The sequence below is a fragment of the Coloeus monedula genome, assembly GCF_965178545.1.
Source record: "Coloeus monedula genome assembly, chromosome: 2".
In the NCBI taxonomy this organism is placed as follows: domain Eukaryota; kingdom Metazoa; phylum Chordata; class Aves; order Passeriformes; family Corvidae; genus Coloeus; species Coloeus monedula.
This window is the reverse complement of record NC_138782.1, coordinates 60323759-60387953: the sequence shown is the minus strand read 5'-3', so window position 1 is coordinate 60387953 and position 64195 is coordinate 60323759. Positions and strand designations below refer to the sequence as shown.

Here is a 64195-nt window from a genome sequence, read left to right as displayed (position 1 = left end):
AACAGCTTAGAAATACTTAATTAGGATTTTTATGTACTGAATGAGCTCAGTCTAGCATATGGCAAGAGTCAAGCTAAAACAAATGGCATTTATTTCTAGTGTTAATCACTCCATTTTCATCAAGAAAGTCATTATATCCTTTCAAAATGTATTGTTTTGACAATTTTCTCTTGTTTATGCTTCACAACTTACACTAAATTGGAAAAAATTGCAAAAATCTCAAACTTCCATAGAGGAATGAAAAGTGGATGCCCCAATATTGTCTAAAACAGGACTAAAAGGTTATTGCTTGCAGGTCATAATCAAGCAGAAGAACTGCCAACCTAAAAATTCCATTAGAAGCTGCCCAATCCAGTGGTTGAATAGCAGCAAGGCTGCCACAGGTTCCTGTCCCCGCATCCAGCCAGCAGCAAAGCTGAGTGCGCACTCCCCACAGGTGCGTGTGCTCATCATGTAAGTGTGCATGCACAGGAATGTGTGGCTGCATGCACAGTTCATCTGGGACCAAAACCACAGCACTCATGCTGACACTTGTCACAGGACCAGCCTGATCCTGCCTTATCAGCATGAAAGCCTGAGAGCAGAAAATACCTGCAAATACATACGCAGCCATAAGGGATGAATCCCTCCAGTAGCTGATGTTAAACACTCCATTGTGCCAGTGCTTGGCTCCTGGATCCCAGTCTGCCCAGCTCCTGAGGCCTGAGCCCTGCTGCACTGGCAAGTACAGACCCACTGACCCACCAACAAACACTACTCCTACACATATGGCCATGGACAGATACACGGACAGACTGTGCTCCCCTCAAAGGGCTGGCTTTAACCATTTGGTCTCTGCAACAGCTGAGCCCCTGGCTCCTCTCCCCTCCTGCTTGCCCCTCACACAGATACACTCTTCTGCCAAAAGGCCTCTCCTGTGGCTGGCCCAGAGCTAAGGCCTCGCTGAATCCCAGGTACCCCGCAGTAGCTGGCATGGACATCCTGGTGCCTCCGACAGCCAACCCCTGCTGACTCCAGTATTCCGGACACACATCGACTTCTTATGCCCCTGTCTTGTGGGAGAGTTTGGTGCTTGTTAGTGGTTACACATATTGGTGTTCACAGCCACTCACACTGTGCACATTCTCCACTCTCTCCATGTGCGGGCAGCAGAGATGCAAGGGCTCCTATGGCCCCTGCTCCCCCTCCAGCTGCACATAGAATAGGGAGCCCCTCACCGTGGAAAATAGCTCAGAATGGAGTTTAATGAGAAGCCAAGGCAGACTGCACTGATCAGATAATGGTCAGACCATTGTAACAACCAGCAACCTCTTTACAGGACACATTTTATCCCCTTAGCCTTTTATTTTCCCACACTCCTCTACCTACCGTTGTGCCTCCAGATCCTTGTGTGTTATGGAGATGAGTCTTTAAACACATAAACTAACATTTTTTAACAACGATTTAGCATAGAAAAACAAAGAAAGATAAAAATATAATCATTTTTAAAATTCAGATGAACATGACAAGAGCAAATTCTTTGTGATAAACTGGTAGTACCAGGCAATCATGATCAGATTGTGCCACCCTGTGGACTGCATCAAAAAGCTCTTACCTTTATTGCTGGGCTCAAAGGATGTTGCAGGAACAGGCCTAGAAATTCTCAGCCACCAAAGCAGAAGTTATTATGAATTTCCTTACATTCCAATAGAGACAATATGTCTTTTTTGAACTGTGCCTTTGAACAGCACTGGGCAGATTTTCGGCTGGCACCAATCTCAAAAAAACATGGACAAATATTTTCACAGGAAAAGTCATAGTACCTTGGTGAATTATCTTCCTGTGATGTAACACTAGGCAGAATAATTGCCTTTCTTTACTTGCTTGGAGATACGTGCATGAACAGAAAAAACAATCTATCTTAAATGATAAAGAAATCAAAATAATTACTTCTCTGAAATACAATATTACAGTCAAACAACTAATCCTTGTGGTAAAAACAATAAACAAGATGGAAACCACAGAGTATGTCAGTGGCCAGAGTAAAATGATGATTTGGAGACTAAATTAAAAGACCAACCTGTTAGGAAGAGAGGGCTCACAGGAAAGCTGGGGTCATTAGACAATGTGGAGCTGTCTTTTAAGGTCTTATCTGAAAGGAGACCTAAACAGAAATTGAGAACAGGGTATTTAATAAGGGGTGAGAAGCTTGGTGTACCACATGAGGCAGCTGCAGTATCTGACAGGAAAAAACTGATGTTGCCAAAACATGAGAAGGTGGGTGAAATCAGTCCGAGATTGGAGAAAGCATTATTTTTTCATGAAGAAATGGATTTTGAACCTCTTTGCTTTACTTCAGTGGTTATAAGCATCATAAGGGTCTAATGTGAGGCTAATCTCCCTGATAATACAATATCTACCTGGAGGATACCCTAGTCCCATGATTTTTCATAATCTGTAATCAACATATTTCAGATTCTCATGATCACTGTCATTACTCAGCTGTTGGCTGACTGACACAGTGGCTATTCTCTGTCACTGTCATTATGCTTGAAGTTTCAAAGCTGTATTTTCTGAATTCTATAGTGGTATGCTTACAAAACATATAAAAAAAACCTATTAAAATTAAATATCTAAAATATGTTCAGTATGGTAAATATTTTACATGACAAAGCATGTATCTGAGCCACTGTACACTATGTCCAAGTGAAAGAATTTATCCAAAATCTTTCCTGACCTAATTTTGAATATATCTTAAACTCATTAGGTATAAGAAACATCTTGGTACTCATGTGAACTTCCAAGGGGAGAAATCTGCCATCTCTGTGAAACTGATGTTATTAGATATTTTCTATCTTTTGATGCTGACAGGTAGCACCAGAAGTTCTTCTGAACAATGTCAGGATTCTTTTTGAGACATCCATTCTTTTTATCATGTTCATTTTCTTTCAGGAGCTTGAAGCTCTGTGTCTTGTCTAATAGGATATAATGAGTAGGAAGCATGTTGTTTTCTATGAAAACAGATGGTGTTGTTTAAAACAGTATTGCAATTTCTGTAAAATATGCTTATTTAGAGTAAGAGCTTTAAGAATAATATAACATAATAAAGACACAATGAAAAATAATGATACACAAATCTCTCATACAGAAACAGGCAGGAATTTTATTAAGAACACTTTCTGAATTGGTAGATCAAACCTAAAAATGAAATTATGAGATTTCTAACTGGCCAGTAGAAAGGCTGAGCAATGTTGAAAGAATAAGTTATCATGCCTACAAAATGTCTTTATTTCTTTTTTCCAAAATTGTATGCTACTCGTCCCTTGGCTTTAACTGTGTCCACTGTTTCAGTGCTATGCTTTATCCTGAAGGTGGCTGCATTCCATGAGTCATTCATTCCTACAACGTCTGAATTTTTTCACTGGATGTTTCCCATATTTAGCTGTGACTGTGAGTAAATTAGGTAGTTTCAAGACTACACTGTAACATTTATTTCAGGAAAATACTGTGGCACAATACAAAAATACAGAATGTAGTTTAAATTCATCACAATAATTATTCAGGAGATATATTCTTCCACTCGGGCAAAAAGTCTCCAAGAGAATTCTTTCCTTCTGCCTTAACACTTTGGGTGAGTATCTTTTCCTGTATAGACCAAATAATTGTTATATTATGTTCTTGGGAGAATAAACAATCTTCTCTCATAGCTGTGTCTCTTTGACCCCCAAAAATTAAGTTTTATAGCTGAAAGAGAAACTCAGACAGCCCACTGGTGATTTATATCTTTACAGTGTTTTACTTTAAATTGCCACTATCACCTTTTCTAAAATTGGTCCTCCATGTTACGGGGTCCATTATGCACTTTGATTTTGGCAGTGCTGTTTGCAGATGCCTGTCAAACTTATGGTATTAAGGTCCAGACGCTTCCAGCTCCTCCGTGCTTATTTCTGGAGCTTTCATAAATGTTCTCTGTTCTCCAGAGACAGATTTTGTTATTGTTTGCACAGATTTTATAAGATACTGTCAGTGCAGAATGGCCTGATTTTTGTATTCATGTTGCATTGGTGGGGATGACTGTAACAGCCATTGTTCTGACTAGGACCTCTGACTTTGAAGTGCAGCACCCTAAAAAGAAAAGGACAAGCTGCCACAGAATTGCCTGAACCATCAACACTCTGCAGCTCAGACTTGCCACAGACTCATATCCTCTGGACACAGAAGAGAGTAATATGGTTTGTAGTGGCTTACACAGCTGAGAGCATAAGAGCTATGTAGAGTTGACCATATCTGCCTTTTTCATAGAATTCTTTCTGGACATTTTGTTTCTACCCAAGCTTTGGCAACTCCGGGCCACTCTGTGATTTTCCATTTTTCAATGTTTCAATATGATAAACTGCAGGATTCCAGATATAATGTTGGAGAACTAAATGACACAGTTGTTTTTAATTAATTTTTAGGTCTATATTTTGGTTCAGGGGCTCTCCCTGCATAGCTCCAAGGTGGGCGATTTTGGGGAGTTTCTGGCAGAACCATTAAGTACAAGGCTCTGCAACTACATTACACTTGTAACTACAAGTCAGATAATGTGCCCAGTGCTACAACAGTCTTCGAACATCTGTTTGATCGAGATGAATCTGAACTCCCAGTCCTGAATGTAAAACAAGGCAGAGCTTACCGGGTTCTTCAGTCCTACAATCTGCACTTTAAATGGCAGCTTTAGAGATGAGCCACCTAATAATTTTCTGAGCAAAGTAGGGAGGACCCAGCATTGATAGCCTCTAGATCCTTGGGATTTCCTTTGTTTTCTGTTTTCTTCTGTAGAAAACCATATTAGATGTTTCCCATTCTGCCTCTCTTTTCTCATCTCAAAATTCCCATCCCAACTCCAGCCAGCTCAACCCATCCCAAGAAAAATCCAAACAGATTTCATTCTGAGGAGTATGTAGGTAAGATCAGACTGTTGCTTTTATTGACTGTGCTTCAAAATAAGGTAGCAACAAGCAATGAATCAGCCATTCAGAGGGCATTTTCTCTGATTTTATCTCAAGATCATATTTAGGTTGTCATCACCATACAAGAATCTTCCATAATATATTCCTGAAAATTGGAAACACCCATTGTTTCAAAAGACATGTGACTTACCTTTGTCTTCAAAATTGGAAAGTGGAAGGGTTCTTGTTGACATTAATTGCCCTACTCCTGCTTCCCCTTACCATTTCTGATGGTTGTCTCATTAATGAAATCTCCACTTGTTTCTTGTTTATTCTTTAAATCCCGGTCCATGCATTGTCCTGACAGTCATTATGTCTTAGGACTGTCTCTTGATCAGTCCAGAGATCTTTGGTTAAGATCAAGTGATCTTAATTGAAAGTGTTAGCAGTCATTCCTGGTGTATGTCCTTTAATTCCACATTTTAGTCTTACTTTCTTAAGTTTGACTGGCCCATGTGAAGCAGTCATGTTGTTGAATGCTTTGCTTTTGTCTTAATAGTTCCATTTCCCTAACATTTTCATCATATTTCATAATTTTATTTCCTGATATTTTTAATCATTCAGATCATGATTGTGAGTACATGCAATACAATTTACTGATGCAGATTTCTGCATGCTAATTATCTGTTTCAGAATTCCTACATCTTAGATGGGCTTGTCTCCCAAGACCTTTATGGAATAAATCAGAAGTTCTACAGAAAGTTTCATCATTGTAAAACTGAAAGCATGTATGAAAGTGCACATGTGTTCTTTAAAGGATTCCAAGCTCCTTGTACTGGCTGGTAAATTATTTTCTACATCTGGAGTTCCTGCAGTCACTCCATGCTTGGATGCCTGTGTCCACAACCTCTCGCCCTTACAGCACAAGATTTATCAAGCTTACTCTCCTTAATAGCAAGCTATCTGAGAGCAGTAAAAATTAATGACCTGCAATACAAAATAGTTAAATTAATTATTCACCAGTTTCCAAAGGACCATAATTGCATTTCCATTCTCTGTGGAGCTCTCCAATTAGCTTGCTGAGGGACTGAGGTGCTCAGCAGTGTGGAGGTTACAAGTACAGAAGTTTGTGTGCGTGCTCAGGAGAGAGGGAGTAGGGGGGATTGTCAGAGGTGGCTAGGATATGGGTGAGGGTGAGGGCAAAGGTTTGGATGTTTTATGACTCTGGAGAAGGAAAGTGTATGTGAGAGGAATGACTACTGCAGTCTTTCATCAGAGCAAAATTCTGTAGTTAGTTTGGGACATAACTTCTCTGAGACTCATAGGTATGCTGAGGGAAGAACAGCTTTCATGATATGAACTTTACCTTTTTCCCACTTAAACCTGATTGGATACCTGCTTTTGTTTTTTACTACTTCTCTATTTAAGGCAAGGTCAGACAAACAGGTTTCTGCCAGCATCTTCTTGTTACAGCAGTAAGTAATGGGCATGTGCAAATGAACTGCAGCTGAACAAGCAAGGCAAACATGACAGACCTGGCAAACAAGCACCCTGTGAAGTGTCTTTAACCCTTGCATGCTGCTCTCAGGGGAAGGGCAAAGAAAATAAACAAAAATTTAAAAAAAAAGTATGAATGGAAGCTTGTACTTTTGCTTTTCATTGTGGTATTTTCCTGCAGAGTACAGGAAAAAATCATTTGCACAAAAAAGAAGAAGTGCAAATCATCTAGTCTTACTGTAATTTGTCTGTACAGTACTTAAGTACGAGAGCTGGGATTGACATATGGAAAGCCTTGGAGAAACCATAATAAGAATAATTAATTACAAAACCAAGCAAGCTAAACTGGCATACAAAGCATTGCTCATGGTCTTTATAGTCCTCAAAACCTCTTCTTACAGTGTCATAAGGTACTGTTGCACTCTTCATACTTTTCTGAATGGTTAATCTTGGCTTCATATACTTAGAACATTTTGATGTCATGTAAATTTGAATTGTCTGTCAGTAAATCAAAAGTACTGTAACAGAGGAATAAAAATCCAGCTAATTTCATGAGTAGCATTTCAAGCTTGTTGGATTTATAAGAATAAAATGGACACACCATGACTATGGTGTGATCCTGTCAATCAGAGGACGGGAAGATTAAACATTCATGACTACTGAAAGGCAATTTCCTTCAATTGTTCATCATGCCTCCAATATTAACCTTCCCCATAGGATTTCCTCTTGCTCTAAACTTAAGAAAAGGGTATTTTTTTATTAGACTTTTTATGGTAGTAGTAAACTGATGAAGGGGGCTATAATTGTCAAACATTTTTTGTTGTTTTGCTTCACATTACTCATTACCTATGGTGTGATTCAGAAAGCAGATTTTAACTATAACAAGTCATTTGCCTAGAAAAATGAAAGAAGATTTTTCAATCTGTCCATTTATCAAAATGGAGTAATGAAAATTAAGCAGTATGCCCACAGTAAACTTAACTAAATCAAACCAAATTGGTATCTGTGGTGATATATGGTTACTGAAAGACTATTATTCGTGACTAGCCTGGTAGACCAGATATAGGTCTGGAAAAAACTAATTAAGTAATCCAAATATAATACCTTAGACTGGGAAAAATCATATTATAAAATTACTCTGAATTATTTTTTTAAGCATTGGAATCCATAGAAGAATTAACTTTGGAAACAGCCCTAATAAAAACATATGAACTGTAAAGATTTTGTCCTTATCATCATTCTATCCTCATTTTTGGAAAATATTTCAGATGTTCAGGTGCTATAAATACCCTATAGAGGCTTGTTTTCCCACTCCACACCTACTATGATATCTCATTATGTTTAGAGATATTTTCATTAACAACGTGTTTGGATTAGGCTCTTACCTAACACATGTAATGAAATAACTGTGGGGAACCTTTTCCACTAAAATGACTGTAAAAATGGGTCCCAGAGACATAACTTGAATCCAGGATGCTGTTGCTTGGTTTGACTAACTGCGTGATAAAAACGAAGGCTGTGTCAATCCTAAATCCCAGTTTACCTCTCAGCAGAATGATTGCAGATAACAGTCTCTGCCCACCCACAGGCAGCAGCACTGCAGAGGTGCTGAACCTGCACACAGATTCACTGATGCACAACTCCACACACAAATGGTAGTACACAGGAATCATTTTTTCTTTTAGTAAGGGAATGCTGCATGATAAGTACATTAAATTCCATGTGGTCACTTGGGACAAGTAAAATTCTGCTTCTAAATAGTTCATGACTTGTAAAGGTAAATGAAAGATGCTGCTCACAGCAGAAAAATGGTATCTGTGAAAGAGAAGTATCTCTCAGCATGAACAAATACAGCTATATCTGTGAACATTATTTCAATGAAATTATAAATTTCAGACCATCCTAGGGAGTGGGAAAATGGAGTCCATTTCATTCCAGAATACAACAGCAAGAGATGATCTGGTTATCCAGTACTGGTAGGTGGAGGTGAAATTTTCAGTCCAACTGTTGAACTCTATCAGTTACTACCAAAGTGTTAAAATAAAATATTGTTGTCATACTGAATTGCTTTTGGGTGTTGTTTCTTTCTGTTCCCTTACTTGGTTCCCTTCTCAGGGGACAGAAGAATGAACAGAAGGGCAATCGGAATTAAGGCAATGACTTTGCTAAATGTCATGGTTCAGCACTGCATGTCTCAGGACTTTCAGGGGAGCAGAAGAAAATAGAAAGACTCTGAGGTTTATTGCTCTGCCCTTTGCCCTCTAGCATCATGGCTGAAGACAAGGAAATATTGTACTCTGAGAACATAATGGCAAATCTCTTTCCTAGATCGTAATTTTGTGCAAAACTGACAAGTCTGTCCATTAGATAAATATTCTCCACATTTTGGAAAGCATATTTGTGGATTTCATTTTCATCTGCTGTGTGGGAAGTGGTTCACAGGATATGTTTGTAGGAGAACAGAGAACGAAGAGGGATTTTTTGGCTTGCTGACTCCAGTTTTCTGCCTCTATTAGCAATCATGTCATATAATCCTCCTTAGTTATTTGTCAAACTTCCACTTGAAAGTTGAAACTAGATGAGTTTATGCCTCCATTTTAATTCCCTGTGTGGAAAGAAATCTTTGATAATGACAGTACCTTGTTTTCTTCTTTTAATTCACTCCTCCTTCCTTTTCCACCCACACGTAAATACACACAGTCTTCAATATCACAAATATCATGAAAAAAATCAGGAATCTGAAAAGTGTCCAGTTGGCAGAAGGGGAGTGCTCTCAGCCTCTTTTTATGTCTCTCAGTCATCTTTCACTGAATGATATAAAACTTATAATATTAGGGAAAAAATACATTTTAGTGTTTTGAGTCAAGTACTGAATCTAAAAATGTTACACGTGTTCCAGTAAACACAACATATACTGCACAGTGACACTGTCTTCTCAATCATATAATGGTGCATAATTAGCAATGAGGGATCTTCTTTTATGTTATGTCCTTAGGATTTCACAGCTCCCAAAAAAATACTGAGCATCTGAAATTCTCATGAAATTCCTACCTGTAATTCTTTCTATGAAAAATCTGGAGGAAAATTAGTAACGACTAACACACTCTCAAAAACCAATACGTTTTCTAAGGTGGTGATATTACTGTAGCCACGTTTCTTTTCATTCATAGCAGCAATATCATATTGAAAGGTGTATTCTGATAGAGCAAGCCTGAGGCAGTAGGACATTTACCTGTAGCTGGTAAACTGAAGAACTTTGCTGTCTGAAATTGAAGTGAGTCATTAAAGGCAGTAAATTCAAGATGTAGTTTTTCAGCCTTTTTTCACATTATGAGCAGCATTTAACATTGATAGTTTGATGGTAGACAGGAACATTTTTCATCACTAGTCAAATAAAAAAAATTCCTGAGTTTTTTCTTCATGCATCCGGAGAGCTGTAAAACTAACCAAGGACAAATATGAGACTGCTGAAATATGAAACAATTAAAGGAAATCCCAGTTTAAATCATAATCTCCAGATGGAAAGTGTAAAAAAAAAAAAAAAAAGAAAAAGTTTCACTGGATGCTCATTCTATTATTTTAATTTTTTTTTTTTCAGTGAACTGTTTCATTTGAAATAAAAAGATTTTGTGGGTTCATGCAGGAGAATTCAACATATATACCTATGTTTCCTCAGGAATCACAGTAACTAAGAAACTGAAAAACTGAGTAGTTTTCAGCAAGTTGTTTTCAAGTTCTGACATGGTATTCCTTTTTTCTTCTAACAACAGTTGTATGACCCTTCTGTCTGGCAGTGATAGACAACAGTTAAAATCTGGGTTCAGTTTGTAGGATTGAGTGGTCGTACTCGATCATCCCTTTGAACCCTGACCAGCTGGAAAAAAAATATTTTAACCTGAATTAACCTCCATGCACTCAGAAAATTAGCTCAGTGGATCTCTCCACTATGTTAAACAGAAAATATTTAGCCAGTCAGGGCTCTACTGGAATGGCAAAGAAAAATAGAAGAATCCTAATCTATCATTTGGGAGAGCATAAATGCCTCGGAGCAAGCAGCTGCCATCCTCAGAGCAGGCTGGCAGTGGTGCTAGTTCCTCCTGCCACAGCTACCCATGTCCAAGGAAGCAGGTGACTATTCTCCTGCCAGCACTACTTTGTGTACCCACTGTTTGGTTGCCCATGGTTTTTCTAAAGAATGATGGAACCCATCAAATATATTTTCCCCTTAAAGTTCTTCCCTTTCTTCAGGATTAGGGCTAGTGCTGCTGTAAATTCAAAGCACCTTCCCTAATTTAATCAGTGCGTTCAAACCCTTTAAGGACAGAATTAAATTAGTCTTTTCAAACACTAAAAGGCTGCTCATTTCATTGGAATTGAACTCACATCAGTAATGTATTTGACAGCTCATCATCTACATACCCCCATCTCCCATCAGTCAGAAGTGACAATGAGTTATACTTTCCAGTGTAATGAAAGGTGATGAGCGTTTTTACCCATTAGGGTACCTCGAGCTATGATGATTTTATTTTCAAGAAAAGATACTTCTCAATAAAGAAAAATGAAACAATTAGTGGGGTTACCAATGAAATTTATTTCTGCAATAGTCAGAAAAAAATGAACAGAAATAAAATTAGTCTAACACTTAAAATAATAAATTAAGAAGAGTCTGTGATTTATCAATCAGCTTTAGCTTTTTGCAGAAGAAGATTCCACAGGTTGCCCAGAGAAGCTGTAGGTGCCCCACCCCCAGACATTTTCCAGGCCAGCTTTGAGTAACATGGTCTAGTGGAAGGTTCCAACCCTGCCAAGGCAGAGATGTTGGAACTAGATGATCTTTAAGGTTTCTTCCAGCCCAAACCATTCTATGATTCTGTCTCAGGAGTTGATATCCTGTACCCATTTCAGATTAATTTTGTTGCCTGAAATAGCAATTCTTTCTCTTGCAAGAGTAAATAGTGGCAAGACAGTTTGAAACTGACCTGAGAGAGCCTCCTGCTTAGCAAGTCAGTTTAAACCCACATCATCTTGATTCGTTTAAAACTTTATTTGCTTCAAGTTGCTGATAGGCATTATGGGTGTGTGGCACATGTAAGACTTTTGGTTGTGCAGCTTCTCTGATCTGCTGCTGGTAATTGCCCATATAAGCTGTTTTTTTGAGGAAACCAAGAAAACTCCCATCTTGGAACACTCTGTCAAGGTAGAAGCTGTCCTATTTCTCAGTGCTGCAAACTTTATCACAAAGAATTAAGGTTCATATTTCATACATTTGATTATATGTAACATGCAATTATCTGTACATGTGTTCATATCTGAATTCAAGTGTTTTTTCACTAGATCAAGGTCAGTGTTCAATTCTTTTTTATAATGGTCATCTCAATAGATGCAGTCAGTAAACTAAAATTATTTAATGTCCTCATTTTAGAGTTTACAACAATTCATTTTTGTTTTATTTCCATATGCTCTTAGGGCACAAATCTAACTCTAGTCATATAACTATTTATTTTGTATATTTTTAGCATCTACTCTGGTAGTGTCCCAATTGAAACTAAATAATCCCAGAATTTCTTATAAAGTTGTATCTTGTTCACTTTCATCTGAAAATCAGATCTCTTTCATTTAAGTTCTTAACTCAGTATTTGGATATGCTATTTTAAACACAAGGTTTGAAAACGATCAGTCTTCCATTAATAATCAGGTGTCTTTACTCAATGTTTTTAAACATCTCTTTCAGGAAAAACAAAACCAAACCAAACCAAACCAGAAAAGGTTCAACCTTAAAATGATGCTACATCCAAATTTTAAGATTGGAATAGTCCTAAATTTAGGGGATTCTAAATATTCATAATGAAAAATAAATGTAGTTAATTCTGGGTTTGGGTGTGTTTGGGTTTTTTATAGTATAAGGGCAAGAAAACCCTCATATGCCTCTTCAGAGAACAGAGATTTCCTTTCACAGCAGAATGTTTATGGACATCCATTATCTGAAATATATTTAAGAAGAAAATAGTTAAAACTTGGTTCTACAGAAATTATAACATAAATACAAAATCTTATATTTTATCAATGTCCATTCATTGTCCATTAATTCTAGGTCTATGTCATTAAATGTCTATTTTCTTTTGTAGGTTTGTTGTTATTTCTATATGTTATATATAGCAGCAGTACCTACAATTCCATAGGGGAATTAACACTGCATTGTATTAAACGTGTCCAAGCAATTAGCTCAAAGCCTGTTTGTGTTCCAGGGAACTCATATTTCAGAATGGGGTGTGGAAAGGAAAGAATTTACAGTTACACTGTCAGGCCCAGCTAGTTCCTCAAACCAGCCAAGGAACAATGGTGAATACTTAACCATCCTCATACCCTAAATTAATATCCTAAAGAATTGGTGTCCATTAAAAACCTCTTGATGCATTTCTTTCTTATTAAAAATTCCTACTGAATACAAGTGCTTTTGGATGTTTAAGGAAGGTCTTCAACATAAAAAATCCTTAAAGGAAAGAGAAAGGATTTTTCATCTCTCTATCTCTGGACTTAGGGAGTTCAAAAAGTTTCAGAGAAGGAGGTGATTTGGTATTGTTCTGAGTCGATTTGCTCTGCCTGAGGAAATGACGAGAAGGAAACTACTTCCCTGTCTCGGGAACCATGTGGTGTTCCAAGATAAGGCAAGCACTTACTAATTCGAGTCCACAAGCAGGAAATGTGATACATCCATTTCCTTTCAGGCAAACAACACAGTTCTGTGGCAGCACAAAAGCTTTGCTTCTAGTGCAAAATTTCAAACCTTCAGAAAACTATTGCTCCTCTGTGGACATATCATTCTGTACTTGCTATTTGGATGTTATGGATAAGAACAGTACTTTTCCTCCAATCACATGGCCACCAAAGTTTTGGGGTAAGGATATTGGTTTTTTTCTAGAATATTACTAAAGTAGATGCAGATATTTGTTGTTGATTGCCTTAAAAAATACCTCGATACAATTTCAAACCTCATGTTGGATGCGAAGAGTAATGAATAGGTTTTGTATTTCCTGCAGTGATAAGACTGTTTTCCAAATGTTTCTTCAACAAAATTTTATCGTGTTTTTTAAATGGATCAAGACAGCAGGGGCTGCTGGGGCAAAATCGATTGTTCCAAAAAGTTAATTACTGAAGTCAGTTGAAAAGGTGTCTATTGACTTCAGTCAATAGCCAGATCAGGTAGACATTCTCAACTGCTTAATGGATGTACCTACGCAGCAGACATGTTCTGTTTCATCTTTTGATGAAAATGGTATAACAAAGGCTTAATGCTTTTCAACCTTTGGAATAAACTCTTATTCCCCCAGAACGAAAAGTTATTTGTAATTTATGGTGCTGCCTCATGGTGAGATTTTCTTTATTTTTTCTTCAATGTATATTTTGATTATTATCAATTATGGCTGTTTTCTTTCACCCAAATCTGGGAATAGTTGATAAACTGAAATGTATAGCATGAGGTGGAAGTATATGTTACACTGAAATTCATTCAGGGTAGTTAGATTAACTGATTTGATCTTAAAGATTCTATGCAATTGCTGTGGAAAATCCCTCCAAAAAGCTCTATTGCTTGCTATGTTTAATATTAACATTTATTAGCAATTAGCTTAGAATGAAGCACATATCTCATTTTCTCTATTGTATTATTGCTATTGAGCAACGATCCCTCCAAGAATCTGAACACTATTTAAAACTAAAAAATAATATGCATCAGCAAAATAGGAATTCAGTTGCATAGGAGTGCCCCAGGAAAAGAGTGGAAAAAACATACATGAGGATGGAAAGAAGTTCCTTTTTTTCTTGTCATGAGGAACAAGAATCTGTTGAATGCCATCTAAGCTTCCTGCAGTGATACATATATTTTCCTACTGAAAGACCACGAGAGACTCACTCAATTTTGTGTCTGAGACCAAAGAGTAGGGTACTGATACTCGACATCTTTGATAAATATTTAGAGATTAACTGAGAAGAAATTACAGTTATTACTGTTTCAGAGTCTTTTGTCTGGAGGTTGTCTGCTGGACTCTGAAGAACAATAATCATTTTTTACAGTGAAAATGGATGTAATTCTAAAATGGCTCTTTCAGAATAAAAACTTGCTGCATTTGACAACACAGAGCAGGACACAACTTAACTGTCTTAATGCTGAAAGGGCCAGAACCTCCTTTCATCCTCATTGCTCACCTTGCTTGCCAGGGATTGACATTGTGCCCAGCCCTAATCACATCCCATTTGCTTAGGGTCTGACAGCAGATGAACCTCAGAGCTTTGATTTCTGTGAGGAGCTTGCATGGTCCTTGAAAGGGAAGATGCCTCTCAGATTTTTTCTTATTTTTCTGATAGATTTTAGAAGAGTGAATATAATTTTCTCTTCCTTTCCTGTAGGTATATCATATACGGTAGACTAGGAAGGGTGTGTGGAAACTGTTTCCACTGTGTGGAAACATCACCTAAAATGATAGAAAAGTGTTTTCTGACATCCCTGAGATACATGACTTGAGGTAAAAATAAAACTACACGTAATAGATATAAATAAAATTTAGTTCTTAATTTAATAAGAGTGTAGTACTTGGAACTGATTTTTTAGGACACGGCTTACAAGCTATTTTCTAAGCCACCCACCATGTAGTACTGTGAATGCTACTACATTACCACGATGCATTCCTTCTCCATGCATGTGTGATTTCTCAGCATCTTCCATGGACTCAGCCAAAGCGTAAACTTCAACATTTATGCGAAGTTTTGATGAGAGGGACTAAGTTTGTGAGAAAAAAATCAATGTTGTAAGAATAGTCTAAGCAACTGTTCATAATGATATTTAATCTCTTACAGTTTTATAAACCATCTATTGTCTAACAGCTGGTTCCTTGTGCCGGAAAATATACAGGCATCCTGCTTTCTATAGTTGTCCAGTTTCCAGTGATAACTTCACACAATAGCTTCTTAAAAGTGACTCTAGGAGTTTTAGAACAATGAACAAACTAAACTGTCCTCTGCTTATTTATGTGTGAGCACATATAAATCTTTTTACAATTGCTTTAGGCCAGTGGAAGTATGCCTTAACCAAGCTGCATAGAGAAAAACAAGATATAAACACCTCAATATAAGTCATTCTGTGTGAGTTGTCTAAGTAGTCTAAACCCTCTCTTTCATGCAAAGATCTTAAAAAATTATAAAATTAGGAAAAAAATCAGTACATATTTTTTTCAAGCTCTTTGTACAATCAGTGACAAACTGGAGAGTCAATAACTGTACAAGTGCTTAGCTGCAGACCTCGCAGGAATTCTTCTTTGAATTCAGATGTCACCATCATCAATCTGCAGTATTTTTGGAATGCTAAATTATGCAGTGAAGGAAAACAAAGCCAGAAAAAAAGTTGTTTTGCTGGCATAAAATGAATTCTGCCAGGAAAAAAAAATTAAACTGTTCTGTTTTAAATTAATGAGTTTACGATAGAACTCCTGGCCCTGTCAGCAAATGTCCTCTGTAATGTGTCATAAGCACAAAATTGGGATCCTGACTCTCACATGGCTAGAGCTTTTTCCTACAACAGACTTCGCAAAGTCATGTAGATATACATGTCTGTTTCAGATAAGTTGTCTGAGCTGCTGCCAGGATTCAGAAGCTCATTTCTATCAGGTGCCAGCTTTTGTGAAGCTATGTAACTGCTGCCCACCCTCCTTTGCAGTGGGAATCCATAGTATGGTACTTTGGAAGAGGTAAGAAGAGAAGCATTTAAAGCCAGCCCCTGCTGAACTTCAGCACTGCTGATATCACGTTGGAACTGTAGACAGAGAGTCTGGATTGTATTTTTTATTACTAGTTTCAAAAGGAGGCTTAATGATAGCTGAGTGAGAAATTCAAGGTTTGATACCCATTCAGCAACCAATAATCTTACTTTTTACTGTTTTAATATAGTCTTTATTGAGTTCATTTTGATTTATAAGATAACAGTGGGAGCAAAGATGTTTCCAGTTAAACCGGGAGTGCATTTCTTGTAATTCCTAAAAGTATTTTCAGTTGTACACAAGTAAATACAATAAATGTCTTCAAGACAATCCTATTTGTTCAGCATAGATAGCAATATAATTTCAGATCAGGAAATTTAATTTAAATAGTGCATTTGATCAATGTGACAGCAGCAGAGACAAAAAGTGTAAGCAGATTTTAATCAACATTAACTTAGATCCCTAAACTATCCTTCAGTCAAGTTTTACTCAAGTGCCTATTTAAAATGCAACCTCAAAATTTAATACCTTAAAAACATTAAGGACAATTTTTCTTTTCTTGAATCAGAATCCAGGGTGTAATTTGTTTGGTGTGTGGAAATAATGCCATATATCAGCTGGCTTCCAGCATTTTGAGATTGCAAAGTGCTTGGCACATACTATAGGCCCTATTGCTTGTCTTCATAAGCTACAAATGCAGCCATGTTTTTAAATGTATCAAATTTTGCCTTGTCTCTCCCTCAACCCACTTGTCTTCTCTTCATTAAAATGCATCTGTTTGTTTGAAAGTCAGACTATGTGCTCTGCTGGAAAAGATGGCATTAGGGAGGAGCTGTGTTTATCGTGTTACTGGTGTAGCAATAATTGTGGTTAAGGACTGTGTGTCATTATCTTTATGAACTGAAGTAATACTTGTGAAGGGGAGCACTGACACAATCAATGACACAGCTGCTCAACACTGCAAAGAGCAGCCTAGAAAGCCATGGGACATGATTCCTGTTCTGGGATCCTTCACAGGTGGCAATCATGGCAGAGTAGAAGCATAAGAAACAGATCCAGATTTCTTTGCAAGTAGGAAAAGCAGCATTTGTGGGGGCCAGTGGGGTGATCAGGTTAAGCCTCTTGGCTTACACTCAGATGTCTATGTCAGCACCTTCCAGCATACCCACTGGGTGGTCTCTCCTCATTCCCTTTGCTCTGGTTCATACACTTTGTACACTTTCCATTCAAACTTCAGCAGCAACAAACACTCCGGGAGCTGCCTCAGCTTTCCTGCTGGAGATGCGCACACAGAAGGACCACAGTTTGGAGCCAGCTGTGGAGCACTTGACAGCAGATGTGGCAGTGGTATCTTCTTACAGGCCACTGCTGTTCCTAGTTTGATGACTGGAAAAGACCAGCATCTTTGAACCAGAGCTCCCCAGAAGGCCTTTATCCTGGTAGGCCTGGAATTGCTAATAGGGCAGAGGATTTCAATAAGCTGACAATGCAATTCCTTTCCTGGTAGAAAGGAGGAAGTAAAGTTGTGACATAGAAACACTTACAGATGATTTAGTCCACTGAAGGTTTTTTCTTAGTAGAGAAACACTTCAGGGTTGAAGTGGAAAAAAGAGGGAGGAAAGGGCAACAAAATTAGAGCTTTGGATTCAGGTGATCTATCAATCTCAATGCTGCATTTCCTGAATTGTTATTATTCTTCTCTTGCAGTCTCTTTTCTCCCTTTCCAAAATTTTGCCCTAGTGTGTGTATTCCTGGTATTTTAATTCATGACAGTGAGCCAATATAGAGCAAGGAGATTGCAGACACTGTATCACCCAGAGTTTTTCCTCACAGTTTGTCTCTTTTGTTTTGTCAACTCTCTGTGATTTGGAAAACACCAGTAATTTTAAAAATGCAATATTTGGCAGCATATCACACATCGTAAGGAACTCATAGCACAAGGAATAAATCTCTTCACAGGAGATATAATCTCTTTCTGCAGAGTCTTTGGGTTAGATCACTGATGCCTGCAAAAGTTTGGAAATGGGATGTGAAAAAATGAGCTTCTTCCTTTTGAAATTACTGTACTGGAATCAGATGACTTCAGACTTTACAGGCTCCTGTTGTTGGAAGCAGCCTCAACAGGAGAACGGAGAGGGATAAAGGCAAAATGCTTTCTTTCAACTCCATCATGCAGTCTTGTTCTAGTGTTTTAGAGAATAATTCCTTACAGTGATTATCCAAAATAATCAGACTCTCCAAAATAATAGGTACTCTTCAGAAAATAGAGACCTAAAATAAGGATAGAGCCTTTTTGTGAGCGAATATGAGTTTAGCCATGACCCAAAACAATACACTGTATTTTTTATGTCTAAGTAAGCAGTTCTTCATTCATAGTACTACTGGGGACAATAAATGAAAATTTCATTCCAGTGAAAACTGACATTGCCAATTTTTAATTTCTTTAACCTCATTGCCTTTTAGCACTTAGTTAAAACATTACACCAAAAAATATAGAAAAGTATGCAAAAGATACAATTACCCAATAAGAATAAAAATTAAAAGCAAATCAAATTAATCAGTACATGGTGAATGGGAGGGAAAGGAGCAGAATGGCCTAAGCAAATGTTATCAGAGGAGGGAATGAACCATATTGGGTTGGTGAAGTCAGACATATCTGAAAGGATATATCTGAGTTCGTTGGTCAGGAGCCTGTACTAAAACCTTTCCTGTGCCACAGCCAGCCATATATATATGTAAAATGCAGTCTGCACACAGAATCTGCAGCTCCCCATCTGGCATACACCGACAATATCTACAGCAACCACTTTCCTGCTCAGATTTCCCAGAGTGCTTTATCAAGTACTACTTTAATAAGTCTGCTTAAAGCTTGAATCGCCGAGTCTGGATTCCGTCTCATCAGGGTTACTGATCCACAGCTCAGGACTTGAAACTCAGGGTTTTACCTCGTGATCTATGATATTTAGGGGCTTGAATCATTGAGCAGACATTGAGTAGTGCCCATAATGATGGAGCTAATGTGAGAGCCAATTGTGTGTGAACAAACCTTTCTTCTGACTTCTCACCTATATTTTCCCATCAAATAAATGTCTCATACTTTCAGATTTGCTATTATAAATTTTCCAGAGTCGTTGTTGTTCTTTAGTGCTTGTTTAACCTTCCATCTTCTGACTAATATTTTCTCTTTTACTCATTCAAGATGGAGCCTTTAAAAAAGGAAAATGTTGTCCGTGACTAAAACTACCTTTCTGTACTCTTATGTCTTCTAATAACAAAGAGCTGCTTCTTTCATTCCTATTTCACAGCCAAGTATATCTACTGATGGTAGAAAAAACTTGTTTTGAAGAGTGTATAATGGAAATGCCCTCCTCATTGGTTTATTCTGGCATCAGTTAGTGGCATGGGAATTTGGGCAACCCCAAGTAAAAGTAGTCTAACATAAAACAGTAAATAATAAGGTGGGATGCATTTCCTAGTTTAGTCAGAAAGCTCTCAGAATTCACTACATAAAATGGCCAGGAAATCTGGCTGAAAAATACAGCCTTGTTTCTTTGTCCTGAAGATATTGATCAGATGGACTGATTGGAGCACCATTTCCTTAAAATACGTGCAACTTATGTGAACAGTGTGGGTGCATGACACACGGTATAGTGCAGAAAGAAGTAGAGAATGTCTATGCACCTTTGTGTCGGTCTGGTATGGACAAACCATGTCCTTGGGGCTGCAGATTTCCAGTTCTGTCAAATAACACACCTGCAAGCATACCTTGCGTGGTGGATGTGTAGCTGTGTTGAGTAAATGCAATGGTGACATAAAGCCTTCTCACACCCCTCCTACAAGAAATTTTTATCAGCTTTGAAATGTGTTCATCAGACTCCTGAGGCAGGGTTCCTAACATGGAGAAAAATACCTTTACTCTTCCCTAATTCATTGAGAAGCTAGAATTGTCTTATTTTCCTATGGGCAACGTGAACTTAGAAAAAGCAGGATTCCCTTAAATATGTTTTTGGAAATAGGCATACTGGAAGGCAGACTTTTAGTTTGGTATCTGGGAGAGAAGATAGATGGCACCACCATATTTCAGGCCCCTATTTGAAAACCAAAGAGAATTTCCCTGTTCTGCTTAGTAAGGACGTTCACAAGAGAAAGGCGATGAGGTAAAATGTGACACATGGTCAGATAGAAAGACAGCTCTGGCTTTGCAAATGTTTCCTGTAAACACACTGAGTATTTCAAGTAGATTTATCTGAGAAGCAGATGTACAACACAGATATAAATTATGATGCATTTAAACAACACTATGAAACACAATGAGATCTTTACATTAGTGTTACGTCCTTGAATTGCTTCCCTTCTTATTACCAGCTTTAAATCTAGAGTATCTACATGTTCTCCTTCCTGCTCCTCAGTGAAATGTTACATGATGCCACAAATTTAATAGTGAAGCCGTATTTCCAGATTACTTAACCAAATATTTAACTTGAATGGGTAACCTGCTTCATATGGATGAAGAACAATTGCCATGTCCCTGCGTGGTGAAAGTGCAGAAATCAGGACTATGAAAATCCCATACATCTCAGCAGAGTTTTAGGATAGGGGCCAGTTTTGCTTTTGTTAAAAATGCCACACACTGGGATGTCAGAGCCTGGGAACAAAGCAAAACAGAATACTGTCAGCACCAGTAAAACTCAGCTTCACCTGTGTAAGAACTGAGACAGACTTTTTTTCCCCTCTTGGAGAGGGCTGTAGGATTGTGCATTCTCACAGGCCCCGCAGCATCCGAGTAACTTTTGCTGCATGGCCTCCAGAGCTACAGATATTTCAGTTGCTTTTGTTTTCCAGTTCAGATGAGATACGGATCTGCATGACAATCCTGTGATATAGATATAAAAAGAATCACATAACTAAATCACTTCTCAAGTGATCAAGTAGTCTGAAGCCGATTTAAGTATGCCACATAATTTGAGCCATGAACATGGTAATCAGAAGACTTCTAGGGCAAGTGACACCCCCACACACCACCTTTCCTCTGCTTGAACCTGTTAAGATCTCTACAAGGAAAAGTCCTATCTATCAGGTCAAGATCACCAGAAGATCTTCCCCTTTCCACTTCCCCTGACCTGACTTGGGATGTGTCACAAGGCAGCAGCAGAGCAGCCTGGGGCAGTGACTCAAAGAGGACACAGCTGTCATATAAATAGTGGTAATACCGAGAGCAATGGCAACAAGGGTGTGGGTTTAACTGAAGGAAGATAACAGACAGCATGTGATGATGAGGCATTAGCAATGGCAGCAACTGCATTTGAACATCAGCTCTTCAGTGGCAGCATGACAGAAGAGAATCTTATTCTTTTGTAACACTCAGGGTTCCTGGCTCCTCATCTGAAGTCCTCCAGAAATATTCTCATATCAAAAAAGAAATAAATCCATGACCTGTGATGTAATTAAAAAGGAAGGCATTGCTCATCTTCCACTTCTCAGCTTCAAGATATGCCATGTTTCTGTTCCCCCTCAGCTGTGTTTGGGAAGAGCTGATCTGTATGCAGCTTCTCAGTTGGATTTCTTATGCACGTGGCAGTACTGTTTGTTGGAGTGGCCATGTCCTTTTACTTCATAAATCATATACTGTCTTCTGAAGGGGAAGAACTATCAAACTATCCCAAATCTAATATCATTATGCTTATTTTTTTATCAGTTAAATAAAAGATTTAATGAACACATGAACATTTTTGCCTCCATTACTGAAGCGAAGGGGACCATAACAACAGTCAGATATTGAGAAAGTCTGACTTAGAGAGGCTTAGATTGAAAAAGTTAATATGTAAATGCATTCCAAGATCTTATGTGCAAGCCTGTCAGAGAGATAAAAGGAGATACTAATGAGAAACTTATTTTTTTCTTTGCCCTTATTCTGGCAAGCCCAAAGAAAAGAGTATTATTACTGTAGTTGGATGAAAGCAACAAACTATGTCACAAAGAGACCAGTCTTATTCTTGCATTCTGTCTATTCGGAGCACGATTTCTTCCTTGTATATAAATTATTCTTTTAAAGTGAGTCTGTCATCCTCAGGCTGTGTTTTGTGGCATCCTAATTATTACTTCCCTGCTTTCCCCACCCCACTATATAGCCATTGATTTATCAAATGCTTCACCATCTTTAGCAGGAAGGACACAAATCAGAGGTAGTACAAAGAAAAGGCAAAGTTTCTTTAGAATATTATTTAAATAATAATCAAGCACACAGCATACACACATTTTAACAATTACACCTGCATTATTGACGAAGTACATGGTGCCGCTCGTTGTTACAAGAGCTGCCACAAGCATCATTCTTTATCCACCAAATTCAGAAATCTGGTCCTTAGGACACAAAGTATATTTCTTCCCTCAAGCACTACACCAGGGAATGTGTTGGCGTGTGAAATTGTCACATAACCAAGGCACCTTAGGGCTGTGCTTTCTCCCCAGGACAAACGTCCTGTGGCTGCATGGTCACCTGCCAGAGCCTAACAGTGTTCATACTCACATGAGCTGGTCTCAGCACACTGTGGGTGCCATGGTTCTGCCTCAGTTCTTCTTGTAGAACTTATTGAAGGAAAATGCTCTGTATTTATACACAACACCCAATTCTACCATTTCAATTTATTTGCAGAAGAAAATTAATTCCCTGTTTCAAACATTTACATTCACAATCCAGCATCCTAACACACATTTATGACATGTTTGACCATTTAACTGACATCTGTTGATTCTAAAACTTTTGCTTTTAAAAATTATGTTACATCAATACCATCTCTCAGTTACACAGGGTAATGGAAGATGAATCAACCAAGCAGACACGTGACATCTGTGGGAAGTGCATAAGTTATGCAGGCAAAATATAAGTAAAGAAGGAAACCATTGATGGTTCTGTTAATTGAGAAATGTAGGAATCTCTGGGCAAGCAGGACCTGGACCAGCTTGGTGCAACTATAACCTCCCAGATGCCACTGGCTCATACAGGACAAGCACCAATGCCCCACTTCATATTTAGTCTCCAGCCTGGATCATTTGTCCTGGGTCAGGAAGAGTTGACTAATACTCCAGATCAGCAATCCATTCATTTAGAAATTATGTCAGCATTTATTAGCTTCTGGGTTTGATTCTTATGACTGTTACTTAATTGGGTTTCCTAGCCCACACTGATACAGATATTCATAGAAATATTTGGTGCAATCTCCCAAATGGATTGATGTTCACCCAGGAGGTACTGGGACAAAGAAAGATCAGTTTTTGGACTTCAGGTAACTAACTGAAGAGTACAGTACTGCCACATATAAACACACTTCTGTCTTCTCAAAATGCTCACTATTACACCTATTTCCAGATGAAGACATAGAGCAGAAGATTTTTTACATTACTGGATGTAGCTCAGCTATTTGTGTGGTGAAAAATATACAGATCACTATTCCTGCTCCTTGAACACTTGTTTATTGAATACTTCAGAAGAGGATTCAGCAAAGTTCACAAACTTTACATGATGTGCATTTAAAATGGAGAGTAAGAGTTATGGAGCTGTAAAGGGAAGATTGCTCCTCTCCTGGGGAGCAGCTGAACAGGTTGCAGGGGGAGAGGGAGGGAGATTGCACTACCAAAAGCAAGGAGCAGGAACAAGGTCTTGCCTCTCAGGTGAAGGAAAGAGACTCTTGAGACTCAGAGGGACACATGCAGAGTTTGCAGCACTTACTACAAGCACTACAAGCATTGGGAGTCTCTGTGTACAGGATGCATTGGGAAGGCTGAAATGACACATTTCTAGTATAGCTAGAGTGTGCTTTCTCACTCTGAATCTTTTAAAATACTCTTCTCTATATTCTTTCAAGACCTGGGCTTCCAGTATACTTCCTGGCTTTTGTGGGTTCTTCAAGCAAGGACAAGCTCCACCTGAAGCTCTGTCTGGGTCAGGCACTGATAACAGAATCACTGTGGTGGGATTATATATGTATATTCCCCACCCCACATTCTTCCCAACAACCCCAAATCCTTGTGCTTTGTTCTACCTCTGGATGTCTTCTTTTTTCTTAAATGTAGGTTATGTGTTTCAGTATTTCATCCTTAATTTTAAGAATTTTAGAAAATTCTGCTTAATTTTAAGGTTTCACTCCAGTCACTCGTGCTCTGTCCATATATGAGACTACTTTTTCTCAGATGTAAATTATTCTCATCAATTAAGTAATAACTATAATGTCACATTGCACCATGTCAGATTGTAATTTAGTGTTTGATTTAGGTTCATACAGAGGCCGTATAGCTTAGGTCTGGTTTTGTGAGGTAGGTAAGAATGCCTGGCCAGAGGATTGCTTGCTGCACATGCAGAAAAGATAAAATTCTATTACTGCTTTTGTTATGCATTAGGAATCACAATGAAACCACATGGTAACAAAGTTTTTTTGTCTGTCTGCCTGAAGGAATCTTTGCTTTGTTTTACATAGTTGTGCCAAAGGCACTAAATTAAACATGCTGACATCTCTTAGATGTTTCCTTCTGCTTTTTACCATTACTCTTTATTTGTCATTCCAGTAAAAATCAACTGTCAGCATTATCAAGGGAACATCATTAACTCTGAGTTGATTTGTGGGATATTGAGATGGCATATTCCACTCCTCTGTGGTTTTATCACAATGGATTATGGTATTAGTAATCAAAGCCAATGTACTCTGGTGCATGGAGATCATTCTGGACACCACTACAGATGTCAAGAAATATGAATTTAAGAGCAGACTTAGGCTTATGCTCCTCCATGATCACAGATACTTCCAGAAAGCTACAAAGCTGTACAAGTTTACAAGTTTAAGATTCTGAACAATTCTGCTGTGCCTCGGTTTACTTCACTTTCAAAGCCTCTGCAAAATGCTAGTCCTATGTGTTTATGGCAATGAAATTCAGAATTTTTCTGTTTTTTGAAGTAGTATGAACGTCTCTGTAATCTTCCATTGCAATGTTTCTCTCTAGCTTTTTCTGACTCCCTGTTTTACTAGAACGAAGGTGGTTTCTGCATAGTTTCGATTTCCAGCATCAGTTTCCAGCAGAGGGCAATCTTGCTCCTAGATAGGTTCCTCATTTGTGAAATTAACCCTCTGATGAACAACCAGCCCCTCTGCATTTCAAAAGGAGTATTGATCCAAAAGCACGGACTGCCTTTTTTTTCAGCTTGTCATTTAATTAATAATTTTTCAGATGCTTCTGGAGCCCATTTGCTTGCCTGATCAAAGAATATCTTAAAAACTGCACAAAATGACGTGAGCATGGTCCTTGAGCTGTCATTTGTTCTACCTTCTTTTTTTCAAGACAGGATTAACTATATGACAACTCCTGACTGATATTGCTTTTTAAAATCTTTACTGGGGGTAGATGCACTACATGCCTGGACTGTCTATTCTAGTTCTTACCTGTCCTCATAGATAGAAACAGATTTTTAATTTCCTTTCTTTTATTTTAAACCCAGAACTTCTTATTTTATCTGCCGTAGACATAAAAAACCCCCTGTTATTCGGTGAAGTGGGACAATTACCCTCTGTTGCTGCAGGAAAGAATCTCACAGTAGCACAGGCTGCATAAAACATCCCTTTAGCAAATTTGTGTCTGAAAGCAGAGGTCTGATATTTCTGGCAGCATAACTATGCCCCTTATTTGTTCTTATGTCCTTCACAGTCTGCTTTTCTTTCAGCTTTTTTCCCCCCACAGACTCTGTTTTCAAGATGTCCCTATTGTTGCCTCTTCATTTTCTGGACATCACAACTACCTGAACCATCTTGTGCTGTAGCCTGTCACTCTCAGTCATCTCACAAGAGTCATGTGTGAAGTTTCTTGAAGTTTTGCCATGACTAAGATCACAGCTGGTTGATATTACGCAGCAACTGATTCATCCACCCAACTGAATCATGGACTGCCTACAAATGATTAACGAGAGGCTGTTTTGCTAACACAATTAGTGGCACTTGGGAAGATAGTAATACCAACACTTGTCAGATATAAACAAATTGCTTTTTTGAGCTCAGCATGACAACAGTAGCACAGGAATTGGCAACTGATACTAGCCCCAGCTTTCTTGGAGCTGGTAGAACCAGCATAACATTTCAAGTAGTTCAAATCACTTCAAGTTCACTTCTGTGGTGAGAGGAAGTGGTGGCTCTTTGGGCCCCAGGTATATTTCATTTCCAAACTCACTATCTGGAATGCATGAGGAAGAGTAGCTGTAGCCTGTCCAGCTTGGAGATGTACATTTGCTAAGAGCCCGTGACCTGCTGACCCTTTGCATAAACAAGGGCCCAGGGACCTGTGGCCCTGCCAGGGGACCGGACACTCAGGCGCTCAGAGACAGCAGGAGCCAAGCACCCCAAATTTTCCCTCCCTTGGACTGTGAGGGAATAAAAGCCCAGAGGTTCCTTTGTTCAGGGTCCCTTCTTGGAGGCACCAGCTTGAGCTATTATTCTCTCATTTAGTTATTGGACCATGATTAAATTATTTTAAGGATCTGGACATCTGAGACTCTGCTATGGGGTTGAGCTGGTAAGGAAACCTGGTCTGACTGTGTGGGTGTGTGGGGGGGGTGTACCTGTGAAAGGGCTTCTGTCCCAGCTCAGGTGGTGTGAGTGTCACTGCCAGACTGGCTTCTGTATGGTCAGACAAGGAGGTTTCCTTAAGACTATAGCTGTTAGGAAGTTGCTATGACTTTATTCAAACTCTGATGGACCCTGGCTGCTCCAGTCTGGTTTTGCACAGAAGAGACTGTGCTATGATCACCTGCTAATGACTTAGCTGAGCCTCACTTGAAACCTGAGACACTGAGACGCCTCTAAAATAGTGTCTGAACCATTATTACTGTCAGGTTGACAGTTCTGTAATTTGTAGACTGCAATTCATGCTTTAATACACTAGCTGGTGCTCTGTACTAAGCTGTGCAATGTATGCGTAAGGTATGAATTGCCACACTGGTTAGTATGCATTTTATACCCACTTTTCTCACTGAGCTTTCATTTTGGGAAAAGAACATCTTACTACAAAAAGGCTGAGCCGATTTTTTCATGTTTGAGATCAAACCCTCTACTAGTTATCAAGGCTTTTCAGCTTTGGGGTAAGGCAAGCTGAAGTTGTTTGTGCAAATGTGTGTTCATAGAGGGAGAGGAATGCTAACTAATTTAAACAAGGTTTGAGTAACTGGCATATGGCATCACATAAAAGAGAGAGAGCTAGCAAAAATGTGAGAAGGAAAGGAATAAAATGGAAATAAATTTAGAATTCTAAAATTTTGTTTGAAAATGTAATAATAACTCTCTTCCACTATATGTCACAGTGGTATGTTCTGATACTTCTTGTTGCTAATGCAGCTGAAATCAATGACTTGTATGTTTTACATCTGAGCTTGCTGGAGTCCCCATGGAATAGAATTTGCATGTCAGATGCACAATGTCTCATGCTAGTTTGGGGCAAGTGGAAAAAAGAAAAATAGGAAAATTACTCTCAGATGTTTAAGTAAATGAACAGAGTCTTCCTCCAATGTAGTATGAGTAAAATGTCTCTATAGAAAGCTGTGTTTAAATGCGGAACAATGCTATTCTTGGGTGACAAGCTACCTTACCACTTCTAATAACTTTAAAATAAAATTTCTCTTGTGGCCTAGCAATGGCACTCCCCACTCTAGTGTTCACCCCCAAGACTCTCCCAAACCAGACTCCGTTTGCTCATGCTCCTGCACCTTCCCCTTCCAATTCCCTCTCCAGGGGTGGAGTTGAGAATTGGATGCACAAAATTGTGAAAATTGTGGGTTAAGATAAGAACAATTTACTGGAAACAGCAATGAGATAAGAAAACAAACAGTAACACCAACAATAACAAAAGTATATAAAAAGTGGGTGATTTACATATTAAAAAACCAAACCTCAGTGCAACATGGCATGATCCAGAGACAGTGAACCAACAGGTTCCCTACCCTGCCACGCTTTTTGCCCCACCTGAAGCCACACCCTTCCTGGAGGTGAGAGTCCCTTCATTCCACCCTATAACATGGTATAGAATAACAACCCAGATGTGTACACACAGCTCCAGGCTCTGCCTCCTCATGGCTATTGCAGAAAAATTAACTCTGTGCTGGTGAAAACTAAGAAAACTGCTTAATTTTTACTCTTTGAATGAAAGAAGAAAAATGCAATAACAATAACTAAAAAAACAAACAAGCAAACAAAAAAAAACAAAACAACCCCCCCCCAAAAAAAACCAACCAAAAAAGAAAAACAAACAAACAAACAAACCAAAAAACCAGCTGCAAAACCCAAAAATTGCAATATTTGAAAGTCACCTACTAGAAATCAAATCAGATGTGTAGGTATCACTCCAACCTGTGGATGTTTTCTGACTTCTTGTGCTTAGCAATAAAATGAGCAGAACAGACGCTTCGAAAGCTGAGTGGTTCTTTATTTGCTTTATTAGTTAGTATCGGCAAAGATGCAGTTCAAATTCATCATATGTGCACAGCTTGACTAAAAGATGCTTTTCCATTTCTCTTTCCCTTGGATTCAGTGCTTTCTCCTGTCTTCCTCCACCTCACCCGGGTTCATGATCTGAGATGCTGTCATTAAAAGTGCTGCTTACATGATTTTGAAAGGTACTACTGTCCCATCATGGCCAGCTGTAAAGTTTATATATAAAAATAAATAAATAAATAAATAAATAAAAATTTATATATCTGTGAGCATGGGGGAAGGAAGACCCTTTGCCCACCTTAATTTAACACCTTCGGGACCTTACCATAAGGGTATAAGAAATACACAAGTTCCAAGGGTTTCCTGAGGTCAAGGAACAAAAGCCTATTGCAGCTTATTGCAGCCAGAGCTGAGGGCAAGAGAGAAATTTCTTGGGAAAATGAATCCCCAATGCAAATTTGTTTTGAATTCAAAGGGATGACTGATGTTGTCCATACAAATTAAAGGAAATGAAACTCACAGAATTAAGAGGTTGACCTAGTTTGTCTGCAAGCATTCTGCAAGCATTCTGCAAGCCTATATGATAGAGGTGGGACACTCTATCACAAAAAACAAATCTACTTTATGAAGATTTTGGGTATTTCAGGGATTGCTGATTCTAGGTAGGGATTATGTTGCTATTTTTTGGTGAGGTATACCCCAAAGTGAGGAAGAAGAGAACATAATCCACTTCTGAGAAGACTTACAGATTGGTATGAGCCATCTTTGGTTGACCCTCCTTCAGATGTCCAGGCCAGATGGGAAGAAATTGTTTCAGGGCCAGGTGCTAGGAAAAACCTCTTATCAGCCAGTTTATTATCTTTGAAAATAACATGCCTAAATTTCTCCAGTGTAGATTTTGTAAAGCAATAAGCACTTGCTAGAAGTTATCGATTGGATAGGATATTTGCTATCACTTCATATGTACAGTTCATGAGAAGTTATGAAATCCTTAAAGAAAGCTTCAACGACCAAGAAAATGTTTTGCACAGCAGATACAATAATCCGCTGTACAAATGTGTATCACCGCGTTTCCCTAACACTGTATGCAGAAACTAGAGAGGAGGGAACACAGAGAATTAAAAAGAAATTGCCTGATCTGGATAGATGCTGAGTTGACAAAGGAGCTGACTTGATCCTCAGATCTGGGGTAACACTCAGAAGTTATGGGTGTTACTGTGGGTTCTGAAATGCCATGGTCATGTTGGAAGTGCTGCAGATAGAAAGGTAAAGTGGCTAAAATATCCAGTTGCTTTTTAACCTTAGCCTTTCATTTCTGGCTTTGTACCTCAAAGTCTCTCCTGTGTTGTTGACAAAAAGCTTTGTCCTTCATCTCAGCTGGTGTTAGAGGTGAGAGTGGAGAATTGACTGAAGTGAGCTACCAAATCTTTTCTGCTACGGCATAATGAAATAAAGCAGGCAGTGTGAGCAGCCTGAGAAACAGACAGACCAAAACATATTTAGAGGACCGGCACCTGGGTAGTTATTGTTATTAGCAGCATGCCTAACTTATCCCCAGATCTTTGTTTTTACTATTTTCCCTGAAAGCAGAGGGCAGAATGACATGCACAGCTCTCAGAAAACCATAAGATATTACAACGGCCCCTTGGGAGGCGCCTTGTGTCAGTATCACTCTGACTCCCTGGAAGGCTAGCTCTGCTCTGGCACTGCCCAGATTAAGGAAGAGAAAAACAATTTGGTGAAAGCCAGCTGTTCCCCTCAAAATCCCAGGTGCAGCAAGTCCCACTCCACCTTTGATCTTTTTCCCTGTTTGATAATATTTTCTCTGATGTACCTCAGGGCTGTGATAGCTGGATATTCTAAAGAGGAAATCAATGGGCATAAATTTACAATTCTACAATGTAAGGTTTTAGAACTGAATTACATTTTGGTGAAATTCATCGTCTGCAGGGCGTAAGCAAAGAGCAAGTTTGGCCCATTAGTGTGACCCACAGTTCCAACTGAAGTCAGTGATATTTTGGGAAGAGAAAAAAATTGAGATGTCTGCAACCAATGGGTCTAGTGATATTTCTGTAATAAGAACCAAGGGGTTACATGTAGGTCCAAATGGAAAAGAGAGCATATGGAGTCCTGGCAACTGAAATAGGCAGTGTAAACCCAGCTGAGCTTCATCAGGGAATAATTTGACCCTCTATTTTTACATCATATATGGAGATAGAAAAATAGAAGAAATAAACAAGTTAAAGAAAAAGACATCATTATCCAAAGGGATAATTGTCTGTGCTGTACCTCCAGCACAAGGGAACAGCACGTGGGAAGGACTGAAGAGCTGCACTCAATACTTTTGTCAATTCCCTCATCTGCTTTTAACAGTGTGAAACTCTGGTCAGATTGTACAGGTGGTGAAAATTATGGCTCAAGGGATGCAGGGACAAATCCTCACCATGGTGCATGGCAACCCCAGAGCCACGCACACTTCATCTTCTTGCTGTGCTTCTGCTTACGCTCGAGGCTGCTGAGCCCTGTGGAGATCCCCTTTGCCAGCTGAGAGCCCAAAGAGTTGCAGGGATATCGGGTGGCAGCACAGAGCCCTGTGCCTGGGGGATTCCTTGGCAGCCTCAAATATAATAACCCAACAGGCATTTGAGCTGAAGTGCAGAAGAAATGAGCACAAGAAAGGATTAGTTCTTGCTCCACTTTACAATAGCCATGCAGGGACAGCAGTAGGGGTATGCAGACTGCAGCTCTAGTGCGTGGGAAGTGCTGTCTTCAGGACTCTCTCTGGGATTTATTCAACTGGAGGTCACCAAGTCCTGGCTCTCCCTTCCCACCTTTGGGAGTATGAGTAGGAACTTGCAGTAACAAAATGTATTAAATGTATTAAAATGACATAATAAGCTATTCCTGACCAAAAGGGGCACAATAAGTCCTGCTGTGTCTCTAAAGATGTTTTATAAAGGGCAGAATCACACTGGCTTTGTGAGAAGAAAGCTGCTTATAGCGATCTGATCTGAAGCCAAGAGTTGCAGTGCAGGATGCTGCCTGTGGGTTCTTGCAGAAAGCAGACTGGGCAGTCACCCTTTGTCTTTAGTGTGCCCAATCAAAAGTTTTTGAGGTATAGAAATGAGAGCTTAAAGAAAAATTGTCTTTTAGGATCAAGTCTGAGCTGTCTTGGAATGAAAGGGCAACAAAGTGTTCCTGAGAGGGAGCAGTTCCCTGCAACAATATCCAATACATTATCCTCACCAATCATTGTTTGAAAAGGATAATGTTATAAGCCTACCTGAAAGCAGAGGTTACAGGCCAGGAACAGTAGAATTGTGTAGCCTTCCAAGTATGAATCACATCACTAACCTTTTTTCCCTAAAGGGAGAAAAGTAAGAAGATAGGTAAGTAAGATAATAATGACTACTTCTTAAAGTGCAGTTAACTAATAATCATTTACATTTCTTCTGCTGGAAGCAAAGCTAATATTTCTTTCCTTCCTCTGGCAGTGATCTGTCCTAAGTTTAAGGCTGACTTAAAAGAATCCGTTCCAGGCTGCCAATACTGGGGTGCCTTTGTTTGCAAGTCAGTCCTGCTGGCCCTGCCTGGCACCTCTCCTCTCTCTCGATGGTGTGCTGGCTGCTCTCCATAGACATCACTTGGGCTGCTCACTCTCCTTGCATCTTCAGCATCTGATTTGGCCAAGTCCCACAACCCAGATTCACTGTCATTATTCTGAGGTTTGGGAACGACTGTTTGTACAGCACAATAAATTCAGGGAAAACTCTTTAGCGGCTGCTAGAAAATTCTGAGCCTAGTCTCATCTTGCCTTTTCAGGCCTCTAATGTCTGCATCCCAGTCCTGGAGTTGCTACCTTCCGTCTGGCACAGTGTTATCTGGCCTGCTCTTCAGTATGCTCTAGGAGTTACTCACCTTTCTCTATCTAATGAATATACTTGCCTTTTTAACAAAAATGCTTCACAAATATGATAGAACAGTACAGACAGAACAAATATGTTTCAAGGTGTCCCATGGATATTTCTTGCTTATTCCCTCTTTGCTCCACCAGTTGTCAACATAGCGTTCCTTCTCGTTTTAGATCCAAGCTCATCTTGAATTTTGAGAAGATCTATAAATGTTTTGCATTCATTTCAGGCCATATCCAGGATTACAAAAATATCTCTGAACTTTTTAGAACAGCAATAATGCTGGTGCTTGGTTGAAAACTGAGTGAAGTTTTCTGAAGCAATTGTCCTCTTCTTAGAAATATACAAAGAAAAAATCACATCTCTCCATATTGTGAAACTATGTGGGAGAGAAAACAATCCTAGCCACAGATTTGTTTTTCTGTTTGTTTCTTTTCAGACCTTGCAAGTCTTGAAAACTTTTCAAAAAGAGCTAGAAATTTACTTTTCTTAATGGCAGATTAATGCATCTTTAAATTGGGCATTGGGGATAGGACATATTCAAGAGACTTAGTATTATGAATGGTTATCTCTGACCATAATAATTTACGATGTAGTAATTTACATTAATTACTATGAGGTTTTAAATGATCTGTTACTCAGCAGTAAAAGGCTGGGAAGTGTTCTCATGTTGTAATAAATACAGGGCTTACTCCGCTAAGAACATGGTAGAAGGTACATCACTGTTTTAACAGGTGAGTTTGCAAACACGTACACACAGAACATAAAGGTCTATAACAAGAAGGACAAGTCCGCATAAATCCACACCTCCTATTGCTTACAGAAGGAAATACTTGGCAGTTTTATAACACTTGGAGCTGGTGGGTGGTTGATTCTGGGAAAAGCTAAAGACTTTCCTTGCCTTGGTACTGAAACTGATATTAAATATAAGCTATTTTCTGGATGTCGAATTATGCAAATTAAACAAACAAGAAAAAAAAAAAACAACAAAAAAACCCAAACAAAAAACCACACAAACAAATGCCAAAATGCTGTGTAGTAAGAGCACTCTGAACTGCTGTGTTTGTGTTGTGAAGTTCATGTGTCACGAAGACCCAGGAACTGTTTCATCTTTTAAGGAGGCTGGCATTTTAAATTAATTTTCTTGCAGGAGTATCTTTCAGAGTTACTTCATTAACTTTGATATTAATTTTTGCTGTATTTCAGAGCAGATAACAATAGCCTTCACAGTGTCCATGGTGATTGGACTGGTGATTGGAGGAATCATCTGGGCATTTTTCACCTGCTTGTCCCGTCGCAGAGCTAGTGCCCACATTTCCCAGGGGAGCCCCTCAGCCTTCAGCCGTCGGTCCAGACCTTCATCCCATGGCCACACTGCCGGCAGGACTGGATTTTACCGCAACAGCAGCTGCGAGCGTCGGAGCAACCTCAGCCTGGCCAGCCTCACCTTCCAGCGGCAAGCCTCCTTGGAGCAGGCCAACTCTTTCCCCAGGAAGTCAAGTTTCCGTGCATCCACCTTCCACCCTTTTCTGCAGTGTCCTCCCCTCCCCGTGGAGACAAACAGTCAGCTGATCACCCTCACTCCCACAAACACCACCACAACCCTTGTGGGAAGCACCACCAACAGCTTGAGTCGACCTGAATTCCACTGGTCTAACAACAACCTCCGCATCTGCCACTCCACGCAAACCCCACCTCCCGCCTATGAAACCATCATAAAAGCTTTCCCAGAATCCTGAGCTTCGTCCTCGCTGCAAACACACATGTGCATTTTAGGAGGAACCTCAATTATCTCAACAATTTTCCGTGCATGATGAAGATCTCTGAGAAGTCTCCAGCTGCAGTTGCAGAGGGGACGTACTTTGCCAAGAGGCATGTAGCAGTGATTTCATGGATCCCAACATCCCACTGTCTGAGAGATCACTTGTCTTTGCACTGCTGGCTTTTATTTACTGCTCTATTGTATGCTTGCATATTTATAGTGTTATATCTTTAATTGCAGCCATTGTCTCTTTATTTTAGAGGGAAAAACGCTGCCACATAAAAACAAAATAATTTCTTGAAGAAACAAATGATACTAGAGATTACTGATACACAGCACATCAATGCAAATTTCACTGTTCCTTTTTTTTTTTAAGAAGTTTTGATTTTACATGGTTTCCCAAGGATGTTACATTTTCAGAGAGCACCTCCCACTCCCCACCTTCTTGCTATAACCCCAGAAGAGCGTCAGTCTGAGGAACCTTAAATGCAGACCTCATAGAGGATGCAGTCCTGGCTGCTACAGACATCCTGTTCTGTTGATTGCAAAGATCTGATCTGAAAAGACTCCATATTAGGGATGCTTGTTTAAAATTCCCCACAGTGTGAAAAAAAATTGTGACGTATATGAAGCTTCATGCAGAAAGTTTTGAACAACCCACTAAATGCATGATAACAATTATAGAGTTTTCCATCTGCAGTCAGCAGAACAAGTAGTCACATTTTAATACCCAGTGAGGCTGTATGGGCAGAACTCCTCATGTTTCATTTTTCTAGTTCTGGTTATCCAGATAAGCAGTATGAATGACAACTATTTTTTAATTAAGTTTCCTGATTTCCTATGGGATTAGTCATTTCCTTATTTCAAATTGTTTTCCTCAAATTGTACCAGCATTTAATTCTTTCTTTTATTCACTGAAATAATGTCTTTCACTAAAACAAGATTTCAGACATCTATGGCTGAATATTGGGATTATAGAATGAATTGGGCTATGAAGATAAAGATGAAGTATTTAGTTGAGGCTTACATATATTCTTGACTTTTATATGTGTATCATGCCAAGCTAAACCCTGGCTTAGTAGAGACTAATTGCACTGATGTGACAAAATGTTCAGGATTTGGAAATAACAGAGACAAATGGGACCCGAATGAAGTCTTATTGTATCAGTTTCCTGTTAAATATTGCATGTTCAAATTAAGGGTAAAGAATTTCCACAAGCAGAGGAGCTGTCCACACTCCACACTTGCAAATATGCCTGTTGTTTCTAAGAGGTTTGGGCAGCACCAGCCTCAGGACTCCTGATTCTGAGGGGCTTCTGTAGGGAGAACAAGTTCTCGTCTTCTGGGAGGGACAAAGATTCAGCAGCTTCTGAGAATGGGCAAAATGCTTATCATCTTCCAGGTTTTCCAGGCTTTTGGAGATGGGCAGCATGCATCCCTTTCCTGAGCTCAACATCTCTCAGGAAGCACTGGCATTGATCTCTGAACTGCAGTATTCCAGCCCAATATTCATCCATTCACAAATAACTCTACAAACATTGAGCTTACAAGCAATACTTACTGTAAACAACAAGTATTCCTTATTGTAAAGGCAAATTATTTTGCATTTATTTACTGACTGGATTTCATTGTTTCATTTTTAGTGTGCAACACATCTGGTGAGATGTATGTCATTGCTAGAAGAACAACCATTTACAGAGTTTACAGAGCATTTAATTCCAGACACTATGGGTTCTAGCACACCCAGAACTTGCTGATAAGACTGTTACACTGCATTTGGCTGATCACAGGCTACAGACTTAAAATAATAGACCTCTGAAGGAAGGAAGAAAGAAAGAAAAGAAGTTATTTCATTCATTAATAATTTTTTTTCATCTAGAGTTTTTCTGAGTCTGGTGAATATCATTGCATGCAAATGTTCAAAGTGTCCTTGCTATAGAGTAGGTGATGCAGCCTATTCTAACCTGCCTACAAAAAGTAGAATTCAAGATTGCTCCCTTTGTTTAGAGGGTTTGATGGACTGTGGAAGAGAGAACTTACCAGCTTTGGACCCACTGTGCACCCAGCTGGCCAAAGCTGCTTGTCCCTTGAGAGTGAAATCATTTTAGATGAGTAAATTTTTACTTCTGGATTTTTAGTGCACATTACATTACAGTAGAACTTTCCACAGCATAATTATTACACAATTTTTACTTGTATTACACTGTATCTAGTAAACAATGTAAAGAGGAAAGCTTAAATGTACTGTATTTTTTTTTTCTCCTGAAATCTGTACTGGATATCAAAACATTTCTTATATGCCCTGGATTAGGGAGACTAAAACCACAGATGTTTGATGCATAACCAGTATGACTGTCAGATGCCTAAAACTTGTTTTCACATCTGAAATAAATGTTTTCCAAGCATTCGGGAAGCTTCAGAATATGGAATAAAGTTAGATGCTATAAACTCAATCTCATGTTTTTTCTTTGTGATAAAAAAAGTGACTTGCATAAAAGATCCTTCAAAGGCAAGAGTATTATCTTTAATTATACAAGCTGATACAGTTAGAAATGTGAATGAGGACTTGCTCCTGCCTTTGCTTCTGTGGGGTAACACCCCAAAACTGAAGATGCTATTTGAAGTCAGGGTCAGAATTTACCATATGAGAACACCATCAAAGGATTACAAGTGAGGTCTCTCACAACTAACAGTGCTTACAGGTATTAAATCCACTGGTTTAAAAGTACTTCAGCTTCAATTCACATTGTGTTTGAGCAAATTCTTGCTTTAAGCAAAAGGGCAATCACTATAAGGTTCTTGCTTAAATGGACTCATGCACATTTTATTGCATTATGACCAAAGCACACTGCACAGGATCAACCCCCAAATTAACTCTGGGATTCAGAAATCATTGTGTGTTCAATATGCAAAAAAATTATATTTGCTTAATGAAATCGTCTTTTATTTCAATTTAAAATACTAGAAAGAAGAGCTGAATTTAAAAAGAAAAGTGTTCCTGAAGATTTAAAGATTTCAGAGCATTCACAAGCATGAATTAAACTTGACAATTATTTTGCATGTAATACAATTAAAATGGTGCTCCCAGAATCACATAGGGACTGATAGGTAGAACTTTGATCAACATCCAGATATCCTGACACCTTGTTCTGAGTAAGCAGAACTACTTCTCCTCTTCATAGAGAAGCACTTCCTGTTATTGTCCATGTCCACAAAAAGAGTCACTCCAGTTATGGGTTCATATAGAAGGCAAAACTTGACAGCTCTTTGTTTGAGAATATTTATGTTCCATCTTATTTACAAAAGTAGCTCATGCTATATTCCTTGACCTTTCCCCACTGAAGAGCTGCTGATCACCTCTTCAGACAGCTACTGATTACCGTACTGTAACACACTGAACATGCAGTGTTTTTGCCAAATCACATTTTTAGAGTTCACTTGTAATTTATCGTGAAGTTTTTGAATCATCTCAACGTCCATTCTTAAGTACCAACTGAAAACTCTGCTTACTGGAAATATCCTCTCAGAGGTGAAATGACACATGCCAGATCCCTGATCTATAAGCATTTGATAAAATTAGGTGATGTCTATGATGCAGTACAGCTTCTGGAAAAAAAAAAAAAAAAAAAAAAAAAAAAAAAGAAAGAAAATACTAATTGGAAATTTACCAAGTCCGGAGCAGACTAAAGAAAACAGCATTGATATAATTTCAAAATGCTGAGAATAGTACTTTAGAAACTAAACATACAAAGTCTTAAAACTCAGGGACAATACCTGTATCTTCATTTGGGTCTCTTAATAAAAGTAAGTTTTCAAAGGGTTTGAATGTTTGGAGTTCCTGTATGACTTTGTTCGGATATTTCTGAGTACCAAAAAGGATGACAAGATCCTAATCTCTTATTCAATCTAATATAATTATTGGCTACAATTTCCTCAGGATTTTTCATCCAGCTAGACTAGAGAGCTCTGGGAAAGCTACTTCAGCACTCAGTAGGTGAACTACTGCTGGCAGCAGCTCTTCCTGAAGCACACAAAGCAACAAACTGCCTCACACTGTAGCAGCTGCAACACCAGTGACTCCACTAAGGATTTCTGGCCTCACAGTGCCAGGTGGGATCTGTGCATTACTCCGTGCTTTTGCCCTCAAACAGTTTGCAGATTAAGGAAGTAACTTAGGAGGGGTCTGGTTTGTGTGTATCATTTCTGCTTTTGACTTCTGTGGAAGGTTTTGGCTTCCATCAGATTTCTGACGACACTAGTGCATGGCTGTGGCAATGCCTGATGGGCATGCACTGGATTGAGGAGCTATTTCAGTGAACATGTTTCCTGTCTGCATTCCCAGAGACATTCTGCATCAGAGACATGTTTTCATCTATTTAGCAGCAGAATCAAGTGATTGTGTGCTGAGGGCTGTGAAGGGGCAGTTGCCCTATTTTAGAGCAAGGAGCTCTTTTAAACAAGAGTAGCTTAATCATGAAAGGGATTACGCATAGTGATGGGACTGAGATAGCAGGAAATTGGATTTGCTGATTTAGGACATAACTGTCTGATGTGCCTATGACTAGGAACAGTACAGAAAGGCACTGGAATGGAAAATTATTCCTGTCTAGTTCATGTAGGACCTGCATCCATATCAATCCACTTTATTTTATAGCAGCATGTTGATGTGTACAAAGGAAGGATGCTGCTTCTCTCTTGTTCCAACTTAAGAAGAGCACAAATCACAGCTGGCAGTGATACGCATTTCTTTGACATGTATGGAGAAGTTGCTGATGACAAATTGCACGTTGAAATAGGATGAATCCCCTAGACTGACTAGTCTAGGGCTTGAGCACAGGGAGAGGCAAGCAGGAGTCTCATTTTCTGTCCATGTTTCTGTACTTTATATTCTGGTGATCTTTTAAAGTTGTTGTTTTTTTTTTAATAGGAGGGACGAATTCCATTTAAACCTTTTCTAGACAGATTGTAGATTTTTTTTTCTCCTTTAGTGCTTCTCCATTTAGTTCCGTAGTAAGCTCTCTCTGTGGGTAAGCATGATGATAAAAATACACAAATCTTCACTCTATCCCATTCTTTTGTTGTTCTGCCAGAACTTTCTTACGCAGAAAATCACTTTGAGGAATTGATTGATTTGTGTGTGATAAGCTCTCTAGCTCTAGTTTGCCAGCATCAAAGGACTGATCTTTTTTTTTCCCTTTTTCTTTCACTAATCCCTTGGGCAAATTTCATGGAAAGATACAGACACCTTTTTGTCAGTACTAAGTGGCAGACATCATTTAGCAAAATTTTGAATCGCCTTGCAAAATTCTCATAACTCCACAACACATTAATTCATAATGCAGATATTTTGGATCATTTTGGGTAATATAAAACTTCTATAAAAACTTCTATAAAAATTCCTGCATGCACAAGAACATATTTTTTGGGTACTTATACATACACTAAATTAAATCTCTCAAAGCTTCTAAATGCTTCTAGGCATTGAATCACTTCTGAAAAGGAAACTGAACATTAAATATGTTTCTACATCATGTAATCATGATGAAATGATGTTTGAAATGTATTAGCTTAAAAAATAATTAAACTGTCTCTGATACACCAAAGCATTTTCAAATTTTTATCACTTTCACCAATACATGGAACCTGCTCTAGGCCAGAGAGATATTCCCAATAAAACCAAAAATATATGAGAGAAATAAGAGCTGTGAAAGCTCAGTGTAGATTGACAGGATTCAACTAATCCAAATGCATTGGAGAATGGCAGATTTACCGTGATGTTGCAAAATAAGGCAAGCAAGAGTGTTTTTAATATCCAGACAGTGTTCCTGAAAGACGCCTGAAATGGTCTTTCCTGATCATTCCCTGATCCATAACAAAGGTTATGCATCTGCATGCCTTCTCACAGACATTTTATAGGTACTGAAGGCTAGATGTCATCACATACCTTTAAGTGCATTTTCGCAGTTCACAGAGGTATAAATAGATGTTCCTGCTTCATTCAAAGCACCTGTAAGACATTAAATGGCTAGGTGATTTAAAAGCTGCTTCCAGTGCCGGGCATTACAAAGATTTAAAAATAAACCAAGAATGTTTCAGACAATCTTGTTGCGCTTGATGTTGTACTCAAAATCTGAGTCATTAGTGATCAAAGAGTTTCAAGTATAACTGTTTATTTAAAAGTACAACAGGACAGTTGTGCTGGTTTTGCCTGGGGTTGCTTAATTGTCTTCACAGTACTAGCATGGGGATATTTTTTGGATTTGTGCTGAACACAGGGCTGATAACAGAGATGTTTTTTGTTACTGCTGAGTGTGGCTTACACAGAGCCAAGGCCTTTTCTGCTTTCATACTGCCACACTGGCAAGGATGCTGGGGGTGCACAGGAGGTTGGGAAGAGACGCAGCCAGGACAGGTGCCCAAACTGACCAAAAGGATATTCCAGACCATATTGTATCATGCTCAGAATATAAAGTGGGGAGGAAAGGGGGATTTTTGGAGTGATGGCGTTTGTCTTCCCTAGTAACTCTTATCTGTGATGGGGTCCTGCTCTCCTGGGGATGCCTGCCCATGGGAAGTAGTGGATTAATTCCCTGTTTTGCTTTGCGCAGTTTCTGCTTTCCCTATTAAACTGTTTTTATCTCAAACCATGAGTTTTCTACCTTTTACCCTTCAGATTTTCTCCCTGATCCTGCTGTTGGGGGAGTGAGTGAGGGTCTGAGTGGGCTTTGGTTGCCAGCTGGGTTAAACCTCTACAGTGAATCAAAAGAAAATAAGAAATATACTGTATTATATATTGCTGTACTTAAGGGGTAGATTTGCAAATGTGATATGCTAGACACACAACTGAAAGCCTTGCTACACAAGCTCAATCCAGCAAAAACTTGTTCACAATCTACCCTTAACCTACCAAATGTTCTGGCTGACTGCTGATAGTTTAATCTATATTGCTCTATTATTGACTGCAATGAGATTACTCATCTATTTAACAACTCTGTTGAATCAGAATATAATTTCATAAAGCACATAACTCTAGTTTAAGAACAAGTTTAATGCTAATTTAAGAACAGAATTTTCATTGGCCAAATGATTTCTGTTACTTGAAAGTTTCTTTCCTGTGAAAACACATGACTACTCTGCTCATCTCACCTGCCCAGTCGCTCATTGAGCATGTAAAAAGTTCTGTAAGGATATAAGGGTGATCTTTACATCCTTATGGAGACACATGAGGGGCTGACAACAAAGGACATGGTGAATCAGATGTGAGAGCAGGGTTAGGAACTTCAGAATTGCAGCTTTGTTTGAGTCTTGGTAGTTCTGTTGTTCAACAGAGGTATTCTTTGCATTATCTCATCTCTCTGGATGAGGTGCCTATGAAATAGGATGACAGCAAGAAAGACTAAAGGGAATTTTTTCTAGAGTCTCACTCTGGTAAAGATCACTTCTGGAGGAGCATTTTAGAGGTGGGTTTGGAAAGCAAAGCAGAGCAAAGACAGTTCTAGCATCAGACAGCCAGTCTCTCCTCTGACTGTTGAGACAGACATTACAATGATCTTGCTTATAATCAAGACTGTCTGAAGACAAACTGTCCCCAGCAGAACAGTCTCTTAGAGGCCTGTGAAAAAATTGTTTGTAATCTTTACTGCCTCTAGACAGCATGAGGAATTGACAAAATGCATTATTTTGATAGATCCTGAGAGATGTCACTTTGGGTTCAGCTTTGCCTGGAGCTTTCGAGAGGCCAAGGTAAAAAGGGGTCTGGAATTTTTTTAATGACTCCAGTTTCTGGCTTATTTTCATGCTCTTAAATTTGTACATGGCATGCATTTCTGAGTGACCTTGTAACGTTTTAACTATCAAGAGGACTTTATTTGGGTATCTTTTACTGCATGCACAAATTCTGCATGAAGAATTGTATGCAATGTTACTACTAGGCACAGTTATTTACTGGGCATAGCAGGTAGCTAAAATATGACTACACTGAACATTAATATGGTCTTCAGCCTCCAAGCTGACAATAAACAAGTTTTTCCTAGCCAGTCAGTGGTAGTCAAGTTGGGAGATGCAGCCAGTGTTCCTGCCTGGGAGAGGCTGATCTATGACCTTGTGCAGTCCCAGACACCTGAACCACAAGTTGCGCTGAGGATGAGCTTTCTGAACCACACAGCTCTGTATGGAGCAATGTGCCTAAGGGAATAGAGGCCAAGACAGGACTGTGGATTCAGCTTCAGTTTATACTACATTTTGTCTTAGAAAGCAAGTTATACTATTCAACATATTTGTTTCAAGAGCTGAAAGAAGAGTAAACCTCCTTGAGCCAATTGTTCTGTTACCATTTCACTGCAAAGGTCTTTGAACCAAGTGCTCAAAATTACAGCAGTTGTTGAGTAATGTCAATAGACAAAGAAGTCTTGTTTGGATAATCTTCTAACCATTCTGAAAGTTCCTCTGCCCTCTTTCCAAGCTGAAGCTCCTAGAAGCAACCTGAGACCATCTCTGAAAATAAATCAGGAAGATTTCCTACAACAGATGACCTTTTCTGTCCTTTTCACACCTAGTGTTGTGCATGTGTGATATAATTTTCTATTTTGACATTGTGTGATTTCACATCTATGGAAAATTTTTCTATTATACCGGATAATATCTCAGGCCAGACAAAAAATTACCTGTGACTTGGACTGCTGGAAGTGTACAGAATAATTATCTACTACATGAAATAATATTTGAAAATCCTGTAGTTACATGCTGGAAAAGAGTTACACAGTTATTTTTACTGCTCAGCTATTGATGTAACCATACGATTGACACGGCATCACCAGGAGCAAGATTTGAATATACATTAATTATTTATGAATTCATGTTTTAGTACAATTTGAGCAGAAAGTTTAACAAATTTCAAGGTGCTAAGGTCCATGGCTTAAGTCCACTAATTAGCAACATTTTAATATTGATATTCAATAGTGCTGATTCTGGTGCTGAATGTTTCACTTGTTTCTGCAGAAATCACTGTAATTCATTTGTCACATTTAAAAATGCAAACAAAGTGCAGAATAGAATTATACACATACACAGTGACACCACACATGATGGCTATCAAAGGTATTGCTGTGCCTATTAATGTCTTTTGTCTTTGTGATAATCTTCATTTCCTAAAATCTCTTAGACACTTACTAGTGTTGGATCTATTCATGTGTATTTAAAATATATTGACTGTGGTGCTATGTTCACTGGAACACTCCTAGTGCTTCATGTAAAATGGAAAGGGTAATGAGTCATTGACGTATTGGCCAAGAAGCCAATTAAACAAGATGTAGGAGTTATCGTTTGTTCTTGTGACCTGTGGAGTTGAACTAAATAATAAACTAAGTTGGAACTGTAGCTCTCTTGTCCATGAACACTACAGAAGTTCTTTCATGACTAATATCAAAAACAGTCAAGTTCAAATTACATCATTTATTAAGGATGATAAACAGGTTGATACTTTCTTCTATATTCCTTCTTCACAGCAACTAAATATGAATATAGATTTCCACACCCATAATAATGTACATTAGGCTTAGAGTAGTGCTAAGAGACAGCACGTTACACTATGCCCTTTATACACATGGACAGTTTTAGAAAACCTCTCTCAGCTCTTTTTCCATGAAGACAATAGTGGTAATTGCTTGAGACTGAAGCATTTTTAGCTTGTTTCTGCTCTAGCTTTTAGATGGTTTCTTTTTTCAGCTTGGTAAATAAAGAACTTGTGATGATTAGGTCAGTTCAAGGGATAAAGTTATCCTGGCATAATTAGCATCTTAAGATGAGCCTTCCAGCCCGACTGACGTGGTTTTTTTTATATCCTGAGATGGTATGTCTGCTCTCACAAGCTTCCAGACAGTGCAATAGTAGCAGTATTCACTGGGGAAGACAAAAAGAATTTGGCCACACAGTCTAGAACCAGCATCTTGTATTTTACACAGGAAGAAAAATCTATGCAAAACTGGGGAAGTATACCAGTGTTTTCAGCACAGATATTGCAATTACAACCCAAGAAAGATTCCTATCATATGGTTACAAATGTTTAAATGGACTAAATTCTCCCATACTTCATGGGAGATTTTGCAGTATAGGAATTAGATAAGGAGGCAAATAGACTTTCAGCAGCTTGCCTGAATCTGCAGATGTGCTCCTAGTCATTAGCAACATTAGTTTCCCAAGGAAGCTTGGATTTCCCAAGCTCCCAATAAACTTGCAGACTACATAAAGTGAGTGTCAACAGCGAATCATGGTGAGATAAGGCACCCTAGGCAGTTTTGGTCTCAGACTTCTAAATTTTGAACTCCACTATGGCACTCCTTATGGGTTTTACTTTTAACAGATAATCCAAATGGATTTTGGAGGTTATTTCTAGTTTGCATTTCTTTTGTGCAGGTAGAGGCAAAAGGACTTCCATAAGGTATCATATAGGACAGGTGACAAGCCTAAGAGCGTGGGGAAAATGTAGGGACATGAATTTGAAAGATTGTTCTTAGTATTTGTTTAGATAATTGGATATTAGCTTAGAGATATTTACACATGTAAGAACATGGTGAAAAAGAAAGTGATTTTCCAAACATTCACCACAGAAAATCCAGTTTTGTATATCCAAAACCATGAAGCAAAGAGCTGGGTGAAAATGAATGGCAAGTTCAATCTGAATATTATGACATCTAAAAGACACATCCTTGTCATACACAGAGGTTATTTTAGATTTGCAGAGAAGAGGATTGGGTTGGAGGAGCTACAGGAGGAGGGAAAACTTCCTGGTGATGAAAGAATCATCTGATCCTTTGCTGAAGTTTGAAGATTATAACTGTGCTGGTAGAAATAGGACATATTTCAGAGAGCTTGTTCAAAACAAAGAATACAATATGACCAAATCAGAAACTACTCTGCTTCCTGACAAACTTTGGATTACCATGTGGTTTTCTGGGCTTTAAGGTAAATGGAATACTTTAAACAAGTCAGGTGAAACATTAGAAGGAAATTGCTTTGAAAGAAAGCCAGTTATATTAAAGCTCCTGTTAAATCTTGTGTAGTCACGGGTCCTCCTGAGGTATGAGTGCAGAATACATGTGTCTGATAGTGAGAGGGGGATGGCAAAAACATCACATCCATGCTAAAGAACGAGAAGGAAGTTAGACTGATGCTTCTAGGACAGCTGCATATCATGAACCAGATGGACATGAAGCAGTAGTCCAGACAACACAAACATATGGAGAACAAAATGCCTATGCCAAACTGCTTTGGAGTTTTTGAGAGAAGCTGAGATTGCATTTTGGGGTGTCTTTCACCCCAAAGGTAAAGGGGTATGAAAACACAGAACTATACTAGAAGCATTAGGAATTTTCCCAGATAACATCTGAGGCAAGGGGAAAAGACTCTTGGAAGTATCACAGGAGTCAGCAGCTCTCCTGCATGCCATTTGCTCATCATTGCATCTACTCAGAAGTTCTAACCAAGCAGGCCTGTAACATGGATGTTGTTGACATGCCCAGACACACAGATGCAAGCGGCGGGAGTCTGTCTGGGAGTCATGGGCATAATCCAAACGTTCCAGTGATTTTGAAAACTGGTTTTGAAAATTGTTAACCCACACAGAGTCATAATGCAAAGGTACCATCTGGAGCAGGAGAAACTTGTTCAGGTGGTGTAGATAGTTATCATGTTTGTTAATATAATTTACATGTTGCAGGAGTTTGCTTCAGTTGGTAACTCTGCTCTGAAGATCCACACTTTTGGCCTGAAAGCAGGACTCTAAAAGGGTGAGAGAGGAAATGAAGGCTCCTCTGTTCCATCTGTGTGACCCTCCCACAGCCTGGGAACTGAGAAGGCAAGCACTCTTCTTAATGTTTCTGTTGCAGAAGGCAACTCATGAGTTTTTAATTGAAAAATATTTGTCTGTGTTCTATTCTGCTTGCCATCACATTTCTGAGTCTGCAGAACTCACTCAGGCTAAAGGTATGATAGAATATGGATTGTGCTTTTGAAATAAAACTTACCTAAAAGAACAAACTGATGGTTTTCTCCTTATTTCTTCTGAGAAGCATTCAGAGATAGCTGCAAAGAAAGTGAAGCTGGAACAAGTTTCAGCATTTTCATTTTTCAGCATTTCATCCATTTTTTCAAACTGGGTGATATCAAGGAATATAAATATTTATGGCAGAGTGGGATCCAGCAATGCAACATGATGCTGAGAGCAGATATTGGGGAATATGCTAATCCTGCCGTTCAAGGATTAGAGAAGGGCAGGTTAGTTTATCAAATTTTAGTTGTATATTTTATTCTTCATATACAGTTTCTTGAATTTTCATCTGCTACCTCTTTTGTGAAAGTTGAAAAAGCTGTTCTGTTAGCTGCTGAATAGTAGTGCCCCATCAATCTGCTCTATAAGCTCTAAAAACTCGTGGATCAATGTGATATGGCTACGGGATCAAAGGCAGAGTTTCTGAACTCATCCACAGCAACATGAGCTGTAATGCACAAGAGACATTCTGTTAACCCGATGATTTATAAGAGACCTCATGAGTCAGTAGAAGTTTCCTTTTCTGATAGAATATGGAAGTCCTCAAAAAAGTCTCTTAGTATTTTTATCTTTCTTTTTTTTTGTCAAACAAAATGTTAATTCTATTTCTGATGCAATTCTCTTTTTCAAATACAATTACATGATAAATTTGGTAAATGCTAAGCAGGTCCTTCATGGAACTAAGCAGATTTCTCTCATCTAAGGATTTGGCTTTAAGAGATTTTTAGCACGTCAATTTCATAACAGTTTTACATGCTAAAAATAGTAATCAAATCTAACTAACAACCCTAAGAACTCCCAAATTTCTTACCCCAGATGATTTAGCTATTTTAGGTAATACTTGATTTATATATACATCACACAATTTTGTATACAAATGGTAGGACAAACTTTCAGACAAATTCTGCTCTTTGCTCCATCTTGTCTAATTGGTTTTCCATCATTCCTAAATATTGCAATTTTATAATTGTAACTTTTTATGATTTTTTGTTTTATTAAGTGGAACATTAAAGAAGAAATTGAAGCAAAAATGGAGAGTAGACAAAAGATGTTTGATAACACATAGAATGAAGATAAAAGGTTCAGTAAATGTGATGGTGCTATGCATCAGGATTCCTGTAAAAACCACTGAAAAATACTTGATTTCCCAGGAGTTTCCCGTGTTTAATTATTATCCTGGAGAAGCTCCCAAGCACTATTTTCTCCCAAGTGACACTTTCCTGAAAGGGCAGAGCTTTTACCAGTAGAAAACAGTGGGAGTGACCATCCAAAAAGGGTTCATCTACCTAGATCTTAGAGGATCTCACTTAGGATATTGATGGAAAAGGGTCTTTTCTCCATCTGTCTGTTTATAAATAATTATTTTCTTTTTAATGACTTACTCTTATCAAAACTTATTCAAATGTGGAAATAGTAGTGTATTTAAGCTTCGGGGGGAAAACATTGGAAAAGATAGAATTTGGATTGCCATCCCAAACCATTGTCAGTCATCCCAAACCAACCTCCTTCAATGAAAATCCTCTCGAGAAGCGTGAGGAAGGACTAAGGAGAAAGGGGGAGGTGGAATCTCTTCTTCAATTTATCTGCAAGAGGAGGAGATGGTGGGTTGTAACAGGGTGCTTAAAGGAAATGCAGACAATTGTTAGTGCAACTAAAGAGTGTTTTGGACTTTTGGGGTCCATTCAAAGCACCACTGGAGATTTCCTGACTAAACAAGAGGAACCACTTGATCTCCCTATGACTTAGTTTCTTGTCTATAGAATAGGGAAAATAGATGGTATTGTAAGACTAGATGCACCAGAGATTTCTCAGACCATTAAGGGGGCTCTAGAGAGGTTTCTTTATCAATACTGTCATCCTTAAGGAGGAGCGCTTAGACTGCATTGCCTGCTCCCCTCCTCCCTTCCTGGGACCGCAGTCCGCAGGACTCCTGCGAGACCCCCTCTACAGGCTGCGCTAACTCAGGCGTGCTAGCGCTAGAAGGAAACTTCTTTCTTCTCCGCTTCCTGCTGCCAGCAGCGTTCGGCTTTTCCCGCAGCGGCGCCCTCGGCGGGAGCGGGACTGAGGAACAGGAGAGGGGCTGGGAACCTGGACTGAGGAGCGGGAGCGCGGGCAGCCGCGGCCCCCTCGAACCCGCCCTGCCCGCGGGGTCCCGAGTGCCGCCTCCCCTCGCCACTCGCCGCTCCAGGCCAGGAGACTGGGCAACCGCAGGCTTCGCAGTGCCCCGGCCACGCGTCCCTACACCACCCAGGAGATGGCTTTCTCCTTCCTCTCTCCTCCTTCAAGTAGTTGAATGAAGTCCACGGCACTTCCCCAGGTCGTGCATACGGCACAACGCCTATGCGCCCTAGCTGGGATGTTTCTGAGGTGAGGGGAATACGGTGCCATTGATGCTCATCCCGCCATTCCGGAGCAGAATAGCTTCTTCGACCCCCAGTTATGTAGTAACAAGGGAAAAATTTCCTGAAATTAGACTACTGCAGGAACTCTGGTTTTAGTCACAGCTGTCATCCGAGAAACAAATTTCCAGGCATTTAAAATCTAATTCACTTATTCTTTATGTAACTGAATTAGAAAATGTGATTAAGCATCGCAGAATCTTCGGCATTGAGCCTGCCTAACCTTTAGTGAAACATGAAACAGAAAAACTTATTAGAAGTAAGAAGAAATGGTGAAATCGTCTGTATGGATTTGGTACAATCGTTACTGACTGAGTAGGAGGATTAGAGGCACAAAAGCTCAAGGAAAAAAAAAAGGAAAAAAAGAAAAAATAAAAGAGGATAATGACCTTTACAGCTGAAATTCTTCCGCGACTGTTTGGCAAATATTTCAGGGCAGGCACCTGAAAGAGAAGACACGGTGCGACTCTGAAGAGGTGCTTGCTTGATCAGCCCCGTCCTGGCGGCCCGCCAGCGGGTCCCACGCCCACTTCCCCTGTATTTCTTTCCCTGCTGCCCACAGATCTCTCTGAGGCAGGGAAAATTCGAAGGGGAAAAATCAAAGGCTTGAAAGTGATTCTCCCTTGCTGTGGCATCCCCGAGGTTTGGGCTTAAGACACATTAGAAGGAAGAGCTGATCCCCCTCCTGCTCCAGCCGCTCTCCCTGCGCGCCCGTGTTGCGCGTGCCGGCGCTGGGATCCGCGGAAGCACCCATCGTGCTTGGCTGCACCAAGCGGCGCTTGGATGTGGGGGATAATCCGTTTTCCACGAACACGCACGCAGTTTAAACAAAATAGCGAAGAGTAGAAAACACCCCGACACCTGCTAAAATCAAACTAAAACCCGCAGGAAAATTTTGTTTTTCAGACCAACTCCCTCCGCACCCCGGGCGGGAACCCCCGTCAGGGACTCGCATGTGCCAGGGACGGAGAGGGACCAGTTTAGCATGGAAACACAGCCGAAGAGCTAGGGAAAGGAGCAACCCCGGGGCGGGAAAGCGGGCTCCTTAGGAAAGCCCGGGGGTTGGGAGAATGGGGGCCGGGGGAGGGGGTGGGGGAGCGGAGGGCCCGGGGAGTGCAGCCCCCTTCGTTCCGGCTATCCCGGCTGTGGGCAGGGATGCGCGGTGTGGCGTGCCCCCGCGGACCCCGACGGCCGCCTGCTCTCCCGGCGAGGCGGAATCACCCCTCCGACGGGGCTCCGGTCCCCGCAAAACTATGTCATTAACATAAATCAAATAATGGCCGGAGGGGATGAGGTGAAGAGGGAAGAGGTACGCGACTGCTCATGAGTTAAATATAAGTCTCTGACTGTCCTGAGCAAAGCGACCGTCCCCTTGGGAGGGGTGACGTCTCTCCAGTAACGTGATTGCTCCTTCGGAAGCAGAAACGTGTAAACGCTATAAAACGCGGCGGCGCGGCGGGCAGCTCAGAGCGTGCGGCGAGACGGAGCCCTCCTCTTCATCTTCCTCACCCTCTGCCGCCGCCCCGGCAGCAGAGCAGCGGACCGGGGCTCACTCCCCCAGCACCGCTCCGCGCCCGCCCAGCCAGACCCACCGACGGACTCGCGGCTCCGTGAGTAACTTTCTCCCCGCCACAGCGGCAACTTGACAGCGGATGAGAAAGGATGTCCCCGTCCCGTACCCCCGCTCCTCTTCTCCCCCCCGGACCTGCGGGGAAGGCATCCCGGCTGTCGGGGAGTGGGGAGAGGTTCTGAAAGCCCAGGGCAGCCGGGGCTGGACCCTCCCTTGTTACCGCTTAAGTGGCTGAGCCCCTGGCACCGCTGCCGCTTGCACCGGGCCGGGGCTCACCTTTGGGGCTGCCAGCTCTCCCTGACCGCCGGCAGCTCCCCCGCCATCGCGACCCTGCTGGCCGGTGGCGTCTCTCGGGACAGGGACCGCGGTTGGGAGCGGGGCCGGGGCAGTGGCTCGGCGGCCCGGGGCGGTGGGTGACGGCTGCGCTCTTCCCTCCACAGGTGGCGGCCATGGAGCACCGCGGCGCCTCCCCGCTCCTCCTCGCCCTCGCCCTCCTCAGCGCCCTCTGCTGGCGGGCGCGGGCGCTGCCCCCGCGGGGCGCCGCCTTCCCTCCCGTGCCGCGGTAAGGCCGCGCTGCGCTCCGCTCTCCGAGCTCTGCTCCGCGCCTCTCCGGCCCGCAGGGGCCTGCGCAGCCTCGGCCGGAGGCAGAAGGGGCTGTGAGAAGCGCCAGTACTCCGCTGCGCCCTCCCAAGGAGCGCGCAGTGCGGCGCTTCCCGTCGGGGTCTTTGCCCGGTATCGGCGGTGCGCGGGGTCCCCGCGGCGAGGCTGCGGTCAGGCCTGACCCGGCCGGTGCCGGCCGCACCCACCGGGCAGCAGCCGCCGGGACACGCTCGCAGCTCCCGAGGCGGCTGCAGCAGCGCTGCCCCGCGGGCTGGGCCGTGGTGACCGCGGCATGTGCGTGGGGCGGACGGGATGGGGGTCACGGCGAGCCCTGGGACGTGAGCGGGACCATGGGAACAGAGCGGAGCGTAGTTTTTGTACCGCTGCGTGCTTCGGCTGGTTGAAGTTGCTATTAGTGGTCCAGCTAAATTAAATCAGATGGCAGAACGGTACGGTTTGCATCTAGGTAAGAGGAACATAAAGTGTAGAAGGACCGATGAAAAACAGAACAGCAAAACAGCACAGTGACTGACTTCCAAGCGGTGTGACTTGAGCTGGTTCATTTTACACAGCAACTTTGCACCTTTTTTTTTGCTAGACAAAAGACTTACACGGGTCAGATACATAAGCAGTGCTAACAGTGACTAAAATTGCAAGGGCAGTAGTCTATCTCAGTTTTAGTGTGTGATTTTTGTGTGTCATCACACACAGGGGTTTCCTACAGTGATGGGAGCCTCTTCTCTGCCACAGAACATAAGAGCAGCCAGAAGGAATGATGCCAAACTACTGTTATGCAGTCAGACTCCCCTCGATAAAATGACACACCATAAGAAATCGCAGTTTACGAAAATGTGAAATAACTGTACATCAGTTTATACAGAGCAATTGCCATAATACGTTTTAAGAGATTAAATGTAAACATTTTTTAGCCTCTAACATGAGAGAATAAAAACATGTAGAGATATATGACTGCACTTTGCATTTAGTTTGAAGTTCTTGGTATATTTGCTTTCTTTGGAGAAGGCCTAAGAACTGTTTCATTCTGCATTTCAAAGCACATCTTAAATCTTGACTGGGAGGTAAATACATCACAGGAACAGTTTTCACTTTGCTTGGGTAGAGGCTGTTAATTCCATCCATCATTTATACAAAATATAGTTGTTAGGAAAAGCTTCATGGTTGTCACTCGTGCTGTGACTGTCATACATTATATACTGGAATAAATTGTATTCAATGAGAACATTTATCTAGGAAATATGCATTTGAGAGAAGGATCTGTTATGTAAATTAGTCTACAATTAAGCATGGATTCTACCTGAAAGTGATTTTTGTTTTATCCAGCTTTTTTTAAAATGCCTTACAGATTAAAGTAGGTAGATGTGCATTTTGACACAAACCAGAATGTTAGCTGCAGTAAAGTGTTGCACGTCCTCAGCTAGCTGTACTTTACATGGTTTTTTTCTCCAACAGATTGGGAAACAGAATGCCATTTGATGGAGCCAGTGAACCTGACCATGCCCGTGGGTCATTAAAGTCAGAATCAGATATTTTGCAGAACACATTACCTGAAAATGAGAAATTCTATTTTGATCTGTCCAGAATTATTGATAGGTGAGTTTCTTTATTATTATAAATACAAAAGATGATGGACAACTTGATGTCTGCCAAAAAATCATTCACATTTTCAAACTGAGAATTAGGAAAGGAAGACTCAATTACAGAAGAAAATCCCACAGCCATTGCTTGAATACTGGTAGCAGTAGGGATGTTGGCAGAGATGTTGATTGTATTGCCATTCTGGCATGATGAATGCCTTCATTTTCCAGGAAGGACTAAAAAGTACATTGTGAAAATCTGGAAGTTATTTTATGAAATTGGTTTAATTTAATATGTACAATAGATAAATTAAAAAAAGCAGTATGTTTACAAAATGAACATTATCAAAATTATATGAACCCAGGCTGTATTGTAGAGTTTATTTATTGTCCATTTCAGAAATGCAAGGCATGCTGATGGAATTTTCACCAGTGTCTACAGCCATCTTTTGGCTAAACTTGCTGTGAAGAGATATCTGCATTCGCTTATTAGAAAACGAGTTAGGTGAGGTGACACTTACATTAGGTAGATTTTTTTCCTAGCTGGCTTTATTAGCACTTTTTTTACCCTTCTGTATCCAAGTTCTCCTTTTTGTGATTTAGAGATAATGAAAGAGAAGCTTATATAATTATGGGGAAGCTGAAAATCCTATGTAAGTATTTAGTGATATTGCTAAATAAGTATGTTACTATTTATTCCTGACACAGCTGTGAGAGGTAGAGCAACAGACACTGCACAAAACATGGATAACGTATACTGGAAATATTAGAATGTTTATCATGCCAATTTGCTAATTCTTTTTTTCTGGCAGTGTTTTTACTAGCTTGGCAGATGAGTGGCAAAAGTAAATAAAAAATGATTGGTTACTCAGTACTTAACAACAGGGAAATGCACAATGAAATCAAGAAATGATTGGCTTATAGTGAAAATGTAAAGGAATAGTTTTTTCCTGCTGTAGAACATGTTGACAGATGTTTGTGCAATCTGTACTGCAGAAGGATTCAAAAAAGAATGAAGCAAATTCATAGACAAGGGGTCTGGATGCAACTTGCAGACCAGTACATTAATAAACTAAGGGGCACAGGGTGCTGGGTAGGATTACTGTATACTTTTCTTCTTTTCAAATCCATAAGCAGAAACTGATGAGCCACTGTGATGATACCACTGAGTACCCACTTCATACACTCAAAAGCTGAGTAAAAATTAGCCCTCCATTTATGTCAATGCCACCTTTGTTCCAGAGCATACAGTTCCAGTTTCTTATATGCTATAACCTAACAGAGACCATTTAAAACAGAACATCCTGACATTTCCCAAGGTCGTGCACGGAGAAAAGGTCTCCAGGTTTGGTTTTCACAAGGTGTGTTTTGTCTTCTGAAACCTTAGGACAAGCATTTATAGCTACTTGTGTGATGCTGCACTCTGACTTCCTCTGCGGCAGACTCCAACTCTACTGAGTTCAATAAGAACAATGATGAGGTCCTTGAAGAACTTATTGAGACTTAAACCAGACTTAAACCTTGGCATTGTACTGAAATATATTCACACAAATGATAGAAATTAGGATATAATCTGTTTATTAAAAGGTGCAAGCTGGGGTGTGAGTACAGACAGGAGAGCGTCATGAAGTCCACACTTAACCACTCGATGTTGCAGAACTCCTGGGATAAGAAATCTAGAAATCTTTGACAATGTATCCTAATTGCATAGGCCATGGGAAAATTGAGAAAACAATCAGTGGAAGGTGTGTCCCAAAAGACTTTGGAATTTGGTCCTTATTTTTAAAATACATAGTAAGCAATAGAAGCAGTGGCTTCTTTTCAACAGAAGAAGGATCTAAAGTCATAGATGGCAAAATGAAAACTGAAATGGAGATTTGCTTTTATTAGGTTAACCAACATCATAAAGCTTATTTCACTCATTTAATGGTATCTTCTTTTAAACAGATATTGTCTCTTAATTTTTCCTTTGTAATTGTTGTATTGCCAGCTCCCAGGACAGTCCTGTCAAGCGCCACTCTGATGCTGTCTTCACTGACAATTACAGCCGCTTTCGAAAGCAGATGGCTGTGAAGAAATACTTAAACTCAGTTTTAACTGGAAAAAGAAGGTACTACAAGAAAGAAAATATGTATTGTTTCCATACTTTTACGGTATTAAGACAGAAAAGGTTTACATCCATGTACGTATACAGAAAGGACAAGCAAAAGGCACTGAACATTAATGACTTGATAGCATAATTTATAGCATGGTTTTCAAATACAGACAACATTTTCTTGGAACAGACACCACAATGAGATTAGAATGAAAAAATAAAGAGGAGATGGCATCTGGCAATTTTAAAAAACTTCCGATAGATTCTTACATTGTTTTTATTTATAAAAAAATCTTCTCAAGGAAAAAATCCACTGAGCTATGGAACATGAACAACAATTTTATAAAGAAATTTGTTGAAAATTTGCTTCTCTGTAAACACATGAAATGAAAATTTAGAAGTCCCTGAAGGACTATATGCCCTAATCGGTGTAGGTGAGAAGTGCCAGCATATGTTTTTGTAGACCTTTGTATTCCATTTGCATATTCACTCATTTAGACAACTGCTTTTAAATATCATGTCTCATTATTCATTAAACATGCTATTTCATATGTTCTATAACACTTTGGGTGTAAGTGTAAGAAAATGTGCAGAAGCTACAGTTAGAAGAAGGCTTTGCTTTCTTTGCTTTTTCTTCTGAGAGCAATAAAACTGTTTCTGATCCACAACAGCCAGGAAGAGCTAAACCCTGCTAAACTTCGAGATGAAGCAGAGCTTCTTGAACCATCCTTTTCAGAAAACTACGATTCTGTAGATGAGCTGCTGAGCCACCTCCCACTGGTATGCCAAGATTTTCTTCCCTCTTGCTGTTATTTGACTTGACCCATAAAATGAGTATGACCCATATATGAAGTATGGCCTACCAGAAAATCGGAATCCTCTAGGAAAGGGAGTGATTTCCATGAAAAGCTTGATGTTTCTACAGAGATTGTGTCTGAATAAAATAATAATTTTAATAATAAGCTTTAAGTTTTCCCATGATTGCTGCTACTGAAAATTCCTAATTAAATGGCACTGTTAATAATGCACCTAACTCACTTGGGTGTTTCAACAAGTGTGAACTGCAGCATAAAACCAGAACTGACTCATTTTTAATTACAAGGATCATTATTTCTTCAGAGAACAAACTTGAGGATATTTCTTTTAATTAAAAAGAATGCCACAGATTTTATTTAACATCTTTTTCATTTGGAAGGAGTTGCCCCTAGAACTAAGGACATCAGCAACATGAACCTTATGCATTAAGAAAGCACAACATGCAAATCTTGCAGTTACTGTTTTCCATTTAGCTACTACTATTCTTTCTAAAGTAATTCACAATTATTTTTCTTTGTTTTACTGAAATGTAAACCCTTCTACATCAACACTTGCAGGAACATAACATTGAAAGTGTAAGGTAGAAGCGAATTTGGTATTCTTCAAAGTGTATTATGGAATTGATGATAGGATAGTTTTTGGCATTCAGCTGTGTCTCAAAACACAAGTAAGAAAAAAGATTAAAAGGCTATTCTTGAAGATAAAATTTGGAGAAATGTCTTTTCTTGTATCATCCCCAACCACCCACCCCCCTGCCCCCCCAAAAAAGTTGTTTCCTTTCAAGATTGATATAAAATGAGAAAATGTGCTTTTCCTTTCCACAAATGTGGCACTTCCTCTAAAGTTCCCAAAGGTTAGAAAGGACATAAACTGCTTATGCCTTGAGGAATTAAACAATTTGTAAGCAACGTGATTCTGGAAAGAAATGTTCTTTCTGGACAAGATTACTATTCTGGCATTGACTAAGGGAGAAAGAGTAGTGGTGCAGCAGGTCGCAGATATTTTCCTGGAGACATTTTCAGTCCTTTCCTTTTTTTAGTGACTTTACTGATGAGGCAGGTGTGCCTGTAGGTGAATCAGTATTGACTGTTACTTGTCGTTTTCTTGCAGTGCCCAGTTGCTAATGTAGTGTGGAATGAGCAACCTGAAATTATGTATCCATTTCAAGGATACAGGATTATTTCAGTGAGCAGTTCTGCCCTGTAGGCTAATCTGCAGTAACATTTTTCTCTAGTCACTCAACCTTTCTTTTCTCATCCTACAGTCTTATCTGACTGTAATGCCCACCAAACTCCTGTGAGCAGCCACATCTCAGCCTGTCTGACCCAAGCACAGCAATTGTTTTATATCAAGTGTTATTTATTGCCAGCTGTCTGCCTTTGTACACCTCATGATGCAACTGCTTAAAAAACTGACTTGTAAAGCACATTTCTCCTTTGCTTTTCAGGACCTCTGAAGGATGCCTGGTAAAGTCTATGACAAGAACAAGCTATTTTTGAGTTCCACATAGTATTTCAAAGAGATGACTTTAGTCATCAAACCAGAACAAATATGTTGTGAAGTGAAAGTTGTGATATATTTGTTTCTTATGTAATAAAAGTTGATATTTACATTGTAAATATTACTCTAGAGTTCTCTACTGAAAGCTGTACATATGGATGCCAGTTTAACTCATGAGAAGTCTGTGAGTCCATATGCTGTAAATCCTTTACTTCAATAAATTCATTTGAAAATGAGTGTGCAGCTGAAAAGAGCCCATCATGACTAATTAATTGGCTTATATTAGGTGTGATACAACTTCAGTCAAACATATGTAATAATAAGGAAACATTTCCAGATAGCCTCACAAAGAACGTGTAAAAACATGAGGAGAAGAACGTGCAAAGTGTGTAAAATTGCTTTACAGAGATCTCTGAAGCTTATTGCCAAGCAAAAGGGAATGCTTTTCTAGCAGTTTACCAAGTAACTAGAAAAACTGAAAAAGAATTAAAAGTTCTTTCCTTCCGGTTCACGTTTTTAATATTTCACAACATAAAAATTATAGTAACACCAGAAACGTCTCCTTTATTTTCAGTTGTGTTTTAGACGCTCTGGAGCTGACAAAGTGCTAAAAGAATGCAATCCCTTGACTTGTTTGATGCCTAAAGTCATAAGTTATTCTACATTTAATTGTCTGTAGCTTTGATGATGAAACTATTGCTTATATATAAAATAGATCTGAAGACAGTTTACTATTTTTTCAGAATGAATGTAATTTACAGAATATTCAGACAATAAATCATTTTATTATCATGGCAAAATATTAGTGGTTTGAATCAGTGCTACAGCTACCTGGAACAGCAGAGGTCCCAGTAAGTGCTGTCTCTACTACAGTAATAGGGGAAGATAACATTTTTAACTGATTTATGCTATACCATTTTAGAAAGTCAAGTAAATAAACATCCAGTCCCCTTTTTTGTAGCTTTCTATTATTGTAGATGACTATGGAACTGGAACTTTGCAGCTGTTAGATTTACAGCATTGATGTAGAAAGTAGAAAAACTTATCAGACCTACTTACAAGCTCAATTTGGAATTTCAAGAATGTTTATAAATCATACATATGCACACATAGTGATAAAACTGATTTGCAAGTTTCACTTACAAGTTTACTGTTCTCATTTAGAAAGAAACTTCTAACATGATAAAATCTGAGATTTATGGAGACTAGTTCTCATAAATATGTAGCCCTCTGATTTGCAATTTTTTTGAATATTGGCAACTGTATGTCAAAAGAAAACCAGCTTTCACAGATCAGGTGCTAATATTGCTATTTCTATCTAGCCTTGACAGAATCTATTTTAGCCTAAGCCAATGTATGGCTCACAAAAGTTATATTTTCACAAAAGACATAATTTCAAAATCTTCTCTTGAAAAGTGGTTTTCCACCCCCATTTCCTATCATATGAACACTTGAAAGAAAAAATGTCTTTGTAAATACTTGAAGGATACTAAAAAACTGATGATATAGTACTTAGAAATTTTCTTCAGTGTAGTTTGAACTATGTTAGTATTTCTGTGAGATGTAATCATTAAAAAAATAAGTGAAAAAACCAACCAGATGCAAAGCTGCATATGGCCTTTATATACACAGATTTTTTTTTTCTTTTTAGTGTATGTCATTCACTCAATTTAAAGTAACAAAAATTGGAGGGATCAAAATTTTAACTACACAATTCCAGATTTTTTTTTTCTAAATGTTTCTTGTAATTTTTTTTCTGTTTGTTTCCAGTTTATCAATAAGGCATCCGATGGAAGAACTTGTCTTCCATGTCTAATGTATTATCTTCCTGATACTCCTGATATTTTGTTCTCCATAGAAAACTGCAGAATTTGGAACATGTATTTTCTCTGTTACGTGAAGATGGAGAAAAATGTAGGGACACTTATTAGGAAATCACATATATATTCACACACACACACACACACACACACACACATTGTAATAACTCAAATAATACTGTGGTAGCTTCCCCTGAGCGTTAGCAAATAGAGACAGCCTAAAATGCATACTAAATTTTGTGTACATTGTAGCAAAACCTAGCACTGGCAGGAAAGACACTAACATCCAGAATAATATATTTGACTTGGTATTTGTGCTAAAGGATGACTTTTAACATGTGATAGCAACCTTTGTTTTCCATAGGAGATTTAAAGCCCAGTTAATACATTGAGAGGATTTAATTGTGGAAGACGTAACATTGTTCACCTCAACTCGATGGGCAGGTGGTCACGGTAAGGTTAAATGATAAAATTGAAGAGAAATTGTAACATTTCACCGAATGACACAAGTTTTCATCCTGCCAGTGACTCAATACACGTCACCAATCTTAAAGCCAATCTGCAAAATGTCATAAGAGTGGAATGAAAATACTGCATTATTAGGAGAATGAATGGGCCAGCCCAAAAGGGAGAGCTGTTAGGAGGGAAGCAAATACCCAGGAGATTTAGAAGAGAACCACTGACTGGAAAAATGCAACCACTGGGGAGGAAGGAATAAAACTGTGATGGGTCATTGGGGTATATATTAAAGGAAGACCTCACCATGTTTCTCCAGAATTCCACTTCTAACACAGGGTAGGAATACCTGTGGTCTCACAGGATACAATTAATTATTGTTTTATTGAATGGAGTTTGCTTTTTAAAGCTATCCCTTGGAGCTCTTAAAGAAAGGTACAGAATCATCTTTAAGTGCGTCTTCACCACCACTAGAAGAGGATCTTTTCTGGTCCTAAATCCATAGAGAAGATTTGCATGCTTGTGTGCATCTGTGCATTCATCATCCATTCAAGAACTGTCAGAATTGTGTATAACACCATGAGAATTACAAAAGTTGATAAAACAATTTAAAATTACAGCCAGTAAAAGCACATTAAAAACAAATAAAGCCCTAACATCTCCTCTGATATTTTAAATGGATTTGAGGGGCTATGAGTGTTTGTTCCACCTGAAATTCTGGGGAAAAAAATCTGTTTAAAAATAGGGAAATGGGTAACTTGGATCCAAAGCATAGTTATAATTTCATGTATAGGCATATTGAATTCTCCCCAAAGATGGACCTTTTGCAAGGAGATGTATGTATACAGGAATAATTTATTTGCTTGTAAGATATTTGGGGCAGGGAGACAGAAAAGGCTGCCAACTGCCTTTTTTGATACTACCTGTTCCCTCCCCTACCTCTTTTATTTTTGCTTATTTTCTCTCTCCCTCCTCCACTTATGACAGGCTTCTCCACCCTCTAATAATCTTACTATTGCCTTGCAAAGTCGGTGCATTAATATATACCTTTGCTTTTGAGAAGAGCAATTACAGCAGAATTTAAATTTACGGTGCAGCAGTCTAACAACTGCCAGCCTTGTTGATGGAGAGGAGTATTGCAGAGAACCTGGCACAACTAGATTTGCAGGAGCTGCCTGTCCTGCTCACAAACAGCTCCTGACTTCCCACTGGAGACTTCCCATTTGCTGTATGACTGGCAGAGAAGACTGACCTCTCCTTGGATACATCAAACAGAACACGTGTCCTCCTGGGGCTTGTGCTGGCTCAGGCAACTACAATATTTTCAGCTTTTCTCTTTTCTGATCTGGAGCAGTCACCGACAAATTGCTTCCCAGGTTACCAAACTGGTTTAGAACTGGAGGTAGGAAATAGGCACCCAGCTTTTGCATCAATGTTTAAAAAATTAAAAGAATAATTTCGTACATATTCTGCTTCTGAAGTAAACAAACAGGAAAAGTTTTATTTCAGTTTTGCACACACATACATGCAGGGCACTTGGGGGGGTGAAAAAATCAATTTTTCCTTGTGAGGATAAATATGTTCAATAACTTAATCAACACCTGTAAATAAAAATATGACGTGATATTCAAAGATTAAACTGAAAGTGAGGTAAATCATAATGATACAATAAAAGAGATAAATATCCAGATATCAACATTATCATGGTAAAACCAATATTTTGAGTAGAGCATGTTTTTGGGAAACAATGGGAATTGTTTCCATAATGAGATGGAAAAAGGGGGAAAATTATCTTGTTCTTCCCCACTGAGCAGATTATTAAGTATTAGATAGACTTTTGCATAGGATAATATGCTTAGAAGAGTGTCCATGAGGAGGGTGCATAAGATCAGTTTTCTGGATCCTTTTCTGGAACTGCTCTGGACATTTAGAAGCCCTATTTCACATTTCAATGAGACCACAGCATCTAATGGCCTGTTATTTCTAAACATGGGATATAAATGCTTTTAGTATGTAGATGCACTAATTTAATAGTTTTCTAGTCAGAATTTGCTCTTATCCAACACGTATCATATTTTTGGAATGGGGGAAAGCAGAAGAGAAGCTAAAAACAGTCACTGTCTTCTGTTAAATGAGATGTATCTGTGAAGACCTTTCTACTTAGGAAATGTACTCAGAGCAACAACTTTTGTCTGTAGATTATGAAATAGCCAAGCTGTTGACTGGGAAGTGTCAAGTTGTCACACATCAGCTTTTTGGTAGAGAAGAATTCATTTATATGAAGCCTGGGATGCTCCTAGTTCTTTGCTAGTTTTATATACTCTTGAACTGCTTTTCACAGAAAGCGGTCGCAAGTATGTTTGACAGATGTCTTATCACCATTTGTTTCTATTCTAACACAGTTCTTCATCTTTGTTTTTCAGACAGTCCCTCTTCCCATAATCACAGCCAGAACATCTGCACACTGTTTTAAGCAAGCAATTTTCTCTTATTAGAGAGTATAGAAAGCAAACTTCCTGCATTCTAGGAAGCCTCTTCATGAAAAGACTAGGGATATATAATTTATGCAGAAAGACCAAGTCTTGGTTAAAAAGCAAGAAGAGTTTGAAAAATTCTAGATTTGGTGTCAATCGTTTCAGTCCCATTTGGTGATTCCTTCCAGAGCAGTGCATTGTATTGAGTTCCAAAGCTGGTGTCAGAGCTCTGGTCTTGAGCAGTGAAGATTGTAGTAAGAAAGAAGAAACTGGTAAATGTTGAGGTAGAGAAGGTGTAGACTAAGTCTTCAAAAAAGTACTTGATGTTAAACTTAGTTTATATATGGCTGTTTGTCCCCCGTAGGTTTAAGACTCTGCCTTTGAGAAGAAATAGTCATCTCTGGCTGTGAGAGAATCTCACATTATGCAAGTTCATTCATTAACTTAGCAAGCTCCCTCAGGAGCACAGCTGGATTTTTTCCCCCTGATTCTGCTGCTGCGCAGATCTAGCAGCTGTACTTGTTGGGAACCTTCTTTTTATTGGCAGCCCGAACTGACAGACACGTTTTCAACCACTTCTTACCATCCTAATCTCCCCATTGCAGGAATACCGTTACTCTTCTCAGAGACCTGTATTCCTAGATGTATTTATAGACTGCTTTTCCCTCCCAGCCCTGCTTTGCTGGGCTAAAGAAACAGTTTGTCTTGTCTCATCTTGTAAATGAATCCATGTTTCCAAGACTGTGCTGGAACCCCATGCCCAGTGGGCTCATGTTCCATATTGAGCTTAACACTATTAAATTACTGTTTGCTAACTGAATCTGAAAGTCCCTCCTTTATCGCAGACATTTAGGAAAAGTGACTAGTTATTTTGAAGGCCTCTGTCATGAAGGTCTTGGAAGAGCTGATTTTTCAGTCTGGGTTTTTTTTTTTTGTTTGTTTGTTTTGGTTTGGTTTTGTTTGTTTAGTTTTAGTTTGTTTTGGGGTTTTTTTTGTTTGTTTTGTTTGTTTTGGATTTTGGTGTTGTTACTGTTGTTGCTTCTCAAACATTTCTGTGTTTTCTAAAGCTGAGGAAATAGAATCACTGAGCAGTTGATATAGGGTAGCTTTTATGGAGTGAGCGGAGGGGAAGGCACTCAATTCAATCTAAAATGTGTGTAAAGCAAAACTCCATTCTTAAACAGGCAACTGCCCACATTACTGGGTAGTTTCACTTAGATCTCTGCATCCTTTTTAAGTGGCTATAGTCTGTATCTTTTAATTCAACTTCCTTAACCTGCAGCCAAGGGAAATGACAAATGCAGCCCTCTTGTTGCCCTTCCATCCTCTGTGATACTGGACAGACAGGTGGCAGCAGCAGCAGCCCTGCCTTTTTCTTCTTTGCTGACTTTTGGCAGCCCAAGGACAGGAAAATGGAGATCAGTTCACAGCAAAGCCCTAGCACACTATCAAGGTGATTAGGGTAAAAACAGCTATATGTCCTCTGACTTGCCCTGTGAGTAGTGTGTGGTATAGTTCACACACTGGCCTGGCATCCACATTAATTCTTCAAAAGGAAGATGGAAGAAAGCCAGGCGAGCACTTGTGTATTTATGTCATGTATATTAAAATATCATGGTAAAGTGTAGTTCCAGTGATGCTGAGGGGCTGAGGGTCTCCTTTTATCCATAGCTAAAGGATTACAACAGGGATTACCTTTTGGATCATTAGTCTACTGCTGTGCAGGAATAAAGAAATCCAGCTGAGTGGACTACTTGGGTCATTGCTCTTTGATTTATGATTCATACTCTGTTCAGTACAGGTGAGAATACAAGTGCTCAATGTACCCTACTTTCATAGAGAAGGGGTTTTGATTCTGTAAAGATCAAATTTAATTGGGTAGTGCACATTCTGTAACTTCCAGGCTCCATTTAAATATATTTTCCCAAAGAGTGGCTAATTCAAAATTTCATTTCCCTGGCCTTAGCCCTGTTGAATAGCTTTTTCACATTGACAACATTCTGAAGGGTTCTGGAATCATATATGAGATAATTAGATTGCTTTTTGGTGTTGGAACAAACAGAACTTCACCTGGTAAAGTCAGAATGACATTTAGGTGGGACTTTTCCTTGGCTATGCTTTATAAATAGGGTTGAAGGATCTGATTAATAAGAAAGTGCATGGCCACTAGACAATTTCTCTCTGTAAAAAGGACTAATCCATATAAATTTTCTATATTGTATTTCTAATTACATTAGCTCTTAACAATTCCCTGAGAGAAATCTATCAGAAATTCTGCTTCAAAGACATATTAGGTTTTATACTAATTTTATATTTGTTGAATGATACTCTTCAGTGTAAAAACAGCATGCTACATAATTATAATGCAAACAGACTATTAAATTATTTTCTGTTAAAAGTGAAGAAATCAATGAAGGAGAACCTTTCCTGCCCAAGCTTTACTCTGTAGCTGCAACAGCAGACCACAGTGGAAAAGATTATGGTTTCAAGGACTTCTACACTTGCTCTGGTAAAATTTAAAGCAGATTTTAAGCTTTTATAAT

The 64195-nt window shown here is 39.4% G+C and overlaps 2 protein-coding genes across 2 annotated transcripts; both read left to right on the top strand.

The window, feature by feature from the left end:
* Nucleotides 1-13052: 13052 nt before the first annotated feature.
* On the top strand, nucleotides 13053-36737 carry MYCT1 (MYC target 1; the record flags this gene model as incomplete). Its single annotated transcript, XM_082302408.1, has 2 exons — nucleotides 13053-13302; nucleotides 33729-36737. 2 exons carry the CDS (start codon nucleotides 13053-13055, stop codon nucleotides 34259-34261), a joined length of 783 nt encoding a protein of 260 aa, XP_082158534.1. The 3' UTR covers nucleotides 34262-36737.
* Nucleotides 36738-50208: 13471 nt separating this feature from the next.
* Nucleotides 50209-56608, top strand: VIP (vasoactive intestinal peptide; the record flags this gene model as incomplete). The annotated part of the gene is made up of 7 exons (XM_082276748.1): nucleotides 50209-50336; nucleotides 50737-50858; nucleotides 52367-52507; nucleotides 52892-52996; nucleotides 54482-54601; nucleotides 55258-55366; nucleotides 56513-56608. The coding sequence occupies exons 2-7, from the start codon at nucleotides 50746-50748 to the stop codon at nucleotides 56606-56608; spliced, it is 684 nt and encodes a 227-aa protein (XP_082132874.1). The 5' UTR covers nucleotides 50209-50336; nucleotides 50737-50745.
* Nucleotides 56609-64195: the final 7587 nt, after the last annotated feature.